The 72,089-nt window shown below is 35.1% G+C and overlaps 5 protein-coding genes across 8 annotated transcripts; 2 read left to right on the forward strand and 3 right to left on the reverse strand.

Annotated features, from left to right (window-relative positions):
* Nucleotides 1-10,681: 10,681 nt before the first annotated feature.
* Nucleotides 10,682-11,541, reverse strand: LOC126656307 (cysteine-rich repeat secretory protein 38-like). The gene has a single exon (XM_050350842.2). The coding sequence runs from the start codon at nt 11,513-11,515 to the stop codon at nt 10,793-10,795; it is 723 nt and encodes a 240-aa protein (XP_050206799.1). The 5' UTR covers nt 11,516-11,541; the 3' UTR covers nt 10,682-10,792.
* Nucleotides 11,542-23,252: 11,711 nt separating this feature from the next.
* LOC126657071 (uncharacterized) lies at nt 23,253-25,816 on the forward strand. The gene is made up of 3 exons (XM_050351694.1): nt 23,253-23,495; nt 23,625-23,789; nt 23,873-25,816. Exons 1-3 carry the CDS (start codon nt 23,253-23,255, stop codon nt 25,814-25,816), a joined length of 2,352 nt encoding a protein of 783 aa, XP_050207651.1.
* Nucleotides 25,817-32,229: 6,413 nt separating this feature from the next.
* Nucleotides 32,230-38,705, reverse strand: LOC126654888 (uncharacterized). Its single transcript, XM_050348886.2, has 4 exons — nt 37,824-38,705; nt 36,441-36,971; nt 35,830-35,989; nt 32,230-32,533 (listed from the first exon to the last, which is right to left on the reverse strand). Exons 1-3 carry the CDS (start codon nt 38,598-38,600, stop codon nt 35,876-35,878), a joined length of 1,422 nt encoding a protein of 473 aa, XP_050204843.1. The 5' UTR covers nt 38,601-38,705; the 3' UTR covers nt 32,230-32,533; nt 35,830-35,875.
* Nucleotides 32,522-33,435, forward strand: LOC126657072 (uncharacterized). The gene is made up of 3 exons (XM_050351695.1): nt 32,522-32,527; nt 32,663-32,673; nt 32,736-33,435. Exons 1-3 carry the CDS (start codon nt 32,522-32,524, stop codon nt 33,433-33,435), a joined length of 717 nt encoding a protein of 238 aa, XP_050207652.1.
* A 4,859-nt stretch (nt 38,706-43,564) lies between the features above and the next one.
* On the reverse strand, nt 43,565-49,900 carry LOC126655802 (uncharacterized). Of its 4 annotated transcripts, none has more exons than XM_050350109.2 (6): nt 48,974-49,900; nt 47,982-48,515; nt 47,664-47,862; nt 44,859-45,040; nt 44,361-44,555; nt 43,565-44,038 (listed from the first exon to the last, which is right to left on the reverse strand). In XM_050350109.2, the coding sequence occupies exons 1-3, from the start codon at nt 49,757-49,759 to the stop codon at nt 47,752-47,754; spliced, it is 1,431 nt and encodes a 476-aa protein (XP_050206066.1). In that variant the 5' UTR covers nt 49,760-49,900; the 3' UTR covers nt 43,565-44,038; nt 44,361-44,555; nt 44,859-45,040; nt 47,664-47,751. The 4 variants fall into 4 exon arrangements, with proteins under 4 accessions (XP_050206066.1, XP_050206067.1, XP_050206065.1 ...); XM_050350110.2 differs by having other exon boundaries at nt 44,361-44,570; XM_050350108.2 differs by lacking the exon at nt 44,361-44,555.
* Nucleotides 49,901-72,089: the final 22,189 nt, after the last annotated feature.

Raw genomic sequence — 72,089 nt, forward strand, 5'->3', positions numbered from 1 at the left:
GACTTGTAGCCAAGGGTTACAGGCAACGTGAAAACGTTGATTTCTTTGATACCTATTCACCTGTTACTAGAATAACATCCATTAGAGTGCTGATTTCGATCGCTGCGCTATATGATTTGGTCGTACACCAAATGGATGTTAAAACTGCTTTTTTAAATGGTGAACTGGAGGAAGAAATTTACATGGATCAACCTGAAGGTTTTGTAATACATGGTCAGGAACAGAAGGTGTGCAAGTTAGACAAATCATTGTATGGTCTAAAACAAGCACCTAAGCAATGGCATGAGAAATTTGATAATCTTGTCATCTCAAATGGCTTTAAAGTGAATGAAAGTGACAAATGTATTTACTACAAATCTGAAAAGGAACTTTGCACTTTCATATGTCTTTATGTAGATGACTTGCTGATTTTTGGATCAAATATTCATGTTGTGAATGCTGTGAAATCAATGTTGAGTGCCAACTTTGATATGAAAGATCTAGGTGAAGCGAATGTCATTCTTGGCATAAAGATAACTAGATCTGAAAAAGGAATTTCTTTAGATCAATCTCACTATGTTGAGAAGATTCTAAAGAAATATAACTACTTCGACTGTAAACCTGCATGTACACCTTATGATCCAAGTGTAAAACTTTTTAAGAACACTGGTGATAGTGTACGACAGTCTGAATATGCGAGCATCATTGGCAGCCTTCGGTATGCCACTGATTGTACTAGACCCGACATTGCATATGTCGTTGGATTACTGTGCAGGTTTACTAGTAGACCTAGTATTGAGCATTGGCATGCTATTGAAAGGGTTATGAGATACCTTAAAAGAACAATGAATCTTGGATTACATTATCTGAAGCATCCTGCTGTACTTGAAGGGTATAGTGATGCAGATTGGAATACATTGTCAGATGATTCCAAAGCCACGAGCGGCTATATTTTCAGTATAGCTGGTGGAGCTGTTTCTTGGAAATCAAAGAAACAGACGATTCTGGCTCAATCTACGATGGAGTCAGAAATGATAGCACTAGCTGCTGCTAGTGAAGAAGCAGGATGGCTAAGAAGCCTGCTAGCTGAGATTCCTTTATGGGAAAGACCGATACCAGCTGTGTTGATCCATTGCGATAGTACCGCGGCTATTGCAAAAATTGAGAACCGTTATTATAATGGTAAGAAACGACAGATACGTCGTAAGCACAGCACTGTTAGAGAGTTTATCTCAACAGGGGCTGTTAGAGTGGATCATGTACGCACTGATGATAACTTAGCAGATCCTTTGACGAAAGGATTAGCTAGAGAGAAAGTCCATAAAACCTCAAAAGGAATGGGACTATTGCCTATTGGATGAATCATCCATAATGGTAACCCGACCTAACTGACTGGAGATCCCAAGAAATAGGTTCAATGGGTAATAACAAGTTATGAATGATATGAGCCAGAACATGCAAAATTAATGCATGATTCCTAAAGCGAGAAGAGGATGAGTTAATAGAATCTCTTAATGAAGTATATACTCCATATGGAGTGGAGTACCTAGCTATAGGAGTACTCTTGATAGCTTCACCTTTGTGAATGTGGAAGTGGGGCCGCTTCCTATGAAAATTTGAGGCAAAATTTCTAGAGCGTTCACTAAACTGGGATAGACGTGCAGGGCCATAAATGCACGGGCTTTAGAAAAACACTTATGAAAAGAACGTGCGTGGTTTGATGTCCGAGATAGAGTTCAAGACTACGAGTCACTCTTGTTGAATCAGAATCTTACTCACTACGCAAAGGTTCAAATCGAAAGATACCTTTGTTTATGCACAATCTTAACAGAAATTGCTCGAGAAACTATTTTTAAAAATTCAAAGTGGGGGATTGTTGAAAAGATATTGAATTTAAAAAAAGAAAAAGAAAAAGTGCCTTGTAACTTGAAATGAGAAGATAGAGAGTTTTGTGGTTTTCCCACATTGCTTAGGAGAACTCAATACATTGGGTTTATAAACTTGGTTTTTCTCATATGGGTTTGGGCCCCAAGGGGTACCCAATTTTGTGAACGGGCTAGGAGTTACATCCTACCCGATTTACCACACGCGCGCGCGCGCCGTCCGTCCGGTCGGTCGGCCGGCCTGGCCTGGTCTGGGTTGGGTGGGTGGTTCGGTTCGGCTAGCACTTTATTTTTTGCATACAAAAGTATTAATGATTTTTTATTCAATTATTTTGTAACTGTAATGACTCTTCCACTTCATCTGACTGCTGTTTCTCTTCATTAAATAAGAAATCATTTTCTGTATTTATTTTTCACTCAGCAGCTATGTTTTCTTAGCCTATAAATACTGGCTTCTTTTTTCATTTTAAAAATACAGAAACACAGAGCAATACAAAGAAAGTGTTTTAGAGCTGATTTCACAGTGCAGTGTGATCAGTATTTCCGGCTGTTTTATCCTAGGGACGCCGCGGTTGATAGTCAGCTTTGCACCACCGAGCTGTGCCGCGAAACGTCTAAAAGAGAGCGACCTAGTCCGCGACTCAGCCTCATCATATTCAGTTTTACAGCAATTGTATCAACAACTTCTAAATATGAACATGATTCCAATTAAAAAGCATCTCCTAGATCTCTAAGATCTGAATCTTTAGAGTGGCTGAATCATATACGTAATCTCAGATTTCTGGCAAAAGCGGTAAGTGGATTAGGTCAGCACTGAAATTGGGCAAAACCTCTCTAGTTGCCTACTGCGGGCGAGTCCTCAGAGACTCGGCTATGACATGTTTAAGAGAGTTCACGTATTATCCAGGCGTATCCGGTACGACTCAGTTCATTATATCATCTTGTATTTCAGTTTCCATCAAGAAGCATAAACAGTTCCTTTGCTATGAAAGAATGAATTAGCAGTAAAGATATCTATAATACACTTCACCTTGACAATTAAAGAAGCAGCTATATTCACCGAATAATCCTTATTTGATTCAAAAATCTTAGTTCTATTGTAAAACTGATGAATTATAGAACGATTAAAAGAGTGCCAAATCACGATAGCTATCAAAATTCAGCAAAATATAGTTACCTCCCAAGAAAGAACAAAAATCATAAATAATTATTTTTCTCTATAGGAATGAATTGAAAGCTTTAGGATATCGAGATCGAAAAGCTCTAACACGTGTGGAACCAAGCAACATGTTGTTCAATTTGAAAGCTTTAGGATATCGAGATCGAAAAGCTCTAACACGTGTGGAACCAAGCAACATGTTGTTCAATTTGATCAAGATTTATGTTATAATTTTCTCAGATTCTAATCATGGAAAACCACAGCGATTATTGTTGCGAGTCAATTTCCTTGCAAGGGTGACGGAACGGAAAATCCCAAAACGTTCAAAAACTGCTTGAATGTCCGAGTAAAACCAATTCTAGGGTAATCCTAAAAGTAAATGAGCATGTTGTGTGGATCAAGATCTGGGGAAGGATGAGTTAGTAGTAGGTCCGACAAGGTTTGAGGTTGAAGAATGTGTAGCATGGCGTCTAGGGAGCTGAGCCGCTATCGAGCTGGTCGGCTAGGGTATTTTCTTAGCTTATTGTTTTTTTTTTCTTTTTGATAATTTGGGGGGGGGTGCTTGTGGGAGGAAATGAACCCACGACCTTGAAACTTTGTTGTCTAGCGCTTATATCATTTGAACTACAGCTCGTTGGTTTTAGCTTATTGTTTATATTGTTGTTAATTAGTACTTTCTCCAAGGATGACAATATAATTATTCCATATTAGTACATTTTGTAATAATTTCCTTTGAAAATGGCATGTCATAAAGAGGGTGACCTTGAATTTGTTTTATAGTTCATGGACACTTGAGCTTTTGCACCAACCTAGAAGACCACTACCCATGCTAATTGGTATAAGAAACTAAATTAAATCTCTTATCTTCTATGGAGCTTTAATATAACCAAGTCACAAAATAAAATAAAGAACAGTTCAACTGTTGTATAAAAAAATATAACCAAATCAAGAATAAAATAAAGAACAGCTCAACTGTTGTATAAAAAATGTTTATTCTGACTCATGTTTATCAAATAAAATTAGCTAATAGAATCCTTTTGGACCAGACTTTCTGGTTTGTTTGTTAATATGTTATTTAATATAAAATTAAAATTAATTTATAAATTATTAGTTATTTTTTTAGCCTAATTATTCAAAAAATTACTTTTCAATGGTTATATTTTTTTTGTATGTTTCTAACATATTCTGAATTATCTTTAATAGATTATTAAATATTTTTATTCGAAGTAATTAATATATTAGTGTAATATTTAAGTATTGATATATGATTAGAATTAGACTCTATTTGTAAGAGGAAATTTTCCAGAATACGTTCTTTTAAGCTTTAATTGCATCGTTATCCCAATTTTTTGACACTTTTACATCATATGTCTTTTTTATTTATCTATTTTAGAATTTTAATTTCAGAAATGATTTTTTAATTATTCAGGATAATTGTCATTATCTTCTATTTTCTCTCTTCTTTCTTCTTCAAAACTCATGGCATCTATTTTTCATCATAAAGCTTGATATTTATGTTTCTCCAATCATTCATTTTAAAATTCAATATTTTTTTCTAAAAGAATGAATTAGAAGTTATGGATGTGCGCCATCAACATGTACTGGCAAACCCAAGGAGAGAGTGGTGTTAACGATCCGACATATTGAAGAGTTCTCTGACAAGCCTGTGCCTGTCGTCGGATTAGCTCGACAAGACGTAGTGTTTGTTGTTGGTTCGACGCGAATCTCTATGACGACGTGTGATTGTATCTAATTTGATGACCTCTAGCTTAGGGTAGTTGGAATATGAGGGATTTTTAGCTGTCTACGAATTTCTAATAGGGTAAATTTTGGGGGCCGAAATGGCTGTGCTTTCAAACAATTTAATATGGAAGAGACGTGAGATAAAGACCAAGGGCCTTCAAATTCTAATGTTATAGGGTGGGGTCCTGATTTTATTGACAAATTTGAATTGGTTTTTTTGCTTTTACCAGGAGATGGTCTGAGCAATACGTTATGAGGAAGATGGATTGTCTTCGCAAAGTGCATCGTAGATTCTTTGGAGCACGGGGATTTTTTCAGAACCAATTTTGAATGGTTTACACTCAGTTATAAAGGTGAGCACTAGTACATGAATGCTATTTGAAGCTTGAAAGATTTAATTAAATTATGTTCGCACCGGTCCGTAAGATGATTGATGGACTCAAAATATGACAAAACTCGAGAGATGGTGGAATCAAGACATGAAGAAGCCTATGACATAGTGGATTATTAGATAAGAGATTGAATCTCAATAGGATTTGGACTCTTGATTAGGATTTATTCTCTATAAATAGCTAGGTTTATTATTAGAGGCTGAAGAGGAACAGTCACAAAAGATGTTGCAATAACTGAATGTTCAAGGTTTTGACACGAGTTCGTTTTTAGAAAAAATTGCTAATGTATAGACTAACCACGCTGAACTACAAGCCGCACAACTGGCTATGCAGAATCAATATGCGGTTATAGGACATTTGATGCAACAACATTATCAACGTGCTTAGCAGTATAACTATAGAGATCTGGTGCTAACATATAGGCGTTTGAATCCATTAGAGTTTGATGTCTCTTGGATGCCTTTGAATTATGAAAGGAAATAGAGAAAAATTCTCATAAACTACAAGCGAGATACACACTTATTTAAGGCCATATAAGGGGCAGTTAGAGATCAGGTGCCAATACTTCGGGAACTAGTTCCAGTAGTCAAAGTTGGAGACAAGGACGTTAAGAATATGTACCCTTAGTTTGTCAAGCATGTCAAAGTATGACATTTGGTGTTTGTCATTTTGTTTCGGGTTCTTGCTTTGTTTGCAGGCGGTGAGGTCATTTTACAAGAGAATGTCCCTTATTCATGCAACAAGGTTCCTCGGTTAGTGTGACTCATCCATCCAATCAACGACCAAGACCTATCGTTACTATATTGCCCAGAGAGGCTCAACGGGGTATTTCTTTGGCGGCCATCATAGCCAAAATTTTAGAGATAAAAGAGGTAGACGATGAAGGTCTGGACGCAAAACTAAAAACTTAAGAGTTGGTCCGAGTGAACAGATTGATCGATTAGGTCACGCAACAATAAACAAAACAATACAAGTTTCTCAGAATACTTCAACATCCAACTTTGCCAGTCGAGGTACTTTAAAATAAAAAGATTGAGTATCAATATGTTGAAGTTGGATATATATGAATTTAGTTATCTAAATTGTTATAGTTTGACATTGGCTATATTGGTTTACGGTGAGTTGAGAAGAAAATAAGGATGGTAATTGTTATGCACCGAGTAAAGAAATTGATTAAGTATGAACGTATAAGTTGAGTACGTTTCTCACAGAATTGAAATGTCTAGTTAGACTTCTAGAAGAATATAATTTTTATATCTGTTTTGTTGATATTAAAGATGTATTAATCGCATAACTGTGGCCAGACATGACATGAACATGCATTATTTCATGTCAACAATAGAAATGCATAAGAATGATTAATAAAATAAAAGAGAAATATTATTAAAACATGCATCACGTTCATTAAACGTAAAATAGAAAGTACAAAGTTGAAGAAACTCTTTGGTGATGAGAGGTGTCATCACCCTGACATAATTAAGTGTTTTTATGATTGGTTATTTTGAAAAGTATTTATTTTATAATGTGAGCTCATAATTATTATTGAAACATAAATTTTCAAAAGAAAGAAAGTACCTTCAAATGATTTTGAGTTTTTAATGTATGAACAAGTATACATAACTCTATGGTGATGGTAATAAATGTGAGGATGAGAAATTTTAAGTTGACTAATACTTAATTTCAGGGTGCCTCTTAATGAACTATTCGGATGACCACCCGAGTGGGAAATCAAATTCTACATCGATATAATTCTCGGGACAGTCTGATATCGATATTTTCATATCGACGTCAATGGATCTGAAAGAATTAATAAGTCGACACTGGAACTATTAACAAAAAGTTTTTCTTGATCCAGCATTTCACCTTGGGGTGCATCGTTACTATTCATGAAAAACAAGGATGGTTCTTTTTGGCTCTGTATCTTTTAAAGACAACTTAATAAAATGACCATAAAAATATGTATATGTTACCCCGTATTGATGATATGTTTGGTCAGTTACAAGGAGGTAAGTATTTCTCGAGGATCAATTTAAAATCAATATATCATCAACTTTTGGTTTGGGAGAACGATGTTCCGAAAATAGCATTCAGAACCATATATGGACAACGAATTCTTGGTAATGATATTTTGTTTTAAAAATGCTCCAGCAACATTTAGGAACTTGATGAATCATGTGTTCAAGCTGTTCTTTGGACTAATTTATGATTATGTTCATCAATGATATTCTTATTTACTCTCGAAGTGAGGAGGAGCACATGTATCATCTACGTATGGTTCTTCGGACGTTAAGAGAACCTCAGTTTTATGCAAATTTTTAAAAATGTGAATTTCGGTTGGACTAAGTAACATTCTTACGACACATGGTGTCTAATGATGCAAGTCGATCCAAAGAAAATCTAAGATGTATTAGAATGGAAGCGGCCAACTACAATTAAGAAGATCATAAATTTTATAGGATTGGCAGGATATTATCGACTATTCGTGCAAGATTTTCAAAAAAAATCTCTACATCATTGATCAGGCTAACTCAGAAGAATGCCAGATTTGAATGGACGAATAAATGTAAAGAGAGCTTTTTTATTGAACTGAAAGAGTTTTTAGCGAAAGCTCTAGTACTAACCAGAAGGTATAGAGGGCTTTGAAATTTATTGTGATGCATCTAGAGTGAGACTTGGATGTGTTTTCATGATACATGGTCGAGTTGTAGCCTATGCTTCTCGTAGATGAAAAAAGTATGAGGTCAACTACCCTATGCATGATTTGAAACTAGTAGCGGTAGTTGTCGCACTAGAAAATTTGGAGGCACTACATGTTAAAAATTTGGAGGCACTACTTGTTAATTATCTTTTTAATTAATTATTTATTAAAATAAAATGATCTGTCACTAAAATCTATCAATAAATTTTGGCACCTCATTTTCCGCTAAAATAGTGACGGATTTGTCACTAAAATCAGTGGGTAATTTTTAGTGAAGGATTATGTCGTTAATCTATCAAGAAATTAGCTATGAACGAATACGTCGGGAAATTACAGATTTAGCGACGGGTGGGTAATTCGATATATTCTAATAGTGTTTTGTTTTGTTTATTTCTTGAACTGCTTTTTGGAAATTGAATTTTTGAATTTTGTTTTTATTGTTAAAAAAAGGGGGATTACAGAAGTTGGAGTTGGCAATTTGGCATGTACAAGCAGTGACAGAACTAGGATTTCAACATAGGGAGAGCTAAATTGCAATATGCAACATATGAAGTAGGCAATCTTAAAAATTAGGGAGAGTTAAATTGTAAAATGTTAAAATTTTAGAGCTAATTTCAACAATTTTGAAAATTTGGAGGGCGCAATGACTCTCCCATGCCTCCCCCTCCTACCGTCAATTCGTACAAGTATTTGAAAGTTGTATCCGAGATGGCCTTTTGTCATTTCAATATTTGTACCAGACTAGACTACCCAAAATTTCTTAAAACAAAGAGTATTGGAGCTGTTTATTATTTCATCTTCTGTTTTGTCTCTACTTCGATTTTTTCTCTTTTTCAAATTTATGTTGTTCTTGGTTCTTATATCTTCAACAAAATGAGCCGTTTATGGTTTAAATAAAAGGTGTTATTCCAGTGACAAACATGAATTTACACTTTTTGTTTCTACGAATTCTTTTTTTCCTCCAACGATAGCTGAAGATAGAAAAGAAAGGACAAATCCAGTCAGAAAGGGTCTAGAAGAAGTTCCCTTATGTGATTCGCTTTTGCTCCCTGAGCTTTGGCATGAGCTTTAGTGTTGTCCTTTCTATTAATATGGTGAAAACTGCAAGATTTGAAAAGCGAGGAAAGATGCCAAATATCTTGACAGATACCCCAGCTAGCACTCGAGGAAACCCTTCCTGAATTTATAGCTAGAGATACCAGAACGGCATCACCTTCAAATCTGGTAGAATTCCATCGGTTGTCAATGGACCACTTCATAGCTTCTCTCAGGTCGAGGAATTCTAGGATTCCGGGGTCCCAAATGTGCCTGAATACCAAAGAGAAGGATCCAAGACTGGCCCCTAAAACATCTCCAATTAGAGTAGTATATTAACTTATATTCGTTAATAACTCGTCGAGAATTCCGAATTTCGACATTTTAATTTCGGGATTTTGTCTGAAATAATAAACTCTCCAATTAGAGTAGTATATTGATATATTAATTATCAGTATATTTTTATCTTACGACTCCAGTCGTATTTCTTATTCGATTAGCGCCGTTCATATTCCTTTATTATAATTTAAATCCCCGATTTACATTTTAAACTTCTATTATTACGATATACTTTTAGGGATACTTATAAACTAAATTTACGCTTAAATTTAATTTACGTATTCCCGGCTAATAAAAGATTTACACGTGGCTTATAAAATACGGGGTATTACAGCTTCCCCACCAAAATTGAGACATAAGGCTATTGATCCTTAGACATAGAGCCTTTGGGAATTTGAAACACATCATTGTGTATACAGGGATTGCTGCAATGACAGTCTTTAGGAGAGTTTCTTTGACAGCAACAGAGAGGAAGCTTTCTTTCCAACCAAGCAATTTTTGCTCAATTCTGTTAATTATCTCCCTGAAAGATGCTTGTTTTGATCTCAACAGATAAGGGGGTAACCCCACGTAGATGCTTTCAAAACTAATATTTTGAACATTTAGGGAGGCAGTAATTTGTCTTCTGGTTGCTTGATAAGTATTGTTATTTAGGAAGATTGCCCACTTAGAATAGTTGATGGTAAATTTTTTAGTTGACTTAAAAAAGTGAGGCAAAAATTGGTTTAACCGTTTAAATATGCCTCCAATATCTGCCTTTAACAGTTCTTGTAGGCAGTCAAAAAACATAACCCCGTCTTACACTCAGGGTGCAAGTGAGCAAACTTTTAAAAGTTGAGTGTTTATTTGACATCAAAAATTTATAAACGAAGTGTTTAGTTGTGTCCCGCTATATATCATAGGGATAAATTTACTTCTTTTTTCCACCCAAAGCCTAGAACTTTTACGATTATAAATTAAAGAGGATGACGTGGTAGACTCGGTCTACCTAAAAGTTTTCATAAAGTAAATGCCTTTCATAAAAAAAAAAAATTATTTGTTATATTTTAACAATTCAACTATTATGTTTACAACAATAAAAAATTATTCTATAAGCTTAAACCAATTTTAACATGTGTAAAAGCTGAAAAATAGTATGGTTGACTACATTATGCAATTTAACATTCATTTTCTTTTGGTATCAATAGTATCCAAATTATTCTTCGTCATCCATTATCCTAAAAATACAATAATTTGTTAAAGATAATCTCACATTACTTATAAGAATAAATATAAATGAATTTAGAACTGTGAAGACTTAATTACCTATTAACTAGTTCTAGTTATAACGTCATAGTTGAACCTAAGCAAATTTCATAATTATGTGTGTTGTTATATTATCATCAATTTATAATCAAAAGAAAAACATTTCTAATAATCTGGGTTGTTATCAAAAAAAAAAATTACCAAAATATAACAAATAGAATAATCTCTTAAAAACCTTTAATCCAATAACCGCAAAATTATTCTACCCCACAATACACTTTGATTTATTCTATTATTTTCAATATCCAAAGAAACTCATCTAGGCTTTGTAAAATGGATAAATCTCATACCTAAAATTACAACTCCCACTAATAATCCTACCACCTACTTTTCCATCACAGCAACTACGAAGTTCACCAATTATGCCTGTAAGGCACTTCTTGCAATCCCCATTTGAAAGATCTCTAGTACACTGAACCAATCCATAAAGCTTAGTTTTTGAATCTTCGATCTCCGAATCTCCGGTTTTATACAATTTTGGCGTTTCGTGAGCTTCATCGACTAGTTCATGCAATAACTCTCTAATCTCCTCATTGAACTGAGCCGTCTTATTTACAACTTTCACGTTCCACATGTAAACCTTATTTTTGTTATCTATCCGGCCGAAGAATTTCTCATGAGAATGCTTGTAGAGGCAATTATCATACCAAATTACTGCGGCTTTATTGGTAGGGCATCGCTTGCGAATCTCACCGCTGGCGTTGGCTACGCATTTTTTGCAATCTGACGGCGAAACATCTCCTCGACAGAGACCAAGTCCGAATACTTGATCTGGCTTCTGTCCTGATGAGCCAAAACCAAACCCTAGTTTCGGAACTTGTAAGTAGAGGTTACCGGCAAGTTTGTTGAGATTCGCTTCGAACGGGCCCTTGGATGTGAAGTTTTGCGAGGCTGAACAGAAATGGTAGAGATAATCTGCTCCGTAAACCGATCGGAGAAGCAAAGAAAATGAGAGAAGTAGAAAGAATGAAGAGGAAGGCATTGTTAAGGATATGGAATGGTTGATGGATTGTAGTAAGTTTATGCGCCTTTTATAATGTGAGTATAGTACGTATATGTGGTTGTGTTTGTCTTATTAACTAGTTTCCGTACTCATTTTCAGCATTGACTATTGATATGGCTTGTAATGAATTGACATATTCTTTCTATTACTTTATATTTTTAGAAATATTGTACATTCGTTGAAAATTGTCAAAGCAAAGGATTAATGAAACATTCAAATAATTAAAAATATAATTGAAGTGTTAATTATAATACTTTTTAAATCAATGAAAGCAACAACCAATGTAATAATATTATTTAAAGATAAAATTATTTAAATAGGACCAAGAGAAAAAATTACTTATTTTTGAATTATTGAGGGAAATATTATCCAAATTATAAGAACAAGTCAATAGGCTATTTGACTTTATATTTTTTTAACACTTGAATAATTAAAAGGAAGATAAATATTTTAAATTTTTAATGATGAAGATAATTCTATAGGTTCGATTAACTCTATAATTTAACCAAAATAATATTAATTTTATCATTTTAATCAAACTGGCCGATTCTTTATCTTACCGATTTATGGAATGTGTCAAAAATCGGATTAGATTTATATTGATTTTGCCAAAGTCTCATTAAGGTTTCCCTGAATTTTTTATGAATAAGGCAGTCCATTTAACTTATTTTCCCACATTCGACTCATTTTTCCAATGTGACATTTTTATCATATTTCTTATTCAACAATCTTCCACTGATGAAACTGTTTCCCATTGGCCCGCTCAGTTTCACTCGAAACTCGACTCAAACCCGTTATACAATTGGAGTGGCCGTAATTGAAATTACCACTCCTCGGATTCTATATCCGGAGTAACCTTATTCCATCCAGTCGAACTAGGTTTTGATACCATTTGTTGGTCTAGAATTAGTTCAATGTATGAGAGAATACAATTATAAGGCCAGAATGAAACTATAATCGTGGGTCGGACACCATATATAAATCAAAAACTCAAAGACAATGGGTTAGGCAGTGCATTTCGACATTCTATTCATATATTTTCAATATGAAATTTCTATCACACTAGTTATTCAACACTAATAATTAAGGACCAATAATGATATCATTTAATTATATTTTGTGTAAATGGCTCAATCAAATCCACAAAGGTCAAAAGGGGCCTTTTGTTTAAAAGTGTCAAAAATGGTCTTCATGGACAATGAGGTTAGAATTTTGGCTAACTGGGTTATCAAACACACAAATTTGCCCATAAAATTTTAAGACAATGGAATTAGTCCAATTTCTTAAAATTCTATCATAATTCTTTTAATTTCTATGGATTATTTGATACTTTTCAAACCTTTCAAGTTTTTTTATTGTATGCTGATCTAGTCCTCTTAAATTTTGTTAGGCGGATCACTAACTCGTCATCCGAACTAGTGTCTATGAAAATCAACATTAGGCGCTCCATTTCGTTATTTCTTTTCTACCAATTTGAAAAAAAATGTCTACAATATGTTTGAGGAATACAAAAAGATTTCAAAGAATGTTAAGTAGAGATCTTAAATATCTAAATCGTTGACTCTGAAACTTATTATAATATACCTCATCAAACTTACTGGAAAAGTAAAATAAGATGCAAAAGGACTTTAACCAACAATATTAAAGCTTGTTGAAAGCTGAAACTGAGATCACGTTTCTAAAGAAAAAGAACTTCACACCTCAAAAGACCAAAGACTTATTTTCTTCCAAGAAAAAAAAAACTCGCATTTTTCTAAACAAAAGACCTTGCAAACTTCACTGACGGTAAACACAACGTTTATGTTTTATTGGGAAAGCAACGAATATTTGAAGAAAAATTCGGGACTGGATTTATCACATTTTACTAAACCAAAAAAGATTATTACAGGTTTTGGTAAATAGATTTCTAAACATAAAAAAATATCGTGCTTCTACCACTAATAAGTCTTTTTCATTTCAAATATCTCCAAATACATTCTTTTATTGTCTGGGTACCTAAATATAACTAGTATATGTTGGTTTTGTTGTAAAAATTAGATGAACTAAGTGTTATATATCACATAAATAGAGATGATGAAGTTTAAGGCATGACAAGATGGCACTGCTTTAAACTATATCTCGGTATATCCGAGGATACAGCAAACTCTTTTAGTTATTTGAACTAGGAGCAGAAGCAGCAGTTTATATATTTGATACGGATGTTTCTCATTAATCCAGCATTAAGGTTTAGTGTAAATCAAATATATACGTTATAAAATCTGGTTGTTAAAACCGTGTGAGAGATTTTAGGTCACAAAAGCCGTGTGATAGATTTTGTTTAGTGAGTGAGTAATCAGAAAATAAACATGTATAATTGCTTCGTCAAAAATGTGTAGAGAAATTGTCGGGATTAACCCAAACTAATTTTATACTAGCTCAAATATGGACTCTGCATATAAATATTTAACTAATTAAATAACTATAAAAATAATTTTCGGTTTCAAAAAGATACCCACACCCAAACCACTTTAAAGGGAGGTGAGCCCATTCCTTTCCATTCAACACTTTACAAGCCCATAAAGGGAAATTACTTATAAACCCAACATTTGTAGTTTGACAAAGCAATGTGGGAATTGGTCTTTTGATAAAAAAAAAAAAACCTTTACAACACATAAAACACAACATTTCTCCATTTATTTCAAAAGCCGCTAGCTGGATTAATATCTCTAATATATTATAAAGGCATAATTTTTGTATCTTATAGAATATGAACCAAAACCTGAAAAGAAAATATATAACTCACGGTAAACCTGATGAAGTTTTAAACTTTTATAAACCAAGAGTTCCATTTGTAAGTTGTAATTCTCGACAATCACATGATACTTTCACAAACTGCTACTCAATGTTATTTTGCACAAATAGGCCATGTGCGTGCCTGATTATTCATGAGTGCTCTATTGACTTTTCCAGAAATCATATAGGAGCAGCCCCCTTCCACACTCATATAGGTGATTTCATAAATAGCAATTATATGTAAAACATCCATAAGGAATATTAAATCATATGATATTTAGTACTAGCAGGATTAACGCATGACTTGTTATTACCTGTATGAATATGAAATAAAGTTAGCATCAATGTATCATCATGTTCAATACTCTCCATTCATAGAGGTTGTGTTACCATCATGTTTAATACTAAAATTGACACAAGTTCCATTCCCCTTAATATTTAAAGAATCATTTTTCTTCCCAAGGGTTTAGTTATAAGATCGGCAAAATTCACTTCTGGCTTCACATGGTCAGTGGACATATCTCCATCCTATTGCAATCGGTTTACCATATCATATCTTAGACGAATCTGTCTATTTTTTCCATTGTAAGTCTTATTCTCTGCAACGGCTATTGCCGTTTAGCCATCACAATATATCAACACTAAAGGAGTTGGTTTTATTCCCAAAGGAATACTTACTGAGAAGTTTTTCAAGCACTCAACCTGACTGCCAGCTAATTCCAGAGCTATAAACTATAACTCCATGGTAGACTTTAAAATTGTTGTTTGCTTAAATATTTAATACGAATGTATCTCATTAAACAAGTATTAGGGTTTAGTTTAAATCAAATATGCACGTTATAAAATTTGGTAGTTAAAACCGTGTGAGGGATTTTAGATAGCAAATTACTTGTGAAAGATTTTGTTTAGTGATTTAGTAATCACAAAATAAATATATGTAATTTCTTGGTCAAAAACGTGTGGAGAAATTTTTGGGATTAATTCAAACTAATTTTATACTAGTTCAAATATTAAGTATTTAAATAAATAAATAATTCCGGGTTGCGGAAAGATAGTTAGACCTTGAACTAAATCCAATAAAAATTCATTCTCCACCACCCAAACCCACTCCAGAGGAAAAAGAAGGGGGCGCGCCTATTACTTCCCATTCAACAATCAATAAGCCCATAAAGGGAAACTACTTATAAACCCAGCATTTGTAGCTTAACAAAGCAATGTGGGAATTGTTCTTTTGAAAAAAAATCTTTACAAAACATAAAACACGACATGTTTTTCTTAAGATAAAAAAAACGAACATAAAAACTGATAAATAGATTTATAGTGCTTTCTCTAGGTGCATAACAGGAGATACATTAAAATTTTCCCAAGTCAATCTAAAAAACAAAGGTGCATGTAGCATCGGAGACCACAACAAAGCTAATATCATTGGTATCGCAATTGTTGGTAAGTTTCCTCGATTGATGATGTTTCTTTAGTTTATGATTAGATATTCAATCTATTAAGTGTGAGACTATTGTGTGACATTTTTGAATACATTGAAGTACAAAATATGCAAGATAATCAAACATTATGGGCTAATAATCATTCATGGTCCCTGACTTTAAGGGTACCTTACGACAAACCCCATAATTAAAAAAACAATCAGTAAACCCCCTGATTTTTGTGACGGCGCTCGTTAAACCTCTTTTGGACAAAAATAGCCCTGGCGCCGTCTTTTTTTGTCAACTGACTTTCAAAAAAAAAAACCTAACGGCGCCACGTCAGCTGATACGTCATCAAGAATTCATAAAAATTTAAAACACTTAAAATACCACCAAATTTAATTAACAAATAAATAAAATAACTCAACCCAACTCTATCTAACCCAAACCATACAATCAACCCAACCACGAACGACCCAACCACCGCTACCCGACCGACCCGCCACCTGATCACCGCCGGAAAATTTTCCGGTGTGGAAAATTTTCCGGTCACCCTCAACAAAGGATCTGTTCCAAGAACAGATCCATCGTCGGATCTGTTCTTGGAACAGATCTGGGTGTTTGAAAATTTTAAGGTATTTTGCTGACGTGGTGCCGTCAGATTTTTTTTTTTTGAAGTATGACAGTTGACTGAAAAAGACTGCACCAGGGGTATTTTCGTCATATTTGGGGTTTAGGGGGTTTAGGTGGCGCCGCCACAAAATCAGGGGGTTTACTGATCGTTTTTTTTTATCAGGAGGTTTGTCGTAAGGTACCCCTAAAGTCAGAGGCCATGGGTGATTATTAGCCAACATTGTGGGTAATTAAACTTATGAATTGACATATATGAAAGTTTAAAAATGGATACTGAACTTTTTTTATGATAAAATAGATACTAAATTATATGAAACGTTATAAAATGGATTTTCTCAGCCATGTGTTCTCCACTGAATAGACGAAGGAAGAAGCCACGTCAGTAAAAAGTGGCTGAAAGTACACATTTTGTAATATTTTGTATAATTCAGTAACCATTTTATAGGAAAAACAAGTGCAATATTCATTTTGAAACTTTCACATAGTTCAATATCTTTTTAAATTTAATACCTCAAACATTGTCTTTTGTGAAAGATTTAAAAATGTGTATTTGTTTTTTTTTTTTTTACATTTGCCTTGTTATGTCAATTTGCAATTTTTTTTTTTTTAACAAAGGCTAAAGTCAATTTGCAATTTCAAAAAGTCTCTTTATGCTATTTTACGGAGTTTCATATATAGATGTACACGAGAAAAATGATTTGTTAAGCAAAGAACAAAATTATGATAGGAACTTATATATTTTATTATACAAATTTTGCATTACGTGCGATACACGTGGCTCGTGACGTAACTCGTCAATTTATTATTATACTTTATAAAAATAGATAAAAAGAATATTTAATAATTTTCTGGGATAGTGGCAAAACAAATTTTAATATTTCATTTCTTTTGCATTTAAATTTAACGTTTAAAATGTTACGGAACAAATTCTAATTCAAATTTTGCACTTTTGTATATAATATAGATGATAGTTTATCATATTATATACTTGAAACATTTTAAACTAAATATTCATCTATTACATCAACTATACTATATATAAAAGCACTGATAGAGGGCAGGGAGATATGCACATGTAAGTTAATATTCTTATTACTTTATAAAATATAATTATTAATTAGAAAACTATTGAGATAAGTATTAGAGTTAAAGTACTAACTAAAATAAACTATTTATGATACTATCTAAAGATAAATGACTAGAATACTAACTAAAATAGACTACTTTAAATACTGAATAATTATTATTTTAATTATTATTTAATCATTTAGAACTCTAATTGAGATAATCTACTTCTAATAAATTACTAATTTAATTATTATTTAATATTTTCTAGTATATTCTCTATAAATGTGATAACTTATTCCTAATTAACTACTAATAATTATTTAATATTTTATACTTAAATATGATTTATAATTATATAAATAATTATTAATTAAATATAAATATTATATATGCCGAGTTAAACTACGTGCCATACACTTAAAACGACATTACTCAAGAAAAAAGAATTTTAATTTCAAAAGATAACAATAATTTTGACCAACTATTTCTGAATAATTAATGAGTTTTTTTAACAAATATCCTACATATGTCAAAATAATCTAAATTTTACTAGAGCAAAAAGAAAAGTTGAAAAATACATTTACCAACTTTCAAATTGCACAAATATCAATTTTAATATAAGAAATACGGTTTGCATAAAATAAGGAAACTAGATATTATGACTTTTAATATCTCCTACAAATGGGCAAACTAACATATTGGGAATATATTTTCAAAAATCTTCAAGATTTATAAAGAGCAATAGCGTTGCATTTAACAAGATTTCCATATATAATGGAATTTCAATGATTCTTTAAAAACGTAACACTATTTGAAAATAGCAAATCAGAAACTCATTGAGAAACAAAAAGAATTCAGCAAAGAAGACAATCAAGAACTCATCAAATCAAAAAGGTTAGTGTTCTCAAAATCATATTTTATTATGTAATTAACTGAATAGGAAGATTTTTCAGAAAATGATGTGTTCTAATTGGCGAATAACATGTGAACCAATGATTTGAAAGACGCAATGATTTTATGTAGATTCGGAACTAAACAAAAAACAATGAACAACTGAAATTTTGTGTTGTAATTGGTTAATTACATGTTTGTATTTGAAAACTAAAAAAATATATTGTTTTCATCAATTTCATGGCTTTTTTATGATATAAACTAGTTTAAAACCTGCATCTTTAATTGGTTATTTCCAAAAAAACATTTTCAAAATTGTTTTATAAATTTATGAAAATTAACTAATAGTTAACTAAAGGTTAACTAATGTGTTTTTAACAAATATATATCATGTCAGTGCAGGAATGACCATATTAAAGGTACTAGTTTACTGTGATGGAGTATGGGAGCAAGATCTAAACTACTCAAATTATAAGATCAAAGGAATTTTAGTTAAAGACGATGCGGATTTTGAGACATTGAAAACATTTATTCATGGCATACTGAAAGTTAACTATGGGAAAACTGAATAAACATTAAATATCAGTTGGAATCAAATCAACAAGCTATCGATATACGGGGGCAATGACAAGAAGACATGTCGTAATCTTCCAAAATGAAGATAATTTTAGCATCTTATTAGTGTATGAACAATTATGTTTTTAATGGTTGTATTTGTACGTACTGTTAAATTGAGATTATTATTTTTATTAAAGTATGTATTCATATCGTATGTTATTAATAAACTTAGTGATTAAAAGGTATCTTTATGTAGACATTTGGTTAACTGATAGTTAACTAATAGTATACTTCTTATCAATTAAAAAAGATAATAGTAAACTACTTATAATTTAACTAATAGTATACTACTTATCATTTAAAAATTTACCACAATATTATACTTCTTACCGTTTTAAAAGATAATAGTAAAGTACTGTTAGTTAACCAGTATAGTAATTATTATTTAGTTAACTAATAGTTAACTAATAAGTTAACTATTAATATACCACATAAATTATATACTAATAGTCTGATAAGAATTTTCCACAATAGTATACCTCTTATCATTTAAAAAAATAATAGTAAACTACTGCTAGTTAACAAAAAATATACTTGATAACAACACAAATGAACAAAACCCTAAACAGCACATGAACCGAGTAGATCACGCCGAGAAACCAACCCAACTAATCGACCAGAACACACAACTAACAGCATGCGTAGAAGTAGTACCATCTCGGCCGCACCGAGCACCATATATACCATCTCGGTCACCGAATGCCATACATAAAAGTACCATCTCGGTCTAACCACACACCATAAAATACCATCTCGGTTTCACCCGAGCTCACCTTCAACAAAACACAACGACAAACTTGTCAGGACGTACCCTGACATTCCAGACAACATCTGCACAGACAAAGAGAACGAAATCAGGTCTGTCGGCCCAGACAAAGAGGAACAACACACATAGTATAAAAGGCTAAGGAAAAATAGGTAAAAAGGTTAATTCTCTTTTTCTCTCAACTCTTAACTACCTTTCACTTCTTCTTCTTTCTCTCACTAAACGGTTACTGATTTGACCGTCGGAGTGGTTTGCCGGAATCCCCTTCCGGCATCCTTCTCACGGTTGTGATGTGCCTTTCAGGTGTAGCTGTGAAGCTGTCGTCAGACCGGAACGTCGCTGCTGGTTCACAAGTTATCATTTGGCGCCGTCTGTGGGAAAGAAAGTTAGAAAGTTTCCCCCTTTCTAGTCTACCAGGAAAAAGTAGGATGAGCAGAGTAGAAGGAGAGGATCCTGGCACCGGAGACAATAGCACACTCAGCAATAGAATGGGAGAAGGGCTCAACGCGCCGCCACGAAGAGCCACGGGGGGAAGTTCGTTCTGCCCGGCCACAACGTCAGGAGGTGGTATCCATCCTGGCACTACATCGGGAGTCACCACCCAATACCCATGGGGAATGCCACTACCGGGAAACGTTCCCCCCACATCATACTTCACTCCCACCCAACAAACCACCCAAAAATTTTCACTAAGACCGGGCATGACCCCCATCAACCTCTCATTCACTCCAAACACCACCCCGACTCCCAGACCTACCACCGAGACTCCAAACCCCACGCCAGCACAAATCCAAGAATACATCAAATTTCACACTCGGCAACTGGCCTTCCTTCAACAAGTACAACACGCCCATGCTCAGCCAGCGACCGTAGCAACATCCCAAGGCAACATTACCACCCCACCATACATTCCAACCGCACCACCCCATCCACAAGAATTTTACCAAGGCCGGACAACACCCGAGGAAACAAACCACGAGAAAAACCCACGTGAACAAAATGCGAAGGAAACACAAGGAATACTAGCCGGGCACAAATCCCCGGAAGGACCGAAGAAAACACCCAAACGAGTTGAAATCGAAGAGAGCGTTCACAGCTCGGGAGCCGAGTCACCAAAGAAAAAGAATCTAGAGCAAGAAATTACCGAAAGGGTTAGAACCGAAATGGAAAAATTCAGGAGAAAAGAACCAAGAAACACAAGTTTCTTAAACATCGGGAACCCACTGTCTGCCGAGATACGGGAGGAACCTTTCCCCTTAAACTACAAAACACCGCAGTTAGACGACTACAATGGAATAGGGGATCCGGTCACACACTTGAGCTGTTTCCAAGTAGTCATGATGGTACAAAGTTTGTCTGAAGCCGCGGTCTGCAAGCTTTTTCCAACAACCCTAAAGGGACCGGCAACAATCTGGTATCAAAGTCTGAAAGAAGGCTCTATTCGTAGTTTTGACGAGCTAGCAAAAGCCTTCCGAACTCATTTTGCACCGAGCATACAGCGAAAGAAAAAGTCCAGCGACCTAAAGCTCTGCTACCAGAAACCGGGAGAAAGTTTACAGAGCTACATTGCCAGATTCAATGCCGAGGCATTCGAAGTAGGAAATTTAAACGACGATACCGTGATAGACGCAATGAAGGACAACACGACGATGATGGCCTTCAGGGATAACCTGATAACGAATCCGGTGCAAACTTACTCCCAGCTTATGGACCGGGCATGGAATTACATAAACCTGGACGAGGAACAACGACGAAAAGCCGCACAAACCACAACACAGTTCCAAACACCAAGGCCTATTTTCAATCAGCCAGCTAGGCAAGAACGGTTCAGACCACGAAACCAACAACAAGCTAGCCCACAACAAACAGAGCCACACCGACCAGTAAAAGTGAAGACCAAGCCTTCATCCCACTTAACACACCGAGATCACACATCCTAATGTGGATACAGAACAACAATGAACCAGTAAGGTACCCACCCAAGCTTCAGCATGAGGGAGACAGGACGAAATATTGCCAATTTCACGATGGCCATGGCCATGTCACAGATGAATGTGGAAGCCTAAAGAAAGAAATTGATCGACTGGTGCAAGTCGGTCGTTTAAAAGATTTTGTCGCACAAAACAAGAATTATAGCTCAGGAGGAAATTACCGGGGCGAGCATAGTGGAAAAAGAGAGGAAGCACCACCCGCCAAGAGACAAAATGTATCGGGTGTAATAAACACCATAGCAGGTGGTATGGCTGACCCCGAATACAGACGAGGAAGACGCAAAAGGCAGAAAATAGTGATGAACATATCAGCAGCTAAACCCCTACCCGAAGTTCGTTTCAACACAACTGACGGCGAAGGAATAGATTTTCCACACCAAGACCCTTTGGTAATCTCAGGTCTAATCGAAAACTTCTGGGTAATGAGGCAGCTGATCGATGAAGGGAGCTCGGTTAACCTCATCACAAAACAGGCATACCTCGGAATAGGATGCTCTATCCTAAATCTCAAACCGGTCAAAACCCCGCTAGTCGGACTAGGAGGAACACCGGTACAAGCAGAAGGGGTGGCGGAACTGACGGTAGAGGTGGGAAAAGAAAATGGCTCACCAGGAGGAGGCCTGGTCGGTAACACCAAGAAATTCAAAATATTATTCATGGTCGTCGACATGCCACTTGCTTACAACGTCATACTCGGCAGACCAATGTTATACAACACCGGGGCAGTCACATGCATCAAATACTTGTGTATGAAAATACCGACCGAAGCAGGAGTGGTGGTAGTAAAAGGAAGGCAAGACATAGCCAAGCAATGCTACTTGGTATCAATGAAAGGAGTATCAGAAACCTTGGCCATAGAAACAATGGAGATACCAGACTCGGACGAAGGCAAGCTCGAACCGCATGGAAAGTTAGAAAAAGTAAATCTGGCAGGAATAACGCCAAGATCGGTCCAAATAGGGGCAGCATTGCCCAAACTGATAAAACGAGAGATAACCGACATGCTGATCAGAAACGAAGTCGAATTCGTCAACACCCCGGGCGAGATAGAAGGAGTTGATCCGGCAATAATATCACATAAGCTAAATGTTGACCCAAAACACAAGCCAATCAAACAAAAGAAAAGAGTCTTTGCAGTAGACAGACAAATCGCTATCAAAGCCGAAGTAGACAAATTGTTAGCAGCAGGGTTTATCAGAAGAGTGTACTACCCGGAGTGACTATCAAACGTAGTGCTCATAAAAAAGCCGAATGGAAAATGGAGATTATGCATAGATTTCACAAATCTAAACCGAGCATGTCCAAAGGATAGCTACCCCCTGCCAAATATTGACCAGCTGGTCGACTCAACCAGTGGCTACGAAGTCTACTCGTTCATCGATGCAGCCCAGGGATATCACCAGATTCCAATGCACAAAGAAGATGAAGAAAAAACAAGCTTTGTAACCGACAGCGGCACATATTGCTACAAACAAATGCCATTCGGATTAAAAAATGCGGGAGCAACCTACCAGCGACTAATGAACTTCGTGTTCAAAGACTAGATCGGTCGAAACATGGAAGTTTATGTCGACGACATCATTGTCAAGTCCAAAAAAGTAGAAGACCACGCAAATGACCTGGAAGAAGTCTTCACTAAGCTCAAAAAATTCAAACTCAAGCTCAATCCGGATAAATGCGCATTCGGGGTCCCAGCAGGAAAATTCCTCGGATACCTCATCTCTCAAAAAGGCATCGAAGTAAACCCGGAAAAAACAAAGGCAATTTTGGACATGAAGGCACCAAAGTCGGCCAAAGAGGTTTAGAAGCTCAACGGTAGAATCACGGCCCTCGGTCGATTCGTGTCCAACTCGGCCAAGAGATGTCTTCCATTCTTCAAAACATTAAGAAACGTGCAAAAATTCGAATGGAATGAAGAATGTCAACAGTCTTTCGAGGAACTCAAGAAGTTCCTAAGTTCGCCGCCACTTCTCGGACGACCCGAAGCAGGAGAGACACTATATCTATATCTGAGCGTCACAAACGAAACAGTGGCGTCGGTACTGGTCAAGGAAGAGAAAACTGAGCAGAAACCGGTGTACTACACAAGCAAAGTGCTAAAGGGGCCCGAGCTTAGATATAGCAAAATCGAAAAATTTGCGTTGGCTTTAGTCCTGACAGTTGAAAAACTAAAAAGATACTTCCAGGCTCACACGGTAATAGTCCGAACAAACCAACCCTTGAGGAAAGCACTCGCAAGACCAGAAACGTCAGGACGGATAATCAACTGGTCGGTCATGATAGGATCATACGACATCAAATACGAACCACGAACAGCAATGAAAGCTCAATACTGGCCGACTTTGTAGCAGAAACCACAACACACGACCAACCCACCGAGGTGGACAAGGGTTTGGTCAGCTGGACATTGCAAGTAGATGGGGCATCAAACACAGCCGGAGCAGGAGCAGGCATGATTCTAAGAGGACCACACAAGATAAAAATGCAAAATTCAATCCATCTCAATTTCCCGACCACCAATAATGCAGCAGAGTACGAAGCTTTGATAGGCGGATTAAGAATGGCAATGGTAGTGAAAACCGAGTACATCAAGATTCAGAGCGACTCTAAATTGGTTGTGAACCAAGTACTTGGTCTGTACGAAGTAAAGGATCCAGAAATGAAAAAGTATGTGGACCGGGTTAAAGAGTTACTCGCAAACATCACCGAAGAAGGTGGAAAATGGGAACTAGAACAAATACCCAGAGAGGAAAACACAGAAGCAGATACACTGGCAAAAGCCGGAGCAGCCAAAGATACAATACCGGGCGTGCCGTGCTCGATACAAAATTTCAGCAGTGTCCAGAATCCTGAAGCAACATTCCTCATTAACCCAATGGACCAGTGGATGGAGCAAATCATATCATACATCGAAAACGGGATCCTACCCGAAGATAATAAAGAAGCAAGAAGGGTCAAAAGACGAGCACCACATTTCTCATACCGAGACGGAACGCTCTACAGAAAATCATTTTCACACCCCTGGTCCAGATGTCTCACAATGGAAGAAGGAAAATATGTCCTAGCCGAGATACACGAAGGGCTATGTGGAAGCCACATTTCACACCTGGCACTCTGTCGAAAGGTCGTCTTGCAAGGATATTATTGGCCGACACTGGCACAAGATGCAGAAAATCTGGTACGTAAGTGTGAAAAGTGCCAATACCACCAAAACGTGCACCATCAACCAACAACCGAGCAAAGTCCAATAATAAGCCCTTGGCCATTCAGCATATGGGGAATAGACATAGTCGGCCCTTTCCCAACAGCAAGCGGGCAGAGAAAAGTCCTAATAGTAGCAGTAGACCATTTCTCAAAATGGGTAGAAGCCGAAGCCGTTTCTACCATAACAGAAGCACGAGTACGAAGTTTTGTCCGAAGAGAAATCATCTGTCGCTTCGGGATCCCAAAGATCATCATAACCGACAACGGAAAGCAATTCGACAACAAAAATTTCAGAGAATTCTGCGCAGAAAAAGAGATCGATCTAAGGTTCACATCAGTCACTCACCCACAAAGCAACGGGATGACCGAAGTAACCAATCGAACCATTGTCAACGGTTTAAAAAGGCGTCTAGACGACGCAAAAGGTCGATGGGCCGACGAGCTGCACAGTGTCTTATGGTCGTACCGAACCACACCAAAAGCGGGCACAGGAAGAACCCCATATAGTCTAACTTATGGGTGTGAGGCAATGGTACCGGTAGAGATAGGCATGCCAACCATCAGAGTCCAATATTTCGACGAGCAACAAAACGAAGAAAGTACCAGGCTCTGCCTCGACCTGCCTGAGGAACGAAGAGAGCAAGCCTTGCTACACATAGAAACATATAAACAAAGAATGGCAACATATCACAACAAAAGGGTCAAACCCCTAACATTTGAAATTGGAGATCTCGTACTAAGACGAGCCGACATAACAAAAGGCAATGCGGGAGTATCTAAACTCGGAGCTAACTGGGAAGGACCCTACCAAGTAAAAAAAGTAGGGAAAGGAGGAGCCTATTACCTAACCTACATGTCAGGACGAGACCTGCCAAGAACCTGGAATGCCAGAGTTCTTAAGCGATTTTACCAGTAGACAACATTCAGGTTATCGAGTCTGTTAGGGGTTTTTTCACTTGCATTTTAGTCAAAGATGGTTGTAGGCAAAAATGCAAGTTTTTCCCCTATCAATAAAGAGAAAAGAAAAGAAACAACCGAGTCAAACCATAGCTTAACAGAATTCAAAGCTATCGCTTAAAACCGAGTTAAGTCATAACTTAACAGAATTCAAAGCTATCGCTTAAAACCGAGTTAAGTCATAACTTAACAGAATTCAAAGCTATCGCTTAAAACCAAGTTAAGTCATAACTTAACAGAATTCAAAGCTATCGCTTAAAACCGAGTTAAGTCATAACTTAACAGAATTCAAAGCTATCGCTTAAAACCGAGTTAAGTCATAACTTAACAGAATTCAAAGCTATTGCTTAAAACCGAGTTAAGTCATCACTTAACAGAATTCAAAGCTATCGCTTAAAACCGAGTTAAGCCATAGCTTAAACAGAATTCAAAGCTATTGCTTAAAACCGAGTTAAGCCATAGCTTAAACAGAATTTGAAGCTATTGAACCGAGTTAAGCCATAGCTTATCAAAATTTGAATTTATTAATCAAAACCGAGTCAGGCCATATTTTAACAAAAATCAGAAGTTAGTGCTTAAAGCCGGGCTAAGATATAACTCGAAACAATCCTTGAAAACCGAGCTAAAAAATCTCTCAACACAGCCTAATAAATTATTCAAAAGAGAAGAAACACCACAATTCATAAAACATAAACCGATCTATTACTTGTCACAAAAAATTCTTTACAAAAGCGAAGATCCTAATCTATTACAGCATTGCTAACATGCTCCGGAACCGACAAGCCAGCCCCGGAGGAAGTCCCATCATTCTCGCTTAAACCGGCCTCCTCATAATGACGAACTTCAAGCAGCACAGTCGGAGACGAGATAATAACAACGTCATCGGCTTTCTCATCATTTTCCTTCGAAGCAATAACAGCAACCGACTCAGTCACAACGACATCAGCTTTCTCGGTCACACCACCAGCACCCCGAGCTGACAAATCATTCTTAACAGAAGGGACATCATCTTCAAGCTCTCTCCTAAGCTCAGCAGCAAACTCTTCAGCACACCGCTCAGAATCAGTCGCCTCATTTTCCTTCGCAGGTTTTCGCTCGTCTTGAATCTTCTGATACATGCCTTCCATATCAAGATACAGACAGATGGGGTCAACCTCATCTCGGAGAAGCGGCCCGACACGCTCCTTTAAATCTTCCATAGCGTCGGTCAAATGAGAAAACTCCCTCATCATGTCATCTCGCTGAGTCTCCACAATCTTGGTTGTATCATCAAGAATGTCATGCAAGCGCATATAGCTCAGATGATGGCCATCAATAGTACTTTGCAGCTCAGCTTTCTCCTTGTCAAACTTCTCAGTCAGAAAAGCTCGGAGTTCCTCTTTCTCTTTCTCAACAGTGCTCTTAGCAATTACAAGCCCATCTCGTTCGGCGGTAAGGTCGGATACCATCCGTTTCAGCTCTTCAATCTTGGCATTAAATTTCTCAGTATTACTAGCCAAAACCGATTCTACATTCGCCCTCTGCAGCTGCTCCTTCTCCAGATCAGCAAGAGCAGTAGTCAGTTTCTCTCTATCTTCAGAAGCTTGAGCAGCCAAATCCTCTTGAAATGACCGAGCTCCAATCAAGTGATTAATCAGCTAAAGAAAACCGACACAAATTCCGTCAGACAAAACACAAAAGTAGTTCAAGGATAAGAAGAAATGACAAGGAAAACAAAGGCATACCTGAAAAGACAGAGATACACTACTGTCAAGGAAATCCTTCTGAGGAGTAGCAGATAAAGTCTCTCGATCACGGGGAAGAGACACCATTTTTCCCAGAAAAACCGAGGTAGTCAACGAATCTACAATATCTTCCAAAGACCTGGATTTCAGATAACGAGCTAAAAACCGAGGTGACAGCTTCAAAGCATCAGAATCGACCGGTTTAGCCTCCACATCACCTCCCTTAACTCTTTTCTTCGGCGGAGACAGCCCCTTATCCACCTCGGACACAACAGCACTAGAGGCACACAAACCTACCACAACATCAGAATCACCCAACACAACTGCGGCATCTTTCACTTCGGATACCGAGCATGGTTCTTTCCCTTTGTCCATATTCTTCCTCTTAACAGGCTTCGAGGGAGGAGGCACAGTCGACAAAGGTTTAGCCGACAAGGGTTTAGCCAGTGCCAAATCAGGTCTATTCAGAACAGGTTGTTTACCGGCAGCTTTTACATTACCAGCATCGGAAGAAGGCAGCTTCTTAGAAGAAGTGCCATCACCTTTTCGCCTTGCAGCACTAAACGCACTCATATTGAACACTGAAAAAGAAAATATACATACCGAAACAAAACACATCAGAATCAAAAAATACATAAATAAACACAAGATAAAGAAGGTAAAGAAAAACAAAAAATATATATATAAACCGATAACAACCTTCCCGCTTCGGGTCAAACTTAACAAGGGGCAGTTTCGGAATAAGAGTATAGGTATTTACAGGACCAGTCGTCCTCAGAACGTCCTGGAGAAGTTTATGGTTCTCATTCCCAGCCGCGTCTCGTCTCAAAAGAGTCACCGGAGAAGTACACAACCAATAACGAGGAAGGTCGGCAAAATCAGTAGGATGGTAAATCCGAAACCAATCCTCCCTAAACCTCTTAACCGAGGTACTCACCTTTTCTATAACATGCCTAGGCTCCGACTTCATAATCTTAAAAGTAGAAAAATCATACGCCCCACCAAAAATAAGCCCATAGATACTGGAAAAAAATTCTACCGAGAAGGGAATCCTACGTCGCCGACACAAACGACGAAGACAGAGAAAATGACGGACACCATTCGGGTGAAACTGACTAAGAGGCATATTATAAAACTTCAAAAAAGCCACTAAGTCGTCTTGTAAGGGGATACGAACACCAGAATGAAGGTGTTCGACGCTCACCACTATAAAATTCGGATCAACCGGAAGATTTATTGTCACACCTGGGGGAGACAGCTGAAACTGATACCCCTCACGAAGGTTTATTTTGGAGACTAGGTAATCTAAATATCCCTGGTTTAGCTCTGCAAAAGCATTTTCCATCCTAACTCAACGAGCCTCAGCCGTCTTACTGCTCCTAGGTCTTACCCGTCTCGGTTTAACGAACGAAGTGGCCTCTGAACAACCAACCTCGTCCACCTTATTTATTCGGAGAATGTCAATAGACTTCTCCTTGGCCGAGTCAGAAAGCTCGACCTCGGACTTATTTCCTCCTGAGGTACATTTACCCGAATCACCCTCACCATCATCATATACATCTATAAAAACATTCTGGGAATCATCCTCGGACGACATTATTAAACCGAGAAGAAAAAACAACTCTCACCAAAATCAAAAAGGCTAAATATAGCAACCCTAAGGATAAAACACTCAAGAACACGAAGAACAAACAGAAAAAAGATGAAGAACAGCAACAAACAAAGATCAAACAGAGGAAAAAAATGAACTTACTGATGAAATCTTCGAAAGTAGACTCCAACAAAGCGAAAGAAAGCAAAAGAAAAGCAAAAAATTCAAAACAAGAGCGAAGAAAGAAAAACAAAAATCAACAAAAAGGATTTTATAGATACCGAAACGGGGCAACTGAAACGCCGCCTCAATAAATGTGCTAGTGGATACCAGGTGTCAAAAGACAGCATTAAAAGAAGACCACGTGTCAAAAGCGTGTCAGGTAAGCTAGATATCTAAACGGCACGCAAAGGATAAGGTAACAACCAACCAGAGCCAAAACCGAACATGCAAGAAAATACTCGGACATAAATATCCGAACAAGTTGAGGGGGGACTTGTGATAACAACACAAATGAACAAAACCCTAAACAGCACATGAACCGAGTAGATCACGCCGAGAAACCAACCCAACTAATCGACCAGACTACACAACTAACAGCATGCGTAGAAGTAGTACCATCTCGGCCGCACCGAGCACCATATATACCATCTCGGTCACCGAATGCCATACATAAAAGTACCATCTCGGTCTAACCACACACCATAAAATACCATCTCGGTTTCACCCGAGCTCACCTTCAACAAAACACAACGACAAACTTGTCCGGACGTACCCTGACATTCCAGACAACATCTGCACAGACAAAGCGAACGAAATCAGGTCTGTCGGCCCAGACAAAGAGGAACAACACACATAGTATAAAAGGCTAAGGAAAAATAGGTAAAAAGGTTAATTCTCTTTTTCTCTCAACTCTTAACTACCTTTCACTTCTTCTTCTTTCTCTCACTAAACGGTTACTGATTTGACCGTCGGAGTGGTTTGCCGGAATCCCCTTCCGGCATCCTTCTCACGGTTGTGCTGTGCCTTTCAGGTGTAGCTGTGAAGCTGTCGTCAGACCGGAACGTCGCTGCTGGTTCACAAGTTATCAATACTACTTATTATTATGTTATATTACTAGTTAAGTAATGGTTAATTATGAGTTAACTATTAATTTACTACATATATGATAAACTAATGAAATAATAAAATACTTAAAGTGAGTAAATGGTAAACAAAATCAAATATATGTTTGATAATAACATCTTGTTTTCAAAACAAAATAAAGGACAAACAAACTTGGCTAAAAATCAGTTACAAAATAACAACTATTGTCAATTTGAAACTAAAAATAAAGTCTAAAACTTCTGAAACTATAAGAACATCTAATCCTTCCCCCCCCCCCCCCCAGCTTTGGTTTTGCTTCCACCTTCTCATCGTTGTCAATGTTACTGGATTGCTTCATTTTACCATAATGATAAAACAGGAAAGCAATACGTTCACGATGGCCATCAATGGAAAATTCTGCTGGAATTGGAAGATTCTGGATCAAAATAAAAAAGAACAAAGTGTCAACGCGCCCCCTAAATTTGTGACACGGGGTCATCTAGTCCAATTTATACTTTTTTGAGCAACTAACCCCAAAACTCTTCATTTTTGGGTCAAATAACCCCATAATTTATATTTTTATTTTAAAAAACAGATTTAGGATAATTATATCGCAACAATTAGGAAAGTATCTAATTACTATTTTCATCCCTCACCTTCGATTTGTATTTTATGCGTTTTGAAAATATAATTATGGGGTTACTTGACCCGAAAATGAAGAGTTTTGGGGTTAGTTTCTCAAAAAAGTATAAATTGGGTTAGATGACCCCGTGAGACAAGTTTAAGGGGCGCGTTGACCCTTTGTTCAAATAAAAAACACTAGTAAATTATCATCAGTTAACCATTAAATAATCATTAGTTAACAAGTATATTTGTAAGTAATTATTCCAAAATTACATAAACAGGTATCAAATCATAAACACTAGCAACAAACATAAAAAATTAGAAAAACGTATAATATACCTAAAAACAACAATAAATTAACCATTATATTAAATTTAGTTCTACATATTATTCAATAATTAGTTAAAATATACAAAATCATATGCTTTGCATAAACATTCAAAACCAACAAACAAAGAACAGACACATAAACACCCAACAATAACATAAATAAAGAAAAATTGATAAATAATAAAAATTGAATGTTAAAAATATATAATTAAAATTTCAAATACCTTAACAGAGAGAGAAAGAGTAACCACTGGTTTGTTCTTCTCATCGCTGGTGACCGTGAAAGCCTCGAAATCACCATCACTGTCTTCTTGATTAGTAAGAACTCTACGGTTCTTACTCGTAGATGGAGGTTCAGTGAATTCTACCTATGTTTGCTAGCAACCCTCTTCGATTTACTCATTTAGATTTTCTTGGTTTGGGATTTTTCGGAAGGAGTTTGATTTGAGGAAGACCTAATATTCAGCATTTCAAATTTTTTTCAATCAAAAATCAAAATAAAATGGGAAAGATTTTGTAAATAAGAAAGATGAGTTAATTAGGGAGATAATTTAGGAAATATCAATGATATATGGATACATGCAATTGATCGTGGATAGAGACAAATAAAGGCTTGGTATTTTTTGAATTAAAAGTTTGTATTTGTGAAAAGGAAACATTATTAATTCAAAAATATTTTGTGGAAAACGTAAAAGTCAAATTGGACTTTTGCTCCCGTAATATTCTCATTAATTTGGCCAAAGCCCGTACATGGGCTAATTATCTCATAATTAATAGATTTGGAAAAGACAAATTAATTATTCAATTTGGGATAGGCTAACTCTAAACCGAGTTTGTTAAAAAACTCGTAAATTTGATTGAATTTGGAGTTAAATTTAAGGTTTTTAAAACTCGATTCTAGCTTGAATTTAAATTTAAATTCATCAAAATTTGATTCGAATAAGCTACGTTTTTTTATGAATTCGAATAAGCTACTTGATCTTTCTTATCAATAATTTTTATTATAAAAATCGACCAACTCTTTATTTTTAGTTTTTAATTGTACATATATATTACTCCCTTTCTATTGTATATCATAAATTAAGGTTAGTTTAATTACAACAAAAAGTGAACCTCGAGACAAAACATGGAAAAGAAATAGCTTAGTATCGATCATCCTCTTTAGCAACAAAATAATATTGTTGAAGCTCCTTTAAGTAAGGCTCCACTCTAACTTGTACCCAACGTTATCTTTCCTTGAATAGATTCAATTAGTCTCTGCAAAAAGAGTCATAAGCTTCTTCCTCCAGCCTTATCTTGCCTGTAATTAATGCATGTGATCCTGCAATTTAACATTACCATTATATTTTTTTATTTAAAAAACTGAAGTTATAGTCCTATATTCCTACGGAAAAATTTTAAACTACATGTTATTTACAACATTATTAATTTTTACTCTTGAGATTTGTAGGTCCATGTGAGGTACAATTAAATCATATTAGAAACTTTAAAAGTGTATTTCAGTCTATCAAAGATTGTTTCAGCTACAAGTTGGGGAAGGGCAACTGTTCCTTCTGGTTTGATCCTTGGCTTTGTGGTAAGGCAATTTGTGATGAGTACCCTGCTATCTCCTTGGAAGAAGCTGATATCCCCAAGATTGCTTGTGTTAAGGATTTTTGGAGGAGAGGAAGCTGGAACTTACCTGAACCAATTGATGAACAGATTGATTTGCTTTGGAATAGAATTCAAAATAATTTTGCTATAGATGATGAGAGAGATGATGAAGTTTCTTGGAAGTTCAGTAAATCTGGGAAGTTCTCAATCAATTCTGCTTGGGATTACTTCAGAACTAAATATCCTAAGGTGCCTTGGTGGAAAATTATTTGGGGTTCAGGCTGTATTCCTAAGCATAGCTTCATAGCCTGGCTTGCAATTAAGAAAAGTCTTAAGACTAGGGATAAGTTGAAGAGATGGGGTTGCATAGATAATGAGAACTGTGTGTTCTGTAACAATGCTCCTGAATCTGTGGAACATTTGTTTTTTGAGTGCCCTGAGTTAAATGCAGTTATTAAAGCTGTTATGGAAGCCTGCTTGATCAACAGAGACTGGATAAGTTGGAGAAGAGAGTGGTCTTGGTATGGAAAGAAAACAAATGGGAAGACTATGTTAGCTAAAATCAGAAGATTAGCTTTCATGAGTTCAATCTATAATGTTTGGAGAGGAAGAAATTGTATAATTTTTTAGAAGGAGAAGATTACAGGGACTACCATCAAGTCTTGGATCAGGAATGATATTCTGCTGAAGATGTTTTCTAGGAGGAACAATTCTGAGATGTTTTTGAAATTGTATCAGAACTGGATTAGACTTGTTTAGCTTCTGTTGTTGGTTTTGAATAGCCAGCTTTTGTGTTAGCTTGGCTTTGGTGTAAATAGTTTTGAGCTTTAATATATCACTTGGTACATTTTACCAAAAAAAAAAGTAACATATTCAGAAAGAGCTTAATTGTTTTCTAAAATAAATAATAAAGTCATATTTATCCTAAACTTTTAAAATAATCAATTTGATTCAATTTTCTAATTTTCAGTTTCACTTGTACATATTTTTTTTACATGAAACGACCCAACATGTTCTTCATATTTGACATATAGTCATAATTTTTAATATTTTTTAAAATATTAAGACTTATTTAAACTACGTGTTAAATATGAAAAACATATTTGAACTTTTTTAGCGTTGAAAAACTCCAATTTTGAAAAAGAAATATAATTGAAACTGAAAAATAAAAAAAAAGTAAAATTGACAATACTAAAAAAATTAAATATAAAATAAGTCGAAAATGTAGAGCATTATTTTGAAAGGTATTAAAATTGAGAGGACATTAAACTATGGCCATATTTCAAAATGGGTACCACACAATTTGCTGTTGCAAAATGGCTAATAATTTATCAAATTCACTTCAACGGGAGGTCGCCAACTGAAATACGCTGATGTTTCGTTGACCTACCTACAGGAATTTTGCTACCTCACCGATTCAGTGCCACATTATTCACTACAAATACCACTTTACCCTAAAATAGTTCATTTAAACCCCTTAATTTTACATATAATTTTACAAAAAAAAAAATTACTTCTTTGTGTTTTATTTTTGCCATCTTGTACCACCTCCACCACCAACAACCTCCGCCATCAGCCCCGAGCCGAAGCTCATGCGAAGATGTGCTCTCTTCGTCTGGGACAAATTAGACGAGATAAACGTCTGAGCTTCATCCCAGTCAAAAATGGTAAGTCTATCATCAGAGTAGGGGTAGCGGCAAAGTAGTGGCGCCATCGGCTGAAAGTAGCGGCTTCTTGAGAGAAGGTGGTGATTATAAAGTTTGGTGGAGGGAGGAGAGAAGCGGAAAAGATAAAGAAATTAGGTTTTTTATGATGTGAGGGGTGATGTTAGGGATGGTAATGGGCCGGGGTGGGGGTGGGGAAGCTATTCCCATCCCCATCTCCGCTTCTATGGACTATGGGGAGTACCCATCTCATTTATTTGATGAGTATTAATCCATCGCCATCTCCATTCTCGTGGACTCCGCTTTCCTATGGGAATCTCCATATCCCCGTATAATTGTAATTTAAATATTTTTATTATTTTTATGAAACGTCATGAGAAAACAAATATGAACTATTCTATTAATATCAATAATATAAAATATTATAAAATTAAATTATCCCAAAAATTAATTAATCATCTAAAATATTCAACAGTTTTAAATAGGCTTAATTGCATAAAAAATCACCAACTTTCACGTGTTTTTGGTATTTAACATAATCTTTTTTTCTTGGCATAAAATATAACCAACTTTCAGTTTTTGGCATATTTGTCAACGGGATATGAAACGGCGCCGTTTTGAATGTAAAACGGCGCCGTTTTGCGCTTACTTTTTCAAAGAAAACGGTTATGTGGATAAATCTGCCAAAAAATGAAAGTTGATGAATTTTTATGCCAAGAAAAAAAGATTATGTTAAATACCAAAAACACGCGAAAATTGATGATTTTTGGTGCAATTAAGCCTTTTAGATATTAAAATAAAATAATTAAAAAAAGTTCTCTAAACTTTTTTTATCTCGTTTTGTAAGTAACTAAAAGTCTCTTTCAAATAAAATAAAATATTTTCTTTTAAGTAATTAAATTAAATTATTGAAAATTATGAATAATATAATAAAAATTATAAAAAATAGACCGAGTCTCCATGAGAACGGAGATGGAAACCTCATGAGATGGGGACTGCACCATTCAATCCTCATCCCCGAGGATGGCAAATAATCTTCCCCCATCCCCATACTCATGAGGACAATTAATGGAGATTTCCCGTCCCATTAGGGGTGGATCCCCATGAAGATTGGATAATCCCCTCCTCACTGCCATTCTTAGATGATGTGGGTTTTTTTTGGGTGAAGTGTCATTGACTTGGTGAGAAAACAAAATTCCGACAACTACATCGACAACACGCCAGCCTTTCTTTTTCAATGGATAACCTCCTGTTGTAACGTTTTAATAAATTTATTATCCATTTTGAAACATGGCCATAGTTTAGTGCCTTCCTAAATTTATTATCCTATTTTTGAATGATTAAGCTAAAAAAGAATTACCTTCTGGTGTAGGCAATGGTGTATCCATTACATGAATGAATGAGAACTAGGGATGGATGTGAATCAGTTCATCTTCCTTGCATTCTCTAACTTCAATTTCCATCACTTTATTCCCTGAAGATGGCAAAATATCACAGCACTGCCGCCTTGGAGCACGCAGCTGAATTAAAACAAAAGAAAAATAACAGTGAGCTTTATTTGGCATTTTAAATATACATAAGCAAAATAAGATCGGAAAAACATATGTTAAACAAGTGATAATATATTTTAAAAATATATCACACCGCACTGACGTAGATAGCATTTCTATATCGGGAGAGCCAACTTGCAATACGGACTACATATGGAGATAAAAAAAAATTAAAATTAAGGAGGGCTAAATTGCAAAAGAATAAAATATTCCATGCTAATTTAGCTAATATTCAAAAATTAGACCAGCCCCAGCCTACCCGTCCCTCCACCATTGACGCCACGATCGAAAATTGACAAGGTAGTAAAATAAAAATTCAATTATTCGAAGTATTTTGATAAAAATTAAAGTTTTGGTACCAAAATTAAAGCAAACGACAAACATTAGACACCGCTTTTGCTTTTAACCCAAAAAAAAATACCTGTTTATCAGTAAGGTGAAGCTTATGCGAGAACACTTTAATCACTTCTAGCTTTCTCGGTGAAGCCATGTCATACGAGCAATTTACATGAACTTGCTTATAATGACTAGTGCTACGATCCTCGCTCGACGAAATACGATCCAGAAAAAAAATCGCGGGTCTTCTACAAATATCAGGATGAGGTTGTCTTATGTTAAAATTATATGTTGCTGATAGAATTGAACCCTTTTTCCATTGCTTGAATGTGGTTTGAACAGGAAGAGTATCCGGAAGAAATATATGGTTTTCATAGACCTCAACCGCATAGCCCCATGCGACGGAGATAGTCCACGAATACCAGCGATCGTAGCACACTGTTTTTTGCACAATTCGTTGGGAATCTATGGTCGCGGCTTTGAAGAGATGTTCGATCGAGGCTACTGTAGTCATGTTGGGGAAGATTGGATCCATGTATTCCAAGTGATGAAGAGATACTAATGGTGATAATGGATGCGAAGTTAATAAACCGAACATATCTCCCCGAATATCAACCTGGATAGTTCAAAATTCAGATTGCCATATAAAATCAGAAAGTGATGAAGAACTATTATTTGACATAAAATTAGCGTTTTCATAATATTTTTATACATACTAGAGTTTTGATACCAAATTGGAACATTAGTCAAAGATGTAGTATCAATTGATCTTTTAACCCTCAAGACTCTACAAATTCCAAAATTGCATGGGTAGTTTTTTTTTTTAGTTGATCCTAACCTAAGGGTACTCAAACAGTTTTTTTTATATTTTATTGACCAGATTTTAATTTGTTTCATTATAATTATTAAATTTTAATTTTATTTCAACTAAGGATCTTCCGGCAAAATTACAAGTGGCAGCTGGATTGTACTTTGTTTTACTTAAAAACTTTTCATGTATGCATAATTTGATCTAAAAGCTTCCCTAAAACTATGTATACGCGAAGAAATTCTTGTGTGAACCTATTTCATCATTTAGAATTATGAATATACATTAAATGCATGACACATAGCATAATTAGATGTCAAATCCAATCAATAAATGTAACATTAATTTGTCATATTTCAATTAAAATTACATGAAAAACTTTTAAGATAAAACTAACAAAATTTGATTGTTACGTGTTAAAATTGGGCTGCCATGTATACATTTTGGCAAAATTTTGAAATAAAATAGAAGTCTAGTAACTAAAATAAAATTAAAATTGCAGTCATCAAAACTAAAAAAAACACTTTATTAGATACCCACAGTATCAATCACCCAAACTTCCATGGAATGAAATGAATTGCAGAATTGATTGGACGAGAAAGTGTAACAAATATTATGCATAAAATGTGCATTTAGAATAAGAAAATATGAAATTATTACCTGATGGAAACCAGGCTCACGGGTTACTCCAACACCAAGCTCAGCCAAGCAAGAAGAAACCCTCGAATCACTTCCATATAGATGTGGATATCGTTGAATACAAGAATCAAAAACCTTCGCTAAAACATTCGCCAGAGAATAACTAATAGCGAATCCTGCGCCACCATAGGCCATCTCAAATCCAAAGATCCTATTCTGCTCATAAATCTCCGAATTCGATCCAATGTAATACCAAAGCTCATGATCATATTTCGAAAGAGTTTTCACCAAATTCTCCGGAAAGAAAACCGTATCATCATCTCCGAAAACATACCACCGAACGTCAGAATGGTTAAGCTTCACTGTTTCCGAAACCACTCGAGCCACACGGATCGCTGATCGAAAACCCTTCCGAAAAGTATAGCGGAATCCCGATGTGTCTTCCGAGATGCAAGTAGGAGGAAAAGAAGTCGAAGAAGTATCGTTATCCTGTGGCGGTAAGCTATCCAAGAAAACACATCCTCGTATTTCCGGATGTTTCCACCAAATGTTAACGTAATCTTTACGCGTCGGCCATAACTTCTCGCTCGAAGCAATTCCGAATACAATGTGCGCAAGCTTTGTCGGGGCATTAATACCGTTGTCTACGAAGGAGTTAGCGGGCGAGACCTTCGAAACACCGACAAGAAAGACGGATACGAGAAGATAGATGATGCAAACAGAAGATGAGAGTAGAATAAAATTTCTGTAACGATTTGATTTGGAAATGGATGGATCTTTAGCAAGAGAATGAGACATTTTCTAGTTAGTTTTGTGTGATTTAGGGAATGACATAGTCAAATATTGTGAAGTAGTAAAATATAAAAAATGACAAATGAATGGCGCAATCTAAGGCGAAAGCAAGTTACAGATTTTGACAATTTACGTTTTCTCATTGGATTTCTCATTTACACGTATTATATAGTAGTCCATATTTGGGGAGAACAAAATCTGCAGCTTAGATTGCAAGAAGAATGAAACTCGGAGTGTTTTCCCAATAAGAAATGTCCAGTTGGTAAGTTCATTGCATTTAAGTCAAACAGTGTAGCATCTCTGAAATTTTCCAACGTGTAGGAATTGTTTTGGTTTTCATCAATTTTACGAGAAATTCTTAGGTAGACTCCACCACGTTATCTATCAACTAAACCTATCGCATTACGACATGTCATTAAAATAATGGCACTATCGTAATATTACTATTCAAAAGTGTAAATAAGTAATAAACAAAATTAAAATAATGTCATTATTTTAATGACGTGTCATAATGTAACAGGCTAGTCCACGGATGACGTGGTATACTGAGTCTACCTAAAAATCTCTCCAATTTTACTTCTAAACTCAGGAAATTCTCGCCTAAACTTGATTCATGAATTTTTCATGCACGGATGCACCTATGAAGTGTTAGAAAATCTAACACAATTTTTTTCTCTTTTTTTATTATTTTCTCTTTTTTCTAATTTCTCTAATATCTCATTAAATAGGTACATGACATATCTGGGAAAAAAAATTGTGTTAAGTTTGTCACGTAAGATTATGAACTATTCATTTATCGTATGACACGTGACCACAATAAATGTAATAACCAATCATTAAATATCATATTAATTGATTACATTTTAACTACTTTTTCCATCCAATAAAGATAGACAAAATAAAGAGGAAATTACACAGTATGACTCATTTTCTATAAAGTTATACATTAGTGACTCACTATTTTTTTTTATGCAGAAATCTCTCACTATTTTTTAAATATTTTCATTTATACCTAATTATAATTTTAGTCCCTTTTTACCCTTCCTCTTTAATAACTGAGCTGAAGAAGAGTTTCTCCAACCTCAGTAACAGATATAAAACAACACCATATCACGTCATCATTTTCTCTGGAATTATACCTAATTGTTTCACGGTGGCCGGAAGTTTCATGATTCCGCCGGAGAAGATCGTGGAAGAGCAATTGGAAGTAGCACTGGCAAAATAAAGAGTCATCAATTAAGAGTCGGACGATCAATAAACTAACGGCCGCCTACGACTGCCGTTTATGGTCCAACAACCGCCGTCGACTGCTGCAAATGGGACGACGCTTGAAGGCTTGTTATTTGTTTCCCGAGAACGACTAGGAATGGTCACTGAAACTCAAAGTTGAAACAACAATGCCAATTGCAGATGCTTGGACACTTGAAATTGATTATACTGATATAACTATTATTAATGTTATTTTAGTTTTTATTAATTTCTCCTACTTCTAAATCAGGTCATTGTTATTGTTAGTTTCATTGCAGTCTTTTGATTTGTTGAGATTTGTGTTGGTATTGCACAGTGGGTTTTTATGTTAGTTCTTTACAATACATTGGCAATTAAGTATATTGTTTTTAGTTTACAGGAATTATTTTACAGGAATGCATTAGCTTGTGATGATAGAGTTCTCTATTATATTTATGGTCACCGACTTTAAATTTATATGAGTGTTTAGTCAATAACTCTGGTTTAGTTTTGTGCAGGCCAGAAGTATTTTCCTTTAACAAGTTTCTATACTTCATCCTTGAGTGAAGAGAGAACTTAACTTGAGATAATTGTTTGGTGTTGTCATAGTATTGATAAAGGGGTTTCTTTCTCTCTCTTTTTTTCCTGTTTGAATTAATCTCTTGTTCCATTCAAGTTCAACTCTGGTGAACAAAAGTCTGAAAGTCAGTGATTTATTGTGTTTTTAGGAACCACACCAGCTTTTTGGGTTTATGTGGTGGAGTTGAATTATGATTATACATGATTTAACTTCTACTGAGCTTAATAATGATATGAAGTTTCCTCCTACTTATTTTTTTAATGTAAAATTATTTTAAATTTAATTTTAATTAAATATAAATTCAGTGTTAACTTAGTTTAAATTTAATAAAAATGCAATATTAACTCAATATCAATTCAATATGAACTCAAATTAAATCAATCTAATCAAATTTATTTATTTAAGATTAACACTATTAAAAATAAATTTATTTTTCCGTTTACATCAAACATATTTCAGTTTTTATTTTTCGGTTTAAACATATTAAAGAATTTTTTCTATAATATGTTAAATGTATAGTCTAATAAAAATATAAACTTAAAGTTAAGTAGAAGTCAACTCAATCTAAACTAAATATAAATTGCATTTTTTTTTGTGAATTTTGTTGTGATAAATTTGTGATTCATTTTTAAGTTAAATTGGTATTTGTTTGCTCATTAAGGTTTCGCTGTCGTTGAAAAACATTTGACATTTGGTTGATATTTAGTTGACATTCGGTTGATTTTCAGTTGATCTTCAGTTGAAATCCAGTTGACATTCGGTTGATTTTTTGATGGTATTTTTTTTGATAATTTCTGATGGTATTTAATTGATCTTTAAAATTTAGTAAACTTATAAAGTAAGAGTTTCAACAGATTAAAGAGAACTCGTGAAATAGTAGCAATATACGCTTATCTTAATTGATGAGGAAAAAAATAGTAATAATAATTTTTGAAATGTGTTGCGAAATAAAATTGAAAAGTCAATTTTTTGATATTTAGTTGATTTTTGGTTGATTTACGGTTGATATTTGGTTGAATTGGTATTTGTTTGCTCATTAAGGTTTCGTTGCCGGTGAAAAACATTTGACATTTGGCTGATATTTAGTTGACATTCGGTTGATTTTCAGTTGACATTCAGTTGATCTTTAGTTGACATTCAGTTGATTTTTTGATGGTATTTTTTTTTTGATAATTTCTTATGGTATTTAGTTGATCTTTAAAATTTAATAAACTTATAAAGTAAGAGTTTCAACAGATTAAAGCGAACTCGTCAAAATAGTAGCAATATTCGCTTATCTTCATTGAGGAAGAAAAAAATAGTAATAATAATTTTTGAAATGTGTAGCGAAATAAAATTGAAAAGTCAATTTTTTGATATTTGGTTGATATTTAGTTGATTTTTGGTTGATTTATTGTTGATATTTGGTTGATATTTAGTTGATTTACGGTTACATTTAGTTTATCTTTTAAATTTAAACAAATTATATAAAAAATTCCAGCAAATTAAAGAGATCCATAAAAAAATCAAAATCGACAGTTTTCAGCATTATATAAAACATGATCAAATATCTAAATAAGTAAAAAACACCTCATCTGCTAGTAAATCATGTTGAAAGTCATTTCTCATTTCAAAGCACACATGCCCCCTATTCATTCAAATTTTTTAATTGATAAGAACAGGACTGCAAAACTTTAATTAGTAGAACAAGATATGCCTTTCTTAATTAAAACTAATCGGCTAAAAGAAACAAAAAGCATAGTGGTATCACAAAAAATAACCCAAAGTTAAATGTAATTATTTAATTAATATCCAATTAACAACTGATTATGAATTTATGTTTAGCAGACTTCAAAATCATATTATTGCGGGTGGTGACAGTGATAAATATGATTGATCCTCTTGCTGTTGTGTAAACATCTCCTTCATCCTTCAGAGCTCCAAAACCTCACAGTGTGAGTTGGAATGTTGAGTCAGCACAAACGTCGAGCTGGCTTCAGGTCTGTACTCGGGCAATAACCGACCCGATTTATACCTTACTCCATACGCATTACACAACGTTTTAGGACCAAGTGGACCAGTGCGCCTTTGTGGAGTCTTCTCTGAAGAACAATGAACGCACCTCTTAATTCCTCCTCCAACTATCGGAGACGATTATCTATTACTAGCCCCCTTTTTTATTTTGAAATTGCAGTTTCCGGTGAAGAAGATGACCATATCATAGTAATTGCAGTACAAAAGATGATACCAAAAATAGATGTGAATGGAAGAATTGAAAGGCGGAAAGAGAAGGTGTTGTGGGTGATCGGCGGCAGGGGAAGAGGAGGAGGTTAAATTGAAGGCGGAGAGGTCATCATAAGAAAAATCAAGAAGATCGTCTACGAGGAAGTAAGTATCTGGTCCGGTAGGAGTAGAATTAATACCGTGAATATCCATACTTAAGGAAGGGTAATTCTGTCCTATTTTTAATGAAAACCTCCGTGTTTAATGAGTTTATGTATTTATGAAAACTATATTTTTTTTGTGAGAGAATTTTGCATTTATTTATTAGCTGATGTATTTATGAAAAGATTGGGCCTATTTGAGTTATTTCTGTGCTTGGCCCCAAAATAAACCAATGGGAGTTGGTCCAAATGGTAAGCGGCTTGGTATCGCTTAAGCAAGGTCTCGGGTTCGAGTCCTTGTGAATGCAGAAAATTCCCACTAAAAGACTCACCCACCATGTCAGGTGCGCGACACGGGTCGGATCCGGATTAGTCAGGGCGAAGCCTTGGAAACCGGATGGGCTTACCAAAAAAAAAAATAGACAAAATAAAATTTACACATGAATTATTATAATATTTAATAATTGCTTATCACATTTATTGTTGTCACTTGTCATATTATAAGTGGTGCAAACTTATAATAACTGGTTACTATAAACTTTTTCCGAAGTTAATACATTTATTTTTGAATTGTATAAATTCCACTACTCCTTCATACAAGATATGAAAGAACGTATATATTTGCACTTGTGCAGCAATTATACGTAATGTTGAGCGTGATCGGAGAGATTTTAAAAGATTTTCGTATCTATATTTCGGCAACGCTCGCAACAAATAACATTTTCTAGTGTTTTTGAATATGAACAAATACAAGAGAGAAGAAAAGCTTCGGAAAAAGCTTTGGTTACCCATACCAGAACTACAGCCACCAAAATAGCAAGACTTCATAAAACAAATAATAGGTTTATACAAAATGAGAATAATTTCTAACTATAATAAGGGCTGATATGAGAAATACTATTGGGATCTGAATAATAGCATGGCAGATTTGTACCATACCATTTCTCAAATTGAAGGAAATGATAAAATGAACTCAAGTTTGGAAAGTTAGCTTGGAGATATATAGCCAATGGTTTTATAAATATATCTGCCAACAGTTGATGTGAGCGAACAAGTCGGGTAACTTAATTTCCTAGCGACTTTTTCCCTCACGAAACAATATTCCGGGGATCAATCTCACTGACAGAACAGAGATCCAGCTTCTTCCCAACAACTCACTTACGGCTCAGCTTGTTAGTTGCTTCGATGGTATTATCTTCAGCAATGATTATTTTTTTCTATGGGAAGCATGGTATGATGGTATGAGAAGTTGAGAGCTAAGTAACATCAACACTCTGCAATAATCAAACCAACCAAACAACGGAACCAATAAATTCAATTGAATTTGACATTATATAAACTTAATTTCTTATTTCAGTAATTAAAAAACTAACAGAACTGGCTGATTCAGTTTGGCTCAGCTTCAAATGTACTGAATCCTATTAAATTCGATTTGGCTTGTTTAGGAAAAAAGAAATTTGTTTCAATTCAAACATGAATGTACATGCGCCCTAATTCTATGCAGTATTAATCTACGCAGTATCCATATGGAAGTAAACATCTAAAGCTCTAAAGGAAGGTAAAGCTTTAAAGGAAGGTAAAGCTCTAGGTGTTTACCTTCGCATCACAGAAATGGAGCTTACATGAATAGAAAGGCGAGGCTGCCATCTTTACTTCAAATCTAAGCAACAACTTGCTCAATATGATGTTTCTTAGGTTGTATCTACATTTATAATAGTGATACAGTTTTTGAGCTAAAAGATGATTGTCCAACTTTTCTAGCTCAACACAATATGCTGGGTGTTCCTATATCTGATTCAGAAAATGCTGGAATCAAATAGAAAACAATAATTGAGGCGATATGAAGTTGTACTGGCCCCCGCAGGGTAACCTGAAAAAGACTGTTTTCAGTAAATTTAAGGACGGGTCTTTAATAAACATTAAGTTCTGGAAAAGTGGTAAGGAACCCCTAGGCCTTCAATTCTACAAAATTTCCTAACCTCCTTAAACTCGCTAAACATATATGTACAACTGGTTCACAAAAGGAGTACATAACCTCGTGCCAAACTTAAGTTATCGTGTGAGTTGCCCTTTCTTATCTATGTGATGCCATACCTTGCATTCGGTCTCTCATAGCAAAATCCTCCTGGTTGAGCAGCAACACATTGTAAATGGTTTTTTATAAATCAAGCACTTCAGTCCAGTTACTTGAAAATTTGAGAAAAGTAACCACAAGAGATAAGGATGCTGATGCTGATGCTGATGCTGGCCTTATCTCTCTTATGTATTTGTTGCTCCTGAGAAAGAAGAACAAATAAAGTCAATATATGGTACAAGAGAAATATACTATGTCACTTCAGCATAACTTCAACGTATTTATTGCATCCATTTACGTATTCTATAAAAATAAAGTAATGGAACTCGTTAACTGCACCAATTTGTGTAATTATAACTGCACCAATTTTTGTAATTAAATTGGAATTTAGAAACTTATCACTTCAGCATAACTTCCCCACATTTGTATCGATTTTATCGATTTTATCACCAAGCTACAAACTGAGTGAGCTCCATGCTTCATAATTCAGAGCTTTCTGGCCTTTGTATCAGCACACAAAGAATTTTTTGAGAGATGGCAACGATGATGAGATAAAACACTGATCATCAATTTTATCATTATTGTTATCCTTAAATTACAACAAACAATTTTGAAAAATTACACGTCACTCGAGGTACAAAGTAAAAGTACATGAGACCAATATCAAAGTTCAAAAGTAGGAGTAAAGTAATAAAGTGATTGAACTCTAATTTTTAATTTAGTTAAAGAAAACTTCAAAGTGTTAATTTTAGAGTGTCCAATATCTCAAGAATGTTCACAAGCTGGTACTAGGCTATGAGTTTCACCAGAAATTGACAACTAACAATCCAAGAGAAAACCTTGTGAATAGGACATATATTTTATCTGACTAAGATAAAATAGATATAAATTGATAAAGTTCAGCAAGCAAAAGGAATCACAAGCTAATCCATTCTAAAGAGGTTAGAACACATTGATCAAAACCCATTACAAACACAATCATAAGCAAACATTAAGAGCCTGTATCATGACCATTTAAATTTGGTAGCATTATCTCTAAGAAAACAATTGTTTACTTCTGTCTCCTATGCTAAGAAACTATCAGACAGAGTACAAAACACAAAATTACCTTTCAAAAGCTCCAAATTAATTTATGGGAGACAAGTTGTCTATGTCTAGAATTTACAGAACAGAATTCCAGCATATCAAGATGCTCAAACTATATGCCAGGTAATCACGACTTCTTCAATGTCTTTCAAATTTAATGCCATTTTAATTTGATTTACAAAACTTTCATGATAACATGTGAAAATATTAAAAAACAATTGAAATAGATATCCAAGATTGATATAAAATTAAGGGAAAAATAAAGTATCATCAAAGTAGACAGTGTCTAACAGTCTCCTATTTTCCTCAACATACCTTAATCACTAGAAAGTTATTTTTGAATGCAGGCATAGTTATTAAAGGTGAAAGAGACCGGGGTCTCTAGAGCCTGAGGCGAAAGGCAATGCAAGGTCTTTTGGAAAAAAGGCGACTAAAAAAAATTAAAAATATATATGCAAAGTACTATGATCATAAACCTCATTTATATTTAAAATTATAAATTTAAAACTTAAGAAAAGACAAAGTCAAAGCCTATTGAGTGAAGAAGAGGAAATAGTATCGTATCACGTGACTCTTAGCTTTCTTCTTTTTTTGTATTTTTGCTTGTCTTGTTAAACGTGATTTAAATAGAGTTAAATAAAGTTAACTTTCAAGTTATCAGATTAAATTTTCTGTAAGTGAGTGTTGGCTACAGCATAGGTGGTTTTTTAAGAGTTTATTTTTAATAAAACTCCTTTAACAGGCACGCATGTCAAAATCAAGTCAAAATTAATGTTTTATTTCATAAAGAAATAAAACAGGCCCGCATGTCACAGAGGCATGCCTTGCTTCACGGCAAAGGCGGCGGGAGAGGCTCCTTGGCCATCGCCTGAGGGGCCTCTCCCCTAGGCGCGCCTTTAATAACTATGAATGCAGGCATGACCAAAGCTTACATGACCCCACATCATCATTTTCTTATTCAAGTCTCCCCATTTCCAGAATACGCAATAATAATTTCTCAAATTAAAAAAATCATTCATAGTTCTATCTTCTATTAATTAATCAAGCATTAGCAGTTTGAGACCGCTCATTGTATTCCAGAGCATACAAGACTTCTATGACACAGACATGGGAATTACTCAAGAGGGTTTCAATACTATTTTTTTGTCATAATCAAAGTGCACAATGTTGATTATAAGAATTTGAAATGAAATGGATGTCAAAACATAAGACTAAAATTTATGGCAATTGCAAATGGTACATCTTGTTGGTGGATAGTTATCACTGTTGCTATGATTAAGGAGGTCAAGCAAATATTGAATGAAAATGTGCCAGACTAGGAAAGAGTACATAAAATTCGGACAAACAAAAAATTGATGGGGACTATAATTTTTCTTTTGAAACCTAAACCTAAATTCACAAGAATTTCAATTTTAAGGATCAGAGTCAAATAAAAATTAGTCTCACAACGAGAAGTATACCCGAAGGTAAGGTAAGGCAACTCAGATAACAATTTATCAATGACGACGACAAGTAATGCATTAATATTTTAGAAATACTTCCTGTCAAATTTATTTCTAATATGACAAGTGAGTTAACTTATGTCTCAAACAAATGTGACATGAGGCAGCTATTCAACGAGTAAAAGTTATTAATCAACTAAAATAAACTATGCAGCAATTCATGAATTTGAAGATAAAACCAACAATTGAAAACAAAAGGAAAATGAACCCAAGGACATCCATAACTAAAAGACTTACCCAGACAACCGATCAAAACTGATTCCAATTTGGAGAACTTAATGTGTCTGCTCTTTGTACAGCAGCTATTGCCCATGGTAGGCTGCAATTAGTAACGCATAGAAATCAGTTCGTCAACGCCACATTTCCTAATGTTGATGATCATGGACTCATTAAATGTGGGAGAAATGTCACAGCATTGTCGACGAGGAACCTTCATCTGAATTAACAGTAAAGCAACTGTCAAAAGATGACTCATGCATAAATGAGTAGAATTATAAACAAAAATAAGCAAACCAAATAGCTAACTTAGTTTAACCCAGAACATCCAACAAATACCTGTTCACCGTCAGGCTGTACATTTTGCGCAAATACTTTGATATAGTCAAGGTTCTTAATGGCTTTAGCTGTAGGGCAATTTCCAATACTGTATCTGGTGTAATTGCTCAAAACACCATTACTAACAGATGCAACACTTTCCATAAAGAAGACAGGTGGTCTTTTACATAGATCCCTAGGATAATCTCTAGTATTGAACATAAAACGACTATACTCAATATTTGAACCTCTCCTCCATGGTCTGAAGGTCTTCTGTAAGGAAAGGAGATCCTGAAGATATTCATCGCCTTCAAACACCTGAATAGAATAGCCCCAAGCAACTTTAACCGTTAATAAATGTTTACGGTCATAGCATACAGTTTGCTGCAAAATCCTGTTAGGGTCCACATTTGCAGCTTTAAAAAGGTGCTTTACAGCTTGAATCTTGGTCATTTCAGGAAAGATCGGGTCTGCAGCATCTAAGTGATGAAGAGACAGCAAAGGGGACAAAGGATGGGCAGAAAGCATGCCAAACAAATTCCCGCGCATATCAACCTAACAGAAATTACAAAAAATGAGCAAATTGTCATGGACAACAAACTGAAACTAAACAGATATAAAATAGAAACAGACAATTAGAAGAACATACATTCAGCTCAATCAAATTCAAAATACATTCTACAAAAAATAAGAGTCAGTTACCAACATCACCCAGTTATCAAGTTAGTAAAACATAAAGTAAGAAGTAAATCAGTAACAAAGAAGTAAACTATACCATATCTGGACAGACAAACAAAGAAACACAGTATAACCCACCAATTTGTACGACCTTCCATTTCCGTCCTTGCATGTCAAATTTTCATTTGTTCAATTCCTTTCCATAAATGTATAGCTAAATAAACAACTATTAATCTCTCCGCTCGTCACATCACGCGGTACAATAATGTGGATTAATATCAAACTAAATCTAACTGGAACATGAAAATTTAAAATAAAAGTTTAGAAATTTATACCTGATGAAAGCCAGGTTCATGAGTCAAGCCAACACCCAATTCAGCCAAGCAAGAAAAAACCCTAGCATCACTACCATACAAGTGAGCGTACCGAATCAAACACAAATCCAAAACCCTAGCAACAACTTTACCTAACGAATAACTAATCACAAACCCACCCCCACCAAACCCCATATCAAACGAATTCTTCAAATTCTGTTCATAACTCTCCGAATTACTCCCTATATAATACCACTGCTCATGGTCATAAAACGACAGCGTTCTCACCAAATTCTCCACAAAAAACACCGTATCATCGTCGCCAAACACTAACCACCTCACCTCCTCTAGATTCATATCCACCGCCTCTTTCACCACACGCGCCACCCGAATCGCGGACCTCAGCCCGCCTTTAAACGTGTAGGGGAACCGGGAGGTGTCCTTAGAAATGATGACCGGAGGGAGCGTGGGGTCCACAAACGACACGTTGGCGTCGAGGAAAGCGAACGCGCGCGTGGTTTTGGAGTTGTACCAGAGGCGGAGGTAGGGTGCACGGGGAGAGAAGGAGGAGGAGGATGAGGCGACGGAGAAGAGGAGGTGGCGGCGGTTGAGGGGAGAAGCGGGGGAGGTAGTGGAGCGTGTGAAGGACGCGCGGGGAGGAGAGTGGAAAAGGAGGTGGAGGATTATGAGAGCGGAGAGTGCTAAGAGAAGATCTTTGAGACGAGAAGGGGTTAAAATTAGGGTTTTGCAAGATCGCATTTTGGTAGCGGCGGAATTACTGCGTCTGCGTTTTCTGTTATGGTGCATGTTATTTAAAGAGCAGAAACGGTGTCGTTTGGAGCTTGGTGTCAGTTATTTCTGTCACCATTGCTGCTGCATGAAGAAATATTTTTGGATAAGGAGAGAAGATGGTGATGAATTAGTTCAGTTCACTCTGTGTAGCTCAAACGAATTAAAAGAAAAACAAATTATTATAAAACTCTTCATATTTGTCATGATTCACATTTTAATTTCTCTTTTTTTATTATCAAATTGTATGGTCCTACTTTTTTTTTCTGTCAATGATTTAGTTCTTCCGTTAGTCAACCGAGTCAACACTATATGGTCCCCCACTTTGTTTCTCTCAGCGATTTCATTTTTCGTTTTTGTTTTTGTCTATTGTTTTTTTAAGTGTTATCAAAGGTTATTTTAAAAAGTAGGCTTAATTTCTTAAAAAAACCTCAACTTGTAATTTTTTGTTCGTTTATATCCTGACCTTGTAAAATCACCATTTGTACAAATTTTGGATTTTTATGTTTCATCCCTACACAAAAATATTAAATTGTACTCTTTTTTTTTAGAAAAGAGTTTAAAACATACTTTTTTCTATTTTAAAAAAATACAAATAAATCCTTAAACTTCAAAAATAATCAAATACATCTAAATAATTAATTAATTTTTTTAATTTTATAAAATAAAAAAAAATAAAAAAAATTACTATTATTTTAAATTTTTTGTAGGAAATATTTTATAAAAAAATTAAAAAAAATCGGAAATACCTTTGAAAAAAATTAAAAAAAATTATTATAATTTTTAATTTTTTGAAGAAGATGGTATTTTTGAACTATTAATAACATTAATGTCTAATTAGTATATAAGTAAAAAATGAAAGATTTTTTAAACTCTTTTTCAAATGAAAAGAGTACAATTTGATGTTTTTTGATATAGATGAAACATAAAAACTCAAAAATTGGGTACAAATGATGTTTTTTCAATATCAGGGTATAAACAAAAGAAATACAAAGTGGGGCTTTTTTAAAGAATTAAGTCTAAAAAGTATAAATCTCACATGAAAAGTTTAACCAACTCTTTAAATTTTAGAGGATACTCTATTTTCTTTAAACTTTACAAAATCATATATCCAAAAGGTTCTAATTTCAAGCGTGCTTTTTTAATGTTCTCTTTTCAATTATACGCTCTTTTCTAAACCTTTTTATCAAGGTGTCTACTTGTAGACACCTATTTTTCGGAGTGATAAAAAAACTGAAGCGTCGAATGATGATTTCTAAAGAAATCTGTCAGGGTGACGAGCTTTCAATTTGCTTGCTGGAATCTTAGAAGACGTAATCTATGCACAGCTGCAAATTTAGAGGATTAAACACAATTAAGCGTAAATAGTCCATAAAAATCCAAAGAGATTGTAATCTGAGTCCAGAAATTGGACTAATTGCAATGTCTTATAAGTTTATGGGCCAATTTGCAAGTTTTACGGACTGGACCATAATCAAACCTATAGGGTCTTAGTAGCCGTTTTGACGCTTTTAGGCATCAAAATAGACTTTTAACATCTTTTTAATTAGCTAGTAAGTCCAAATCCGAAAATTAAAAGAAAAATTAATTAAATAGATTTTAAAACTAATCCTAATACTTCATGCCATATCACTTAACAGTTTAAATCCTAGAAGACTCTAAGCTAACCTAGGTCACCCATTCTCCTATAAATACAGCCTTAAACCAGTCTGATTAAAGGTGACACACAAACCATAGAAATTAAGAAGCAAAAATCCCCCCCATTAGCATAGCATAACCGAATTCTACACCTCACACACACACAAAATCACATCCATTTTGGTCCTAAAAACACGTGTTGATTCTGCAAGAACACAACATCCGCACGGATTTGAAGCTGGATTCCGCATCCACTACGCCAGCAAACGAGCCAAGAACTCAGACCGGTAGTTCAGAGGACCGCTTGATACAAAATAAAACACAAACACCTATCTATTGCAGCTCTAGAAGTAAAACATTGTATTTTACATACTTTTAAAAATATAGATTTCTGGAAGAAGGATAGAAGTTTGTTGCTCCAAAAGTTCTTTTCACCTGAGAAGAAAAATTGTGAGGGGTCAGTATGCGGGAATATACTGAGTGAGTTCATATATTTACTAATAAGTATTTATATAAAACATAAAATAATGCAATAGCGTTTAAATCACGTGTAGCCAAGTACAAGATCCGATTGAAACCCTAATTCTCGAACATCCCAAACGTATATAATCAAATCACACTGATCCAAATCGTCCGGCCCCGGGATAACTCAACTGCGTCAGCCGCGACCAACCTCTTAATCCCAAGTTGTGGGCCCCAGGATAACTAAACCGAGTTCAACCCACTAGATACGGGTCTTGGCATAACTCAACCGAGTTCAACCTCGTATCTGCTATTCATATATCCAACTTCCATATTCGTATTCATAATCAAATTCACAACTGTAATAAATCGTATCTGGTGATCACGTAGTCCTATTGATGCCCAATAGGTAGCACGTTCCATCGGATCAATACTGGTTTTAAACCAACATGTATGCAATTCATATAAAGAATTCCCATTCAAATCAAACATAAAGCAATATAAAACATTTGCTTATAAACAGTGCTCATTTAAATACTTTAAAAGTAAATAATTATAAACTCACAGAAAACACTATTCAAAATACTTCGATGCTCAGAAACGTCAAGCTTCCCGAGCTCCTGTCCAGCTGCTTCTTGCCTCGCCGGATCTAAAACGATTTCAAAACAATTGACTCACATCAGAATCCTATTCTAGGATTGATTCTAGACTCGAGACATAACACACTACTGTTATTAACCGTCGTGCTTCTCACGTGTTCAATTCCGATAAACGGCTTCTAACTAGTTCGGTTTGCCAATCTCTTTTCTGAATTGATTCTTAATTAACCTCGTTAGGTCAAACAACTCAACTTATTTGATAACTAATCGATTCCGATAACTCTACGCGAAAACGGGACTAGATTCGAAAATAGAGCGATTGGGTGAATTGGTGTGCGAGCGCACGTCTCACTGTGCGTTCGCACATCAGACTGTAAGTTCGCACAGTCCTGCTGTGCGAGCGCACAGGGTGCTGTGCGTTCGCACAGTTGAACTGTGCTACTCATAGTATGAGTTTTCAACCCCGATTCGATTTTCGACGTGCTTCTGATTTACCAAACGTTCTAAGTCAATCCCGCAATGCTCAATAACATCGGAAACTCAAGATTCATGCTTAAAACGTCGAATTCAAACTCAAAATTGCTAAAACGATAAAACCGCTCGATCATCCTAAACTTTAACTCAATATATTATCAAATTCATCCATTAAAAAGGCGAAACGTCAAGCTTACCGTGATTTCGCATCGAAATACGATCGATTCGAGCTATATATCGTCGAAAACGGACGAGAAACGGAGATTGGGCGTGAGATCGATGATCTGATCGATGAAATGGGGAAGATGATGTTTAAGGCTTCTGGATGATTCTTAAGGAATCATAATCCTTATATATAACTGGCTAAATTGCACTTTGTTCTTTGGAATTTTCAAAAAGTTGCAATTTAGTCCAAAATTTATTCGCGTCCAAATTTTAAACGGTCTCCAATTGACTCGAAACTTTTACCATAATTAATATAAAATATTTTGCGGACTTTGGCGAAATAATTATTAACTCGTGATTTATATTTTATTTTATATGAATTTTCTAAACTTTTCTCTCAAATCCCTCTAATACGTTTAATAAATATTATTCTAAATTCCCGATATTATTAAATTAAATCCATCTTAATTCAAATTATCGAAATTCACGACACGAGGCACGACTTAATTAGTTTAAAAATTTGGGGTATTACATGTACTCTTTATTATAAAAAGCATATTCTTGAAAATAAAAACATTTTTTATATAAAGAGTAGAATTTTAAATTTTAATTCAGTAGATTCTTTAAAATATAACATTTTATTATTTTTTATAAAAATTAGTTCATTTAACTCTTTAAATTAAAGAGTGCAACAATAAAATATAAGTCCAATGTACTAGCTACTATATATATTTAGAGAAAAGATGTGGAGAGCCAATTTTCACTCTCTATTTCATATTTTATCTATTATATTTAGTTTTTAAAATGAATTAAATATATATTATTTTTTAATATATATAATTTTTACTAATCTAATATAAAATTAAAATTAAAAAAATCATTTAATTAATTTTTATTGAAAAAAGATAATATAAAGAGTTACAATTAGAGATGCTTTTTATTTAAGAGAAGATGCTCTTTATTATAAAGATATCATTGTGAATACTCTTAATTAATTTTATTATAATTTTATTTTTCATATATTCCATATTAAGAAAAAAATAAAAAATATTTTTTTAAAGCCAAAAAGATCATGTGTTTTAAATTTGAAATTATGCTAAAGAGATAAAAAAAAATTGAGAGTGAATTTGACTATCCATATGTAGAGAGTTAAATTTATTCTCTATTTAAAAATTCTATTATAAAGAGTCAATTGGACTTTTATTTTAGTGCTAAACTCTTTATAATAGATAGTTAATTTTTAAAAAAAAAAAATTGTTAGAGATGCTTTAATATCTTAATTGATGGTGAAACACTAACGACTGTCGATTTCTTTTATAGGTACAACCAGTAAAATTTGAATTATAAAAATAACAAACATGTTAATTACCATATTTTAAAAAACAATATAAATGCAAAGAACACAAAAAAAAAGCATATATTTATTATTAATTTTATACAGCATATATGTGTAAATAGTTACACAAAAATAAGTGTATGTATAAAAAGCTCTTTATTTATATATATATAGAAATACATTATAGGCTTGTAAAGTTATGGTGAAGGAGAAGAAATGGGCTTCCCTCCTTCATCTTTGGAGTGGGTTTGGATGTGGACTTGGCTAAGGGCTTTGTATTCTTTTTGCAATCTAAAATTATTATATAATTAAGTAGATATTTACGCGTTGCGCAAATATATAAAATTTATATAATTTAAATTTTGTATTTTTGTTGCAATCATATTCTAATATAATTTGTTGAATTTATTAATTCAACACAATTTAGAGATATAGTAATGCAAAAAATATTCACACATTAAACATAATAATCTAATAAATTTAAGGTTGAATTGCTTTTAAGATTATAAAGTTAAGAATTTGGGAATAGATACATTTTTAATTTTTACAATGTCGAACATTAGTTTTTAAATTTTTGCACTTTCAAATTAACACATGTCAATTTTTCATAAAAAGGGAGCTTATGTAGACGATAAAATAGAGTATTATTGGCCAGGTTGATACTTTTTAACGAAAAATTACTTTTGGAATTGAAAAAAAATAGTTAATATTTTAAGTTGTAAAAACTGAAAATTTATATTGAGATTGACAAAGACGCTTTAAAAGAAATTAAGCCTAAAGTTTTAACGAAATATTTTTATACAAATTATAAATTTAAACGAACTGAAGATGAATATCTTAACACTATGCAAAAAAATTGTGTATAATCAAGTTCAAATATAAAACATATAATTTATAATTGATCAATAATAATGATGAACGATTGAAAGAAATAAATCAAAATAAAACTGGTGCAAACTCGGTTCTTTCCAACTTCGATTGACACTTCAAAAAATTTCATGTCTAGATAAAATGAACAAATGAAACATAATAGCACAATTCCAAAAACAGTAGAACTGCAAATCTAGACATATAAAAATAAAATGTTGCATGGTTCAATCGTCATGACTCTCTCTTCTCTCTCTCTCTTTCTCTCTCTCTATATATATTAACTTGTTTAAAAGAGAGAGTTACTTCTTAATGGTTTAGTTTATAACTGATAGAAATCGAACTCAAGCATAATTATAATGAAACCGATTCGTATAGGATCTACCATTTTGAGAGAATCCTAGCACTCGCCTAAAAGACGAAAGGCTGATGATATTGGTGCTCAAATTCATAAGACTCGCCAAACTTGAAAATTGAAGAGAGGTTCGCCCGGATTTCTAAAAAGACCGAATGCCTAAGGACTCTATAAAAACGCGTCGCCCAAGCGAATCACCAAAGATCTAATACATGAATAATATCTAGAAGACCGAATATACGAAATCACTCTCTTATTCAGAAAAAAACTCATATATAAACAGACAGGTTTATATTTATGAATAAGACTTCATTTGAATCAGGAATCTCTTTCCTATCCAAACACAACGCTATTAAGTAGATATCACTTTCCTATTTGAAGTCTAATAGGTATTCTCTCAACTACTATTTAAAGAGTTTGAGGCATTTCCTGAAAATTAATTACATTCATTGTACAAAAGTTCCGCTGAAAGCTCAATACTGACTTTGGCATCAAAGAGTTAATCAAACAACCACCGTCTGATTAGCTATCTACCCTGTTTGTAGGTTTACTCTTCGGATCAGAAGGCAGACTCCATCAAGTAGCACCTCCTATGGGAAAAGCTTGACAGATTCGAAATAGAAGGAGAATTTCTGAACTCATAAACAAATTTTTTATTGAAGGAATGACTTTTGACAGATCAAACCTCAAAAATAAGCGAACTACCACGCAGCGCTACCCACCAGAGAAAACCAAAAGACGCAGGAACCCAGAATATTACAAGCGATAACATTTGACGAAGATGATTTTGGAAGAATTAATCAGGCACATAATGATGCCCTGGTTGTAGCAATGATAATTGAGGGTTGGAACATAGAAAGGGTATTGATTGATAAAGGAAGCGCGATAAACTTGATGACCAAGAAAGACTACGAAGGCCTCAGATGAGTCATCGCAGAACTAAAAAGGAACGCGGATCCGTTGACTGGATTTGGCAGACCTCCCATCAAACTAATGGGCATAATAGCCCTTGACGTAAAACTAGGAAGAGAGAGAAGTGATGAAGAACTACCTACTATATTCAGCATAGTAGACATCAATTTACCGTACAACGCCATCCTTGGGTGACCATTCCTCTATGATTCGGCAGCAATCACGAGCATAAAAGCTCACATGATGAAAATACCTACCAAAACGGGAATTATCATGATCAAAGGAAGCCAGGCAACTGCCATGAAATGCTATGACAAGTCAGTAGGAGAATCCTTTGAGACAATGCCAATTGAAGAAATTTGGAACCATGACATAGAAGAAAAGGAAAGCATCCCAAGTGGAAAAATGAAAAAAAATAGATCTAAACGCGGAGAAGAAGGTGAACCTGGGAGAGGACATAAACCCCAAACATTAAGAAGAAATCGTGACGATCTTAAAAAAGAATATAGGAACATTCGCCTCTAAAACTTCAGAAATCATAGGGATTGATCCGCATATCATAACCCGCGAGCTAAGCGTGGCCAAAGGAGCGAACCTTATAAAATAGAAGAAGAGAAAATTCTCCGAAGAAAAAAAAAATAGCCGATGAAGTGGAGAATGTCAAAAAAGTCGAATTCATCATAGAAGTGCACTATCCCGAATGGGTAGCTAACGTAGTGATCGTGAATAAGGGAACATAAAAAACAGGATGTGTGTGGATTACACCAACTTAAATTAAGTTTGCTCAAAAGATAGCTATCCACTACCTGACATAGATCAGTTAGTCGACTCGACAGTAGGACACGTCATGTATAGCTTAGCTGATGCCGTCCAAGGCTACCATCAAATACTAATAAAATAAGAAGATCGGGAAAAAACGTTATTCATCACGGAAGGGGGAACATATTGCTATACAACAATGCCTTTCATACTAAAAAACGCAGGAGCAACGTACCAAAAACTAATAAACTTCATGTTTAAAGAAAAAACTGGAAAACGAGTCCAAGTAAACACGACCTGATCATAAATAGTGAAAAAACTGAGAACCACACAAAAGACCTCGAAGAAACGTTCAAAATTTTGAACAAATTCGGAATGAAGCTAAACCCAGATAAATGTGCATTTGGAGTACAAGGAGGAAAATTCTTGGGATATATGATATCCCAAATAGGAATAGAGGAAAACCTTAAAAAGATTAAAGCTATAATGGATATGAAGCCAACAAAGAACATAAACAAAATCCAGAAGCTCAATGGGAGAATCACTGCCCTCGGTAGGTTTATGTCCTGCTCAACCAAACAATGTCTACCCTTTTTCAAAGCCCTAAAAGGGAGCCAGGAACTCAATTAGAATGAAGAATGCCAAGAAGCGTTCAAAAAATTGATAAAATTCTATACCTCGCCGCCACTCTTAAGTCGGTCACTAAAAGGAGAAACTCTGTACTTATACATTTGCGCAAGAAAGGAAACAATCAGAACAATATTAGTAAGGGAATAGGAAGGAGAACTCAAACCAACATCAAACGGGTGCTAAAAGGAGACGAGACAAGGTACCCCCGAGATAGAAAAAATGGTGCTAGCTGCCGTAACTACGGCGAAAAAGCTATAATACTACTCCAAGAGCCAATGTAACGACCCAAATTTATGAGTCGCGACCGGCGCTAGGGAATGGGAGTGGTATCTCCGAAACCCATAGCAAGACTAAAAACCTGTGTAATTTTTTTGCAAATTAAGTCATATTTCATATATCAAAATACATGTGACCCCATTTTACAAAAACATCAGAGTGAAATTGCGTTATACAAATACGTAGACAAAAACATCTAGACTACTGTGGACCGCTAGAATGAAAACCTTCTTTCACTTCTTGTGCAAATGACTTCCAAGAATTAAAACTTCGGAAGCTTGACTCTCCAAATCATATCATGATATCCCTGAAAAATGGGAGGAGCAACGGGGTCAGTATAAAACTGAGTGAGTTCACCAAAATTACACGCAATATTACGTAAAGGCTTAAAACCGTTGAAAACCCATTTTATATAAAAAATACTCTTTTGAGATCATATTGCATACCTTCTTTTCTTTTCTTCATAACTCTTAGTTTATTTCATAAACTTATAGTTTATACGTATTTGACATCTTTGATTTCTTATTATGGTTTCGATATTTTTCTTTTCTCATTTTGTTGCATTAGTTTTCGACCGAATCTTAAATCTTAGTTTATATCATCATGATTCTAAGTCGAATTAAATAATTGGCAAGTCTCTTGTGACTTGATCCTTATGGTTAGGTCCCGAGATTGTTCGACCGAATTAACCACAACCATATGATACAGTCCCGAGATAATTCAACTGAGTTAACTAGTATTATTTCTCAATCCAAAACGATCCATCCATAGGATTCTCGAGATAATTCAACCGAGTTAACTCCTTAGACACGGGTCCCGAGATAATTCAACCGAGTTTAACCTCGTGTATGTATTCGGACTCTGCACCCTGCAGGTTTTTTGGACTTAACTGTTAATTAATATAATTCCTATTGTCATTTAATAGGAAAGTTTGTTCGTATTTTTTCTCGATCTTGTTTTATATTGATTATCGATGTATTATGCTTGCGTAGTCTAGATGTTTTTATATTGTCATTTAATAGGAAACGCTCGTGTATTTATATTGATTATCATGTTATTATTTAAAATAACATAATTGAATAAGCAATCATTTTCAAACCATACATACATAATACATTTTAAAACATAAATTTCAAATATATAAATATTCATATAGCCTTTCGTATTAAAATATGCGGCTTTATGAATATTGACGAGTAATTTAAAGTTTACTCACCACTTGCTATCCAAATACTTCAAAACACGCAAAGCGTTGGTCTCGATCCCCAAATTCTTAATGCCGTCGATAGTCGCTTTGTCGAGTCTACGCAATTACAATAATAGCAAGAATTAATAACATTCAAGCTATAACTACTTCATTAAAAAGCTGGTTTTCTAGCCAATTTCAGCTATTAAAAACGCTTACTTAAAATAGTCCGAACCCTAAACAAAGTTGACATTCTTAAAGTTTGGAATATCGCCTACAACTTTTGTTTATCTCTCGGACTAAAACTAGCACCCAAAGGTGTCGAAAATCAGCTCGGAAGTTATTTCCTTGGAGTTGTTTACAAGTGCAGGGCAGACTGCACAACAAAATGTTCTGTCCAAAATGAACATCTTATAATCCAAATTTGCCAAACCTTAAACGTAGAAAAGTTTAGATAACATCCTAAGTTTCCGTAACAACAAACGAAACTTAATTTGGATTTATATAGCTTGCAATATTGTCCTCGCAATATCGCTGTTTTGCTAGACATTTTCTGCAAAATTGTCAACTAGTTCGCATCGACTTAATTCTCAACTTATGTCACGACCCAAATTATTGAGCCGAGACCGGCGCTAGGGAATGGGAGTGGTTGCTCCGAAACCCGTAGCAAGCCTAAAACCGTTATAAATTTTTCGCGATTAAAACATATTACTATATATAATACATTTATTAAAACATCGTATTTCTTTTCTGAAAACATTCGCGAACAAATTCTTAGAAACCAGGGTCTTACCGAGCGATATCTCATATCCAGCACCGCCCTGTTTCTGATCACAAACATAACCAATTCCTCTTAAGGCAATTGGTACACAATTCAAACGGATAAAACGCCATCTTTATAAACAACTTATTTATAAAACTATATCAGAGTTTATTTTTCAAATACCGTTTGAAATTGAATCATACACCTTATACTGACACCTACTGACTACTGCAGCTCTATAAAAACCCGTACTTTGCGTAGGCCAAAAGGCTGCCGACACAAAGGAGATGGTCTGTCTGATCCGACTCCGGTCACCTGAAAGGAAACACTGTGAGGGGGTCAGTATTTTGGGAAATACTGAGTGAGTTGACATTTACTAACAGTATTATAAAAATATAACATCGCAACTTAAGAAAACAATATTATAAAACATATAAACATGTATTTGATCCGTACGAAACTAATATCCTAGCATGTGACACATCTCTCGAATAATCATATATCGTTCAACCCAATCATAAATATCAATTGCGAGTCCAACTCGCTGGTGGCCCAGCCACTAGATACGGGGACTTCCAGGCTACACCGTAGCCGAGTTCACTCTGCGTATCGAAATCATAACCCAATCGTAAATTTCATGTTCATCATCAGCTTCCAGCTGTGTCAAGTCATTTTTCAATGCAAACACACTAGACTGACTCAATACTGGTGATCACACAGCCTATTGACACCCAATAGGTAGCTAGTTTCTTCGGATCGCATACTAGTTCTCGTATATAGAAATTAAGTAAACATATAACATTTCAATCAATTATAGGTAATGCGATGCGTATAAACAATATGCGTATATATATGAAGATAACTTTTATACTAATAATACGCGAGAGTAAATTGCCACTCACAGTGACCGCTATCCAAAACTGCATTATTATAATCTCGCAAGCGTAAGCTCCATGCGTTGTCCAATCACGTGCCCTCTCCAGCTAAATGGCTTGGTAGCTTGTCGGTACGTCAGCTACTCAATCGAGTTACCTATACGTTTAATCCATAAACGTTGACTTAGTATCAAAATCCTAAGTTATAAACTTAGGTTAACACAATCGTATCTCTAATACGATTCTTAACTTTGATAATCTCCTAATCACACTTCTCTTTTAAACGTCCTAGTTTACGTTTTGATATTCAATCGAATCACGATTGATTACACGACTTGAAATTGTTTGAAATCGAGTTTCTGCGTCGCGTCAGGGCCCAGAAAGCCCAAAACTAACAATTCCCGCTAACGAAGGAATGCACGTTCGTGCAGCAGTGTACTGCACACGTTCGTGCAGTGTGTGCAGTACGCTGCACGATCGTGCAGTTGCTGTGCTGCACGTTCGTGCAGCACTTGCTCCACGTTCGTGCAGCACTTGCTCCACGTTCGTGCAGCAGTCTGCACGAACGTGCAGTCTGCTGCACGAACGTGCAGTCTGCTGCACGAACGTGCAGTCTGCTGCACGTTCGTGCAGCCTTTGGCTGCACGATGTGCAGCCCCGGGGTTCATCCCCCGGGCCATTTCCGACGTGCTTAAACGTCCAAAATCGATTCTAGCACGATTTCCATTAATAACCATCTCAAATATCATCAAAAACGCCAATAGAAACGCGATTACGATTCGTTTAATTCGTTAAAACGAAATAACCCTTATTTATCAATTCTCATAATAAAAACGTCAAACTTACCTTGATTTGAAGCTTAACGATGATAGAGAATTGAATTCTGAACGAATCGATATAAAGAACTCGCGATTTGGACGAGAAACGGCGAAACGGCGACGGATCGTAATCGATCGTCGAAAGCTTCTGTTACTCTCTCGCTTCCTCTGATCATCACTTCCTTTCCTTATTCTTAAGGAAAGTTATCATATATATCTTGGCTAATTATCCATTTTGATCCTTCATTTCTTTAACTTAAACCATTTCTCTTTTAAACTTTCTAATTTAACCAAACGGTTAAATTATCCTTTTAACTCGAGTCGATACGTATTATTTATATTCCTATAAATAATATTAACTCAATATTTTTATTTTCCGTCAATAATCTTTTAATTACTATTTTCGAGACTTAATTGGCTAATTTACACTTTAGCCCTTAAACTTCTCAAAAGTGACAATTTAGCCCAAAACGCATCCGCGTTCAAATTTTAAAAGGTCTCCGATTGACCCAAAACTTTTACCACATATACTATAAAACATTTCGCGGACCTTGGCGAAATAATATCCTTTCGAGTTTTATATGGTTAAATTACCATTTTAGTCCCTGTACTTTATTTTGCGACTTAACACTGGACACGTGGTCCAATTAAATACTTAAATATTTTGGGGTATTACATTCTTCCCCCCTTATAAAAATTCGTCCTCGAATTTTCATATAACTCCTTAACTTAACTTAAACCCTTAACCTTTTGTACTTCGTTCATCCCTCCCTTTCTGTACTCCTTACAGATTAATGTTAATCGTCATTGATGATCTTTCATATCGTCTCCGTCTTTCATAGTGTTTTCAGCCATTTTCTTATGTACTATAACTTTTTACCTTTGATTGCTTCTCTTAATTTTTCAACATAATTGTTGTGTTTGTCCTTTGTTTGACATTCAATACTATGAGCTTTTATCTTTGTAATTGAATTTTCAGTTTAATACTGATATTCAATACTTGTTTGTTCTAGTAATGTCTGATTACTAGTAACGATAATCTCCACTCTTAAGATTACTCATTCGTAATCGAATGATGTAGATGATCCATTAGTTCGTACTCTTAGATTCTTTCGTTATCTTCGTTAATCATGGTTATCCATGAGGTGAATTCTTTAGTAATAAGACGTATCCTTATAGGGTCTTTGTTTACTTTTCTTGTAAAGCTTACTTAACCTTCTTCTTGTATCTTGATATTTCATATTTTTCTCTATTCGTTTGCGTATCCACTGATCTATTTTCTTTTTCTTAAGTATGACATACTACTCTTTGAAACTCCTTGTATCTTCTTACATTACATCAATCCGTTTCATCAATCTGGTTTTCAGCTAGATAGGATCGTCATATTGTCGCTGAATTCTTATTTTAATAAGACAACGTGTGACCAATGTTCTAATAAGCTTTCTTTGCTTATAATCTTTAACTGAGGATCTTAATCTTCTTCTATTTATATGCTTACATCTGATTGTCCTCTGATGACATCGTTACTTGCTCCATATTTGATCTTTTTATTCATCATAATTTAACTCTTTCTTATCTATTCCTTCCTTCCAATTATTAATCTTAATTGGCTCTTAGCTTCCAAATTATTTCCTTTTACTATCATGTAGCGTTAAGCTTACTTCTTATTACCATCCATGATCTTGTTACTTCACTTATTATTCCTACTTTTGTTCATACTGCAGACGTACTTCTCCGTAACTTTCCTTGACTTCTTGTCCTTTGTTAACCAGTAAGATTGATAGTCTAGATGCTATGATCCTATAGTATTCTTCTTGCATTCTCTATTCACGCTCTTATCGTGTTTCTTGATTATCTTCTATTACATTCTTTGTTTTCCTTCTCAACGCCTTTTGTACATCGTGTACTACTTGTTTTTAATATCCACAACATCGATCATTAATAGAGAGTCGTGGCCTTCTTCGTCTGAATTTCTCGATGTCGTGTGTTCTCAATGGTATATATATATCATCTTATCGTATTTGTACTATTATCATGGCCGTCTGTAAAGCCGATCATATGCGGGTATTACTCTTATCGCATCTCGTATTCCTGATATTTCTTGTCTCGGCACTCTGAACGTCAGTTATCAATTAAATAACGGGTTGCAATTCTTTTACTTGAATTATCGACGTAGTACATTCTCCATTACTTACTTATCGTCCTATTGTACCCTTACTGACATCTTAACTGTCAGTGATTTCGATCATATGTCTCTATCTTCTTTATCCTTCTTTGTTTCTATTTATACGCGACTACATAGAGTTCCGTTTCTTTAAGCTTCTTGTCAATTTTTCCACATGAATTTTCTCTTTCCTTTTTCCTCGATTATTCTTATCGAGTTCCTTGCGTTATACGCAGGTTATCCATACTTGTCTTAATTCTAATTACCTTAACTGATTTCTTATTATCCATAATCTACTTTTGTATCCTTATACTTTATCATACACGTCCTGTACCTTTGACATTCCCTCGACCATACGCAGAAAGTCAGTGGAATACAGTTCCACTGGTAGCATTCCTTGTGATAAGGATCACATTTGCCTCTTAACCTGATTCAGAGCCACTTGTGCATGACCACGAGCTATATCTGCATCTTTCTTCAGATTGCGATAATCCCGTACACTGAACTAGCAATGGTCACTTCAATATTCCTCGACATCGGACTCATCTAATAATTCTTTTTCCCTGAAGTCCTCTTTCCTAGGATCTTCCTCTGGAAATATATCAAATAAGTTTGATCGTATCTAACACATCTCAATCCTTTAAGGATCATAATTAATCTCCTATATTGATCACATTACTCTTTATTTGATCTAACTTGAAGTCTAAGGCTTAGCACTTCACAAGCATCCATTACATTTATACCTTTCATTGTTTTAATTGTTCGTCATAACTATTCATGGGTTCAACTTTCCATTGACATCTCGATCGACAATACTTTTTGTCCTTTATCCGCTCGATGTGTACGAGTATCTTACTTTCATCTCTCATGTTATATTTCGACCGATCCAATATATGTAACTCGAGTTTGTTATCGAGTCTCTTCTTCACATCCTTTTACTTACCTCGATGCACGAAGGTTCATCTATGTGTCAAATACGTTCGATGCTATATATTGCATCCTAACCATTCAGGGACTACTATTAATCTTCCACATTAATCGCACCATGCACTCTACTTCTTATTAGTCGAACTTAAAACTTAAGATCCCGTGCTTCGCGCACATCATTCACACTTATACTTGTCCTAATCTTTTCATCCACTTTATAATCGTAACTTTGTGGTGGAAGTTCCAACTCCTAATTCATTTATTGTAACTCTTGTCGTTTATCTCTTGATCTTTCTTATCATGCTTCTCCAATCACTACATTCTATGCGGACTTGATGTTAGCTATACTTAATTGATCCAATTCCATGCTCCGTACTTCATATTCTGGTCACTCGTCTACTTGGCTCGTCACTTTATCGACATATATCCATTATCGATATTCTTATGAAATCTACTTCACGTTCTCGGGTTGTCGATCGTAATGGTTAACACTTAGGTCACCGTCTTAGGGACATCGTATTCCAGTGACAACTTGATCCAACGGTTCAATAAAGAGTTGTCACGATCTTATTAAACCTAACGACTTTCTGATATTACGCAATATTCACACTATCCTTTCATAAGGGTAATCTTCTATCTTCAAGGTGCAAACTGTGAGTCTATTTCTATGCTCGACTATCCTCTTTCTTACTTCTATGGTGTGGTAGCATGATGCTCTAGTCACTTCGTTTAAAGATAGGAACATCCCAGTTCATCGTTCGATTAGTTACATTTTGCTACTCACATACATTTTACCATTCGCTTCTCGTATATAGACTTCATCCTTCTTATATACTTCTTCCCTTATATCGTAGTTTAATATCTTTGACGACCTGTCAAAGAGATACTTACTTTCTAGCTTACCACTAATCTGGTACGCATCACTTTCCAATACATCTGCGATTTTTAGCTATATTCTAGCTCATTAACTCAAGACTAAGTTCATATCCTAAAGGCATAACTTCTATGTTCTCGCAATTATACGTATTCATTCGCTTCATGGTCTTGATCACAGCTTGCTCGCGAGCACTTCACTTCCGTCACAGAGTTCTGGTCTAGGTATACTTACATAAAGACAAAACTCCTTGAAAACTCTTTCAAATAAAGCGTCTCATTTCAAAATTTAAATCAAAGTTACATTAAATCTTAGCAAAATTGTGCACTAGGGTGATGACGTCTCTCATCCCCAAAGAGTTGCCACAGCTCACCTTTTTGTCTGAGCATAATGCATATGATGCATGTACTATTAATGCATGTATTCATTTATTGTTCTTTTCATTAGCAATGTATGTAGTGATGCACTTCTATCAATGTCGTGGCATTTATCAATGACTATCACGGGTCTAGGCACAATTATGCTTTCAAAATCATTTAAACAAAACAACTTTAGAAAGTTATAAAGTTTAAGTTTTGTAAGCTCTCTAGACCTTAAAACTCTGTATCTGGAAAGTTCTTCAACTTTTGTCACTTTGCATTTCTTCTTCATTCTCCTTTTTGACATTTCGATCGATCGAATTCGACAGCATATTGGCGTCATTCAATGCCAACCACATACGTGTTACTATCGAGTCATAGTAACATCGACTATATTCTAGTCATAGGGGGCATTGCATCTCCCCAAGATTCCATCTAGATATGCATGCCGCATATGCATATCCTATCGAAAACAAAATATACACGTGTATCTCATATACGTAAGTCACAACAAACAAACAAGCACTTTACATACCAATAAATCATACTTATCATACAACGACAATGCAAACCACTTGGATCAGACACAACTCAACTCTATAGCTGCAGTAGTTCCTAGGTCACTTAACTGACAAAACTCATATTAGCAGAGGTAACTGGACCAACTGCTCTGATACCACAATTGTCACGACCCAAATTATTGAGCCGAGACCGGCGCTAGGGAATGGGAGTGGTTGCTCCGAAACCCGTAGCAAGCCTAAAACCGTTATAAATTTTTCGCGATTAAAACATATTACTATATATAATACATTTATTAAAACATCGTATTTCTTTTCTGAAAACATTCTCGAACAAATACTTAGAAACCAGGGTCTTACCGAGCGATATCTCATATCCAGCACCGCCCTGTTTCTGATCACAAACATAACCAATTCCTCTTAAGGCAATTGGTACACAATTCAAACGGATAAAACGCCATCTTTATAAACAACTTATTTATAAAACTATATCAGAGTTTATTTTTCAAATACCATTTGAAATTGAATCATACACCTTATACTGACACCTACTGACTACTGCAGCTCTATAAAAACCCGTACTTTGCGTAGGCCAAAAGGCTGCCGACACAAAGGAGATGGTCTGTCTGATCCGACTCCGGTCACCTGAAAGGAAACACTGTGAGGGGGTCAGTATTTTGGGAAATACTGAGTGAGTTGACATTTACTAACAGTATTATAAAAATATAACATCACATCTTAAGAAAACAATATTATAAAACATATAAACATGTATTTGATCCGTACGAAACTAATATCCTAGCATGTGACACATCTCTCGAATAATCATATATCGTTCAACCCAATCATAAATATCAATTGCGAGTCCAACTCGCTGGTGGCCCAGCCACTAGATACGGGGACTTCCAGGCTACACCGTAGCCGAGTTCACTCTGCGTATCGAAATCATAACCCAATCGTAAATTTCATGTTCATCATCAGCTCCCAGCTGTGTCAAGTCATTTTTCAATGCAAACACACTAGACTGACTCAATACTGGTGATCACACAGCCTATTGACACCCAATAGGTAGCTAGTTTCTTCGGATCGCATACTAGTTCTCGTATATAGAAATTAAGTAAACATATAACATTTCAATCAATTATAGGTAATGCGATGCGTATAAACAATATGCGTATATATATGAAGATAACTTTTATACTAATAATACGCGAAAGTAAATTGCCACTCACAGTGACCGCTATCCAAAACTGCATTATTATAATCTCGCAAGCGTAAGCTCCATGCGTTGTCCAATCACGTGCCCTCTCCAGCTAAATGGCTTGGTAGCTTGTCGGTACGTCAGCTACTCAATCGAGTTACCTATACGTTTAATCCATAAACGTTGACTTAGTATCAAAATCCTAAGTTATAAACTTAGGTTAACACAATCGTATCTCTAATACGATTCTTAACTTTGATAATCTCCTAATCACACTTCTCTTTTAAACGTCCTAGTTTACGTTTTGATATTCAATCGAATCACGATTGATTACACGACTTGAAATTGTTTGAAATCGAGTTTCTGCGTCGCGTCAGGGCCCAGAAAGCCCAAAACTAACAATTCCCGCTAACGAAGGAATGCACGTTCGTGCAGCAGTGTACTGCACACGTTCGTGCAGTACGCTGCACGATCGTGCAGTTGCTGTGCTCCACGTTCGTGCAGCAGTCTGCACGAATGTGCAGTCTGCTGCACGATGTGCAGCCCCGGGGTTCATCCCCCGGGCCATTTCCGACGTGCTTAAACGTCCAAAATCGATTCTAGCACGATTTCCATTAATAACCATCTCAAATATCATCAAAAACGCCAATAGAAACGCGATTACGATTCGTTTAATTCGTTAAAACGAAATAACCCTTATTTATCAATTCTCATAATAAAAACGTCAAACTTACCTTGATTTGAAGCTTAACGATGATAGAGAATCGAATTCTGAACGAATCGATATAAAGAACTCGCGATTTGGACGAGAAACGGCGAAACGGCGACGGATCGTAATCGATCGTCGAAAGCTTCTGTTACTCTCTCGCTTCCTCTGATCATCACTTCCTTTCCTTATTCTTAAGGAAAGTTATCATATATATCTTGGCTAATTATCCATTTTGATCCTTCATTTCTTTAACTTAAACCATTTCTCTTTTAAACTTTCTAATTTAACCAAACGGTTAAATTATCCTTTTAACTCGAGTCGACACGTATTATTTATATTCCTATAAATAATATTAACTCAATATTATTATTTTCCGTCAATAATCTTTTAATTACTATTTTCGAGACTTAATTGGCTAATTTACACTTTAGCCCTTAAACTTCTCAAAAGTGACAATTTAGCCCAAAACGCATCCGCGTTCAAATTTTAAAAGGTCTCCGATTGACCCAAAACTTTTACCACATATACTATAAAACATTTCGCGGACCTTGGCGAAATAATATCCTTTCGAGTTTTATATGGTTAAATTACCATTTTAGTCCCTGTACTTTATTTTGCGACTTAACACTGGACACGTGGTCCAATTAAATACTTAAATATTTTGGGGTATTACAACTTATTACGCAACTAGGCTAACCTATCGATACCACATTCCAACATCAACACAATCCAATCCCTAAACGCATCCTAATCATACACATTCCATGACCTAAGCATCATTCAATTTTTAATTTCAAACAATTCTAACATAATAATCAATCATACATCAACCATTCCATAACTCACCATTCCATAACTCAATTATACATATCAATTCCATGACATAATCCAACCACTAATTAATCATTCAAAACTCCAAATAATTACCAAATACCATAGCTTAAAATTTCAAAATTCATTCATACCTTGAAGATGTCACATGTCGAAGGTTTAATCACCAAGATTCACCATCCAATTCTTCATTTTCCAAGCTCAATTCACACCTATAATCATCAATCAAACAAACCCCTATTTACACATTCACACCCTAACCAAGAACAACTCTCACACTCATCATAATCACTACAACTCATCTATTACATAGTATAAACATCAACTCTTAGTTAATCAAGCATCATCACCATCAAACTTATAAAACCCAAAATATAACTCTGAAACCCTAACCAAAATTCGAGCTCCTTACCTCAAATTGAAGCCATAGATCTGTAGACAATCATTTCCTCGTTCCGTGACCGCAAATAACGCCCAATTTCGTTGAGAAACCAGGAAGTTATGGAGGATTGAATTTTTGAAGAATTTGGGAAAGGGAAGTTTCGGGTTTCATCTTCTTGTTGCTGCAAATTATGGTTTAAAATGATTGAATATCATTCATAATTAATGATATTAAGTCGACAAAATATCTCTTTTAGTCCTTGAAGTTGCCACCTCCTTTCTCTTCACTTTCTAACTTTTATTTCGTCCGATTTAGTCCACTAACCCTTTAATAATTTGATCTTAATAAATTCCGTATTATTTATTTCTCAAATAAATAATATTAGTCTCATATCTTATAATATCACTTTTCAACAATTTATTTTGGCAATTTTGGCCAAAAACACTCAAATGTCCACTTTGAGTTAACTTGCACTTTTTCGTCCAATATTTCATTTTAATGATTATTGATAACCATTTTATCGATATTATTTTCTTATCTTGAGAAAATAGAGTAAAACACAACTTCCTCCGGAAGTTTGTGGTTAAAACTCCACTTTAGTCCTTAAAGTGGCTAATTTACATTTTAACTCAACTTCTCTATTAACTGACATGCTTAACTAAACAATGTCCGAAAGTTATGAACTTTTTCCATAATTTCTTAAAAAATATTTCACATATCTTGGCGTGAAAATTATTAGTTCGGGCGTTCCAACTTATTTTATTTTATTCCCTTTAGTCCCGATTAAATCCAATTGATCGCATAATAATTTTCTATTAAAATTATTATTTTACGATAATTCCAATAGACCCGCTTTGATCTAAGTCCTTATTATCCAATCTTAATCTGATATTCTCGTTCTTAATCTTTACGATTATGCCTCGTGGCAATTCACGTAATACCTCAAAAATTTAGGTTATTACAATCTTCACCCCTTATATTCACTAACCGTTGACTTTACAGTTAGGTTTATACGGTCTCTTATCTATTACTATTCTTAGGTGAAAGTATCTCGATATACTTATCGAGTATCTTCTAATGCTAACAATCCTAACCATCTTATTACTACTTGATTCATAATTATTATGAATCAATTTTCTTTATTCGACCTTTTTGAACAACAATTGTTTATTCGTAGGGTTCATATCCCTTGACGTAACTAACTTCTATGTTCGATTTCCTCGTCCTAGAGGTAAACGTGCTTCGAGTTTAAACGTGGTCGCTATCACATTACATGTTTGTAAAGTAACGTTGTTGTTCTTGTATTTAATATACAAGACTGCCTTAGAGATTTGCAATTCAATACGTTCCGATTCGCATTACACTACTCGTCGTTCTATATACTTGTCGTGTTCCATACGTACGTTTTCATGTAGGCCTAACAAGATGACTAGTCTTGTTCTATGCCTCTATATACAGAGTTACTGTCTGAGCTTACTTACGATCAACAATTCGTCTGTTTTAAAAATCACATTTCTTTTCATATCTTTAATTATGTCATAATTGTGCACCGGTGTGATGACTTCTCTCATCACCAGAATTGCAATGACACTCCTCTTTTCTTTTCAGACACACAAAATGTATATGATGCATGTCCTACTAGTGAATGCAATATGGATGTAGTGATGCAATTCTATTCGTGTCAATGCAATGTCTTTATGATTCGTGTCCGGACACAATTATGTCTTTTCAAAACATCTCATTTCAATCAAATACCTTTCTTTCATAAAATGGGTTTTACGTAAGTTTCTCTCGACATAAAACCCTGTATTGCTACCCATTCTTATCGTTCGCAACCTATATACATCTTTTACATAAAAATATGTAATTATACGCGTCTGGTTCGGACGTCGTTTGGAAAGTACGCCCTAGCGTCCTTGTCTGTACTAGACTAGCTCAAAAGGTTTTATCATTATTGAGCTTTTAGTGATCGCTCTTCGCGACATTCGCTTCTTCTATATGGTTTATCTGGTTGTATTTAGCCAGAAACCATCGCGAAAACCTATGTCTTTTGGGAGACGGTTGATCTGTATTATCCGCGGTATCCTTTTACACGAAATGTGGACATTCTCTCGCATAATGACCTTGTTGTCCATATCGAGAACATATATTCATCATAACTCGACAGCTAACGAAGTACCTTCCATCGCATTGCGATACATGGGGTTTACAATGCTGGAACTTCCTTGCTCTGATTGCAAATTACTGGTCTTAGCCCTTTTTGGCTAT

This window comes from Mercurialis annua, linkage group LG7, assembly GCF_937616625.2.
Source record: "Mercurialis annua linkage group LG7, ddMerAnnu1.2, whole genome shotgun sequence".
NCBI lineage: Eukaryota > Viridiplantae > Streptophyta > Magnoliopsida > Malpighiales > Euphorbiaceae > Mercurialis > Mercurialis annua.

Bases quoted from the DNA above. Each gene is read 5' to 3' on its own strand.
- LOC126656307 (XM_050350842.2), bottom strand. From the start codon at position 11,515: ATGCCTTCCTCTTCATTCTTTCTACTTCTCTCATTTTCTTTGCTTCTC.
- LOC126657071 (XM_050351694.1), top strand. From the start codon at position 23,253: ATGGAAGTTTATGTCGACGACATCATTGTCAAGTCCAAAAAAGTAGAA. The intron at 23,496-23,624 runs GTTTAGAAGCTC...GAATGTCAACAG, and splicing joins CACCAAAGTCGGCCAAAGAG to TCTTTCGAGGAACTCAAGAA. The intron at 23,790-23,872 runs GTGCTAAAGGGG...AAAACTAAAAAG, and splicing joins CGGTGTACTACACAAGCAAA to ATACTTCCAGGCTCACACGG.
- LOC126654888 (XM_050348886.2), bottom strand. From the start codon at position 38,600: ATGTCTCATTCTCTTGCTAAAGATCCATCCATTTCCAAATCAAATCGT. The intron at 36,972-37,823 runs GTAATAATTTCA...TGAACTATCCAG, and splicing joins GTGAGCCTGGTTTCCATCAG to GTTGATATTCGGGGAGATAT. The intron at 35,990-36,440 runs GTATTTTTTTTT...GTTTTAATTCAG, and splicing joins TTCACCTTACTGATAAACAG to CTGCGTGCTCCAAGGCGGCA.
- LOC126655802 (XM_050350108.2), bottom strand. From the start codon at position 49,759: ATGCACCATAACAGAAAACGCAGACGCAGTAATTCCGCCGCTACCAAA. The intron at 48,516-48,973 runs GTATAAATTTCT...AATTTCTGTTAG, and splicing joins ATGAACCTGGCTTTCATCAG to GTTGATATGCGCGGGAATTT. The intron at 47,863-47,981 runs GTATTTGTTGGA...CTGTTAATTCAG, and splicing joins TACAGCCTGACGGTGAACAG to ATGAAGGTTCCTCGTCGACA.